Source organism: Microchirus variegatus, assembly GCF_963457635.1.
Source record: "Microchirus variegatus genome assembly, chromosome: 18".
Taxonomy (NCBI): domain Eukaryota; kingdom Metazoa; phylum Chordata; class Actinopteri; order Pleuronectiformes; family Soleidae; genus Microchirus; species Microchirus variegatus.
Genome location: NC_139819.1, coordinates 6,986,515 through 7,058,603, shown reverse-complemented (window position 1 = coordinate 7,058,603; position 72,089 = coordinate 6,986,515). Strand labels below are relative to the sequence as shown.

At 40.8% G+C, this 72,089-nt stretch overlaps 3 protein-coding genes across 3 annotated transcripts in view; 2 read left to right on the top strand and 1 right to left on the bottom strand.

Moving 5' to 3' along the window:
• The window catches only part of LOC310940207 (PDZ and LIM domain protein 5-like), a 49,874-nt gene extending 39,199 nt beyond the window's left edge, over positions 1 to 10,675 (bottom strand). Inside the window, exons 1-2 of the mRNA XM_083905138.1 lie at positions 10,526 to 10,675; positions 9,922 to 10,168 (exon numbers count right to left, since the gene is read on the bottom strand). Of these exons, the coding sequence (XP_083761264.1) occupies positions 9,922 to 10,020 (99 nt within the window). The 5' untranslated portion in view covers positions 10,021 to 10,168; positions 10,526 to 10,675. The remainder of the gene's footprint in view (positions 1 to 9,921; positions 10,169 to 10,525) is intronic.
• Positions 10,676 to 30,468: 19,793 nt separating this feature from the next.
• On the top strand, positions 30,469 to 36,615 carry LOC310939874 (eosinophil peroxidase-like; the record flags this gene model as incomplete). The annotated part of the gene is made up of 13 exons (XM_083904728.1): positions 30,469 to 30,535; positions 30,971 to 31,058; positions 31,470 to 31,648; positions 31,742 to 31,874; positions 32,501 to 32,630; positions 32,712 to 32,918; positions 33,306 to 33,654; positions 34,570 to 34,730; positions 34,836 to 35,094; positions 35,197 to 35,367; positions 35,472 to 35,709; positions 35,788 to 35,987; positions 36,206 to 36,615. 13 exons carry the CDS (start codon positions 30,469 to 30,471, stop codon positions 36,613 to 36,615), a joined length of 2,592 nt encoding a protein of 863 aa, XP_083760854.1.
• A 4,958-nt stretch (positions 36,616 to 41,573) lies between these two features.
• ebf2 (EBF transcription factor 2) lies at positions 41,574 to 71,360 on the top strand (the record flags this gene model as incomplete). The annotated part of the gene is made up of 15 exons (XM_083905043.1): positions 41,574 to 41,707; positions 43,184 to 43,340; positions 44,980 to 45,043; positions 46,446 to 46,501; positions 46,998 to 47,071; positions 48,419 to 48,487; positions 65,597 to 65,678; positions 67,449 to 67,590; positions 68,504 to 68,634; positions 68,872 to 68,998; positions 69,112 to 69,200; positions 69,293 to 69,358; positions 70,186 to 70,360; positions 70,458 to 70,640; positions 70,744 to 71,360. 15 exons carry the CDS (start codon positions 41,574 to 41,576, stop codon positions 70,968 to 70,970), a joined length of 1,776 nt encoding a protein of 591 aa, XP_083761169.1. The 3' UTR covers positions 70,971 to 71,360.
• Positions 71,361 to 72,089: the final 729 nt, after the last annotated feature.

Genomic DNA, 72,089 nt, shown 5'->3' with positions numbered 1-72,089 from the left:
CCTTCCCTCAAAGAATGAAAACACCTTACAGCTGTGGCTCTGACCATTCTTGGTCAATCCAAGTGTATCCAAAGGGGAGTGAGTTCATTTGTTTCTCTCGACAGCATAAAAAAGGACCACACAGACTTCATCACTTAACACTGAGACAGCGCTTTCGTGGTTGTCCTCACTACTTCCCCGACACCATATATCACTTCAAGTGCAGCGCGGTGCATTTGGGGGTTCGATAAGGAAATGTGTTTTTGCTAATTTTGTGGCCACAATAGTGAAGGAGCCTTTGCGGAAATAAGTCCTGGGTTGGAACAAGGGCCTTTCTGCATGGAGAATGCATGTTCTCTCCGGCATCCTCCCACAGTCCTATAACATGCAATATGGAATAGTAAATGGTCACTCCTGACTGTAGACGTGAAAGTAAGAGTGGATGGTTGTTTGTCTCTATATGTGGCCCTGCAATGGACTGGTGATCTGTCCATAGTGTACCTCCCCTGTTTCCCTGTGTCAGCTGAGATTGGCACAACACCCCTGCCCCGCAACCCTGCTGTGGAGGATAAAGCGGTAGAAAATGGATGGATGGAATACTGAAGCATAAGAAAGTGCGTCAAGACGTCAAGTCATAGTAGCATCACCTATAGGAAGCACAGAGGGCAGAAAGACACGAGTAAAGAGGGACTGACTTGACCTTGATGAAATATTGCGAGAATGTCTTTGATGTAAGAGAAATTAGGAGAGTAGGGGAAAATAAACTGGGTATACAGGTCACTGTAGACTCTTTATTCTATTCATTTTTGACTCATGTCCAGGGGTGTGTTCATGCTAACCACTCTGGCAGTGTTGTAGACCAACCTCTCGCCACAAAACGTTCAATTATATGTGTTCACATAATTAGCGCTGTACTCCTGCCCAACACAAATGCCATCTCTCTCTCTCCACATGCAGAGAAAAATCACAAAACACACACCAACTCCTCATAGTACCAAAATACATTGCCTTCATACAAGAGCTTTTATCTATGAACTTCAACAGGGGGCCATTCATCAAGCACAGAAGAAACACTTTCAACTATAATTTGTGTTGTAAATTGTAATTAATCTGCATTTAATAAATCTCAATTCCATATTTGTTTGTGCTGCAGGAGATCTGTTTCCAAAAGCAAACATTTGTTTTCAATCACTTTGATTAAAAAGATGTCAGGGCTCAGCGTACTTTCAGTTTTCGTATCAAAGGGAGAGCAGCAAGTCACACAGAAAATCAAAAACAGAAATCTCAATAAGCCGTCGAAGCTAAAGGCCAGGCATTTTTGTTTTCCAGAGTATTTGATTTATGACGTTGTTGCTTGGTCCCTGACAGAAAACAGCAACATTTTAAACATTAGATATACACACATCCACTGCAGACAGTGACACACAGATGACGCACACACACAGACACAGACACAGCGCATGTGTGCATGTTCAAATTGTTTTATCAAGCACAGATTCTGGCAGAACCAAGTACTGTTCCAAATGTACGGAGACATCTATTAACAGTCGACTACAAACTATATTAAAAATCCACAAGAGACACAAACTCCCTAGACTCGCCAATAGGACTGAAAAAATAAATAAATAATAATAATAAAAAGCTTGAAATTATTTAAAATGTCATATTATTCATCTGAATAAATCCAGACACCCCCATTACTTGAAGTTTTGTACATGTTTACTTCATTAACAATGCTGCTTGCATTAGAGTATTCATAACACACAGCACCACTGAAATCACTGACAACAGGAGAAAGCTCTGACAGCTCAGAACTAAAATAACATTTTATGAGCCAGTTGAGGGTACTTGGTGGTTCCTGTGCAGTAGGTTGCCATCTACAGAGAGAGAGGAGTCTCCCTTATGTAAGCTTGCATCTCCAAGGTGCTGTCGCTGCTGCTGCCTTTGCCAAAGGCACTCGGTTTGTACAGGTCCCCAAAAAGGAGCTCAATCGCACCCTGGGCAGCAACTGCCTATTCCTCCTCTTGTGCACAGTTGTCATATGATATGGTAAGGAACCTTACTTGTACAACTTGCTGGATTATAAGGGGGACTACTTCAAATGGTCTTAAGCAACTGTGGTCCTTGCAGCTTAAACGTGAACTTTACACCCCATGTTCAAAATATGATCAAATTTCAGATAAAAAGTGACAGCCCTACTGGCTATTTACATATGACAGCTGATATTTATTTCATATTACGCATTCTGCTTCAAGACTCGAGGTGAGGCTATATTTCAGTGTAATCCTACGTGTCAGGAAATGTTCCTGTGTTGCATGTTTGAATCCCAAGAACCCTTGCATTTCATTTGCTTATCACCAAACGTATTATTTATCGACCAGCTCAACGCTTACAACGAGCACGAGGATATTAAAATGAAGTGTGCGGGAAAACGTCATGACAGCTAGAGTGCTCCGATCGCTTAGCAACTCGGAAATCAACAAAACAACAATGCAAAGTCACACGAGGAGAAGCAGCGAGATTCAAGTGTGGTCACACTGGAATGGAAGAAGTGTTGAGGTGAGTGAGTGAGTGAAAGAGGTACAGAGCAACGGAAAAGGAGTTAGTATGAAGAATTTAAGAAAGTATCCTCAACCTAACTGTGTTTGGTAACATGTCATTAGCTATTTATGGTCCTGAATGAAGTAAATTGTGCTGTTTTGTCAGCTGCATCTTGGAAATGCATGAGACGGGATCTTGTGTTCACTTGGCTGAAGTTTTCAGACGGTTACAAAGAGTACATTTAACATCTGTCTTTTGGATATAGTAGTAGTCTGCTGCTGGCAAACTGCACGTTTGCAAAGCAATTGTATTATTAGATACATAGAATCGCACACTTAGCAGACTAAAAAACCTGACGTGAATGTATAGTATGTATAGAGTATAAGCCAAGTTTGACACAGCAATAGAAGGAGAGAAATTAAAAAAAAAATCTGCAGACAGTGCGGACAGTAAAGACAGAGATCCAACTGCCATTTGGAATCATGACAGTATTACACAACACGTCTTGTCAGTGTGTCTGTCAAAATGAATAGTTCTGTAATAATATACACCGATCAAGGCACAAGATGAATGTTTTACTGTTGTGGCTGATCAGTGAATGCATACAACGTCTTAGCGTATAAGAATGTAGTACAGTACAGTCGTATGCTGGCACACGAGCACACAATCTAACAAAAACATCAGAGGAAATCTCATTCTTTGCCTAAAGCTACATGTACATGTACACCGGTATCTAATAATCACCGCCCGCCTTGTAGCCAACATTAAAGACGCCGTATAAGAAAAGTTTACATCCCATACGCAGCTCAGTGAAGCCACAGCTGGGAAAACCCACAACAACACGCTGTACACATTAAACTGAGCTTTTCACACAAGAGTGAGAATCACATTCTTTTTTTTTTTTTTTTTTAAATAAACCATTTGCAGAGACGCTCTTTTAAACAATATATTGGCATTCTATTACAATATTGCATTTATTTGCACACCTGCAGATCTATAAAAACTCAATACATAAACATCAAATATATCCTATTTACTAGTATTGGAAGGTGGATTATTTCTTTAAATGGGCATTCACATGGAGTAGTGAGAGGTTTATAAAAGGTAACAGAGCTACATTTTGTTGGAGGGGGGAAAAAACAGGTCTGGTCTCAACAAATCCACATTATTTTGCGTTGTAAAAGCCAACTGCACCTAACTAAACTAAAAAGGGGAAACAAGTGGGCATTCACAACCAGACTCAATAATGTGATTGTCGTGGTGCTGCTGGGAAATGTTGCATTGGCAGGACTGGTGAACACCTAACCTTCACTTATAAACACCAAATTACTTTTGCGTCAAAGCTCCACAGTGTGTAACTTTTGTCACCCCCCTTCTTCCCCCCCAGAGCAAAATGACGCACATGTGGGTGACACTGCTGCAACACCCCCCCCCCCCCACCCCCACCCCTCTGCTACACAGTTGGAGGAAGCATGCATCACATTAAAGCTACAACAGAATCCACTATTGAAACTTTCTGTAGGGGCTTCTCATCCTTTTTGTTTTCCTAGTCAGGGTGTCTGCAAGTCAAATTTAAGACCATAATGAATACAATTTAAGACCCATTTCAAATCCGTACTGGCAAAAAAAGTACAAAAGACATGAAGGAAAACTGGAACCACAAATTGTTGAACTTGCAATTCGGCTTAGCTGTGGGCTTTCATTAAGTGTTCTCCTCTGAAGTTTATGAAATAAAACATTAGTAGATTTTAAAGACCTTTCAAAATTGTATTTAAGACCTTTTATGAGATTTTGGGAGAATTTAAGACATTTTAAGGCCTTAAATTCAAATTATTGGATTTAAGACTTTTTAAGACCCCACGGATACCCTGCTAGTGTTATGTTGCTGTTGTGCCTTCTCCTTGCATCGCCGCCGTTTATCAGTAATGAAAACGAATCACAGGTGATGCTAGATTCAGATTTGGTCCATAAAATCTAAAAACCTGGAAATGACGATGTTCTCGACTGTCTTGTTTTGTCCACAAACCAAAAGGATTCAGTTTGAATGATTTCTTTGTTATGTGGAGCAAAGAAAATATTCACATTTAAGAAGCTAAAACAATCAGAAATTCGAAAAATTCAATTAATTTAATAAGGAAAAAAGCTTAAAACAGATGAATCAATTATCACAATAGTTGACAATTAATTTAGTAATCGATTACTGGATTAATGGATTGTTTCAGCTCTCGGCTCGACTAAGAAAGTAAAACGCAATAGTCATTTCAGTTATTTTTCTCCAAGTTTTCGATTAGTGAAAAAACATCTAATCCATGAGCTGCAGCGTATACAGTATAACCCTGACAGGAAAGCAGAGGAGACGCTGCAGGATTAGCAGCTCCCGCGGAAAATGCATTATAGGTGCATTTAACAAAAAGGTTATTCATCCCCGTTCAATGTGAAGCGACCTGGCTCTGCTCGTCTTCCAAGCTAATAAAAAACCCCTTTTGGCCTCAAATCACTCTGTTCATTCCAGCTACATTACAATAGCAAAAACATGTGGTTTGATTAAGAGGACTAAGAGGATTTTGAAATCCTTTCAAAGAGTTTTTACGCTTTCTAATGTGACCATTGTAAGCTGCCGTTCATCTGCTTAAGAAGTTAATTATCACTCAACGCCGCTATTGACAAACTCTCCGAAAAACGTATTTAAGGTGTGATTTTCATTTCAGCACAGTTCCTGTATTGGCATGTGTGACTCTGATAGGGCTTTTACAGTGGATTAAGTCAGTCCATTACCGGTGAAGACAGACATGCCTGGGTGAGGTCACCGGTAGGACATGCAATTATAGAGGGATATCAGGATATTTCCATTAACTTATCACTTGTATGACACAGGTGCTAAGAAAAATAATACAGCAAAATAAGAGACCATCACACACACATATAATCATTTTGGAGAATTTTCAGGGAGTAAAAAAAAAAGATGGACTGTCAAACTGCTGTGAACTCAAGAAAAGGTCCGGGTCGACAACAATGTCCAAATATAACAAGCGCGCTCCAAACAGCAAACACACATGAGCACTCACTGACAGGTTGATTTATAGGAGAGGAAATGATAAGCTGAGGATTCTGGCTCCAGGAATGTTTCACTAAGATGGACAGATATTGGGCGTGAAGCAGGGGGGTTTGTTTGATTAAGACAGATTAAGGTATTAAAGTTATTACGACAAGTCAAGAGGAGGAGCTGTCAGCTGCCTCTGCCCCTCTGGTATGAAATTATAATTTTTGTTTTGAGGTCTGCTTGGTGATGTGATGTGATACTGTAAAGTAATGCAAAAGGAGGGGGGGTGGGGGCAAAGAAAGACACAGAGAGATGAGACTATGTATAGAAGTCAACGGTCTTTAAAAAATAGACAGACCACTGTGGTCAGTTGTTATCATCGGCTGCTGAAAAGCATCCCTGGGGAGGCAGACACCACTGCTGCTGCTGCTGCTATTTCAGGAACTGCATTCTTCCATGAAAGGGCTTTAATATAGATTAGCCGCCATTTCTTTTTACTGTAGTCACTGTACTCATTTTATTAAGAGTGATTACCAATTTTTCCAGAGATTTCCTTATGCAACTCCAGAGAAAGTCATATCTACATACACGTATTGACGCTAACAAGATCAATAGGTGTTAGAGTCTCATATTGTATATTTCTGCAGCAGAAACGTCCACATCCTCTCTGAAACTAATTATAAACTCATGCCCACCTCCAAAAAAGCCTGGTGTTCTCTGACTGGTGGTCAGCTGACCCTCAAATTGGAGCATGAAGCCCTAACTGCCAGACCACTGATACCCAGAGACTTCCTGTCCTGATTAGGTGCAAAAACTGCTTTTGCCATGTGTCGATTCTGCTGTATGAGGTGTGCTTGTCAAATGGGTACATTTGTGGGAAAATACCTCAAATTCATGTGCAAAATTAACTGAAACTCCATACAAAGCAAAATCTAGACACTTTAAATATTGTAACACTTCATGGGCATCGCTTTTTGTTTCTGTACAGCTGGTTAACAGGAAGGTACAGCAGCGTGGGCAAGTCTCAGCCCAATGCCAGCGCTTTTAAAACAGGGATTTTTTTTTGTGTGTCTCACAAGTGGGTGTGGTCACGAGAGCTGACCTGTGAAATTATGCAGCTATTCTTGGCGGCTTAATGGATCTACTCCCGAGGGCTGCCTTCCCTGAAATTATTTTAGCCATGGTTCCTATAAATGGGTTGCTTTCATAAAGGTTTAAATATTGATTCACTTTGTAGCCAAGAGTTTTCAGTCTGTGCACCGTTCTTGAGGGACCGTGTTCCTGAAGAACGTTTGATCGGTGAAAAAAGGGAATTTACAATAAATAGTTTAATTGGGGATTTTAAATGGGTAACTGGACAGACTCAGCGGGTTTTCTCTCAAATCATTCAACAGAATATCCATTAGAGTGTTGCTTTACTGAAATTATGTTATTTCAAGTGTGTACAAAGATTTCCATCTCAACTATTAACTATGAACCCATTCGCACCCAATGTCATAAGTAAAACCCAATCCTTAATTTTAACACTTGAGCCTATATGTAATGGAAGAGAGGTTCAAGGTACTTAAGTCCAACCATAAATACTTTCTCACATTTCCTGCCTTTCTTCTCTAAATGTCTCCTTTTATGGACTAAGTCAAACTGTGACGCTGTGGTTAAAAGCCTTATTTACATTTTGAGAAACACAGCCCTCTTAAAAACACTACACTTAAACGTGAGCGCAATTTGTGTTAACGGAGAGCTATGGTCACAACTACTAGACCGATGACGCAACGGCAGTACAATGTCATATTACAGTGGGGGCGTCGTATCGTCGTAAACAAAACACACACTATATTAACGTGCATGTGGGAGCTTAGCAACAGCAGCTGTTAGGGTAAGTAAGCGTGGTTTGGCAGTAACGCTGCAGTTTCTAATAACCTCTACTCTGTGGTCTCTTCTCAGAACCAACGCTGGGGTTAGCCTGGCTGAGAGCAGCGAGAGTGCGGCGGCTCGTTGCTCGATGTGCCAGCGGAGCGGCAGACAGTTTGACAAATCGCAGGTCCTTACTGGGAACATTAATGATGGCTTTGTTTAATTCAAGTGTCCCCAGTAAAACGTGGCAGCGTGACAAACGGACCAGACCACAGTTATTACCGAGAAAACTGAAGCAGCTGAATGGAATTCAGCCATTGTTCATTTCATTATTTACACCTGTGCTTTTCATACTGTATTATATCAACATTTCTGCCTTTATAGACAAACGAGTATGTGTCAATCAAGAGAGAGAGAGATCTGGATGGACCCATGTACATGTACATGTACAAGTTTCCCTTGAACATTTCCTGAACATAAATGCTAAGCCAGAAAATGTTACATTGTGGCCGAAACTCAAACTTCAATCTTCCATCACTGGCCGTAAGACACATTTATTCCCCTCTGAAGCCATTTTCACATGTGAACTCAAACCGGAGTTGCCCTTTAACACTTGCATCACACAATTGGATCATGTCCGCGTGAGACACATTCACACCAAGTGGAAATGTTCTGTTTGGTTTGGGCGCAGGCAGGGTGGTGCCTGAGTAAAGCGTGCCCACTCACGCACTGTAAATTATACGGACAATGACCTTATACTCGTCGCAATCGGACATTTAACAGACTTTGGCCCGATAGGAAGCTAAAAAAAAAAAAAAGTCTGCTTCGACTGATTTGAACCATTGTGTTCCCATAGTGATGCAGTGTGTCCAATAAAAACAACTCTGAGGACAGTTAAATAATTAACTCAGTGTAATTATTCCAAGACCAAAACGTTAGGGAGTCTCTGGACTGTTTTACCAAAATAAATAAATCCTGCGCTGAATTAAATCCAAACTGTGGATCCGTGGACATCACATTGGAAGAAAGATGAACATTTGATTTCTATTCTCTTTTTTATTATTATTATTTCACTATGCTGCACAGTGAATAGACTACTAAAGATGGAATGAAACAGAACATGACCCAACTCTAATTTTGGATATAAAGTATTCTATATTATATATAATTTTACACTTTTTGATCATAGATTGAATTTCTGTAACACTTTAGATAAGGGAACACATATTCACCATTAACTAGGTGCTTAATAACATGCATATAAGTAGCATACTAGTCCTTTATTAGAAATATTAAGCACATATGAACACCTTATGTAGGAAAAAAATCTTAAATCACGTCATAATGGATATAGAATAAGGTTTTGTAGACTAAGGTATTATATGTGCTTAATGATTACTAATAAAGGGCTAGTATGTTACTCATATGTTAGTAAGCACGCAGTTAATGGTGAATATGTGTTACCTAATCTAAAGCATCCGTCATTATTTTGTGTTCGTGCATGCACCGTCCCTACCAGACACAAACAAGCGCAACTGTTGTGAGAATTCACATGGTCTCAGTTAGTGGGAAATGTATCACATTCACCAGTAATAACACAAACATGGCAACCCCATGTGGCCCAGAAGGGGACTGGCACAGAACCCTTGCAAGCCATTCATCATCGGACTCACATTGCCAGTGTATGTGTGTGTGTGTGTGTGTGTGTGTCTGTTTGTGTGTGTGTGAGAACTTGACTGTATTTTTTTGTTCAACGCCAGTTAAGCTGCACTCACTCACTGTCCTGGCAGAACAGAGCAGACGCTTCACCATATTTAGAAAAGGTTATTATCATGTTTCAGGATCGCACTATAGTCCAAGTAATGAGGACAGGAGGGAATCAGGAAAGACCAGAGCAGAGAGGAAACGGTAAAGATAATATTAATAATAATCATATTTGGTTCAGATGCTGAAACGTGGAGAAAATCAAAGGATCAGGAACTTAGTTGTTGAAGAAGATTATGACAATTTTTCAATTATGACAATCTGCGGGCGTACGGTACAACTTAAGTAAACAATGTTAATGTCTCTGTGGTTTGGGTTCCCCGCTAACTTTAACCCAGACAGTGAGGAATCTATGCAGGCACTAAAACAAGAATGAAATCCATTACTTTATTTCTTTATGGTCCCCCTTTTAAAACCACTTTTGCTACTTAACAAAAACATCACTTACTACCAGATAAGATAAGTATATAAAAACCTGAAAGCAAGTTAAATTTAGGGGGTGAACAATATTTGAATATAAACAAATATCCACCTTTATGGTGAGTTCTTAAATGATTTTATTGCAGTTTTTGCTTAATGTACACGTCCTCTGCATAATGTATTACCAGTGAGGAGATAAAATATGGATGTATATGTGCTACAACTGCTTTGCAGAAAACATAAATATGGCATGTTGGTCAAAGTGCGTCCATGTGTATGTGTGTGTGTGTGTGTGTTCGTGTGTGTGTGTGTTTTAGTCTTACCCTGGAGATGCTGAGGGGCAAGTTGAAGTCCTTCCCTCCCTGCAGCCTGAAACCCCAGGGGGCGGGGCATAAGAGAGTGACACTGTAGTTGCTGCTCATGATGATGTTTCCTTGATAATGTCAAAAAAAACGCTCGGTGTCGATGTCACTGGCGATTGACGATGCCGACGTTGCAGATCAGATGGTAGCAGCGATGTAACGATGGGGGATGACTGCGTGTGTGTGTGTGTTGCTCTACCTCCGCGATCTGAAGACGGATATGAAAGAAAAACATACATTAAATGTTGTTAAATGCTGCAAAAATAAAATAAAGGTAATTTAAAAAGACAGATTTAAATGTATCAGGGCCAGCACAAACCATTTATAAATGGGTCATTTTGAAAAATAGTTACAACTTTCAGTAAACAAAAAAATAAAATAAAATAAAAAGATTATACAACTGCAAATGCAAAGCAGTGTCCTACAATAGGCTGCAGCTGTTCAGTAGCATGACAGACTAACAGCACCCTCAGGAAACCTTCCCCAGCACACAGCTTTCATTAACTTAATTGCAACACATTTCCTTTTATTAAGTGCTATTATGGTGTGAATGAAAAGGTCGTACCTTTTTAATGGAAATTCCAGGGAGGAAGATATTCCTTTTACGAGGCGGCAGACAATGTTATCCCTATAGTTTCCTCTGGACTCTTCCCTTCCCAACAAAAATACACTATGTGTGTATGTATGTGAGCGAGGTGGAGAGGCACACAATGCTCTTATATACCAGCTAATGACAAGAGGGGTGGGGAAAGGTGGAGGAGGGGGAGACGAGAAGAGGGAGGCGACAGAACGAACGCATAGGAGGTTGGGATGGGAGGAGAGAGAGGGAGGGGACAGAGGAGAGGGGACTGCTCGTGGGTGGGAGTGTGCGGGACACAGACGAGGAGGCGAAATGAAGGAGATGATACGCGGGATGAGATTAGAGGATGGGAGGAGACAAAAATGAGGTGGAGGTGGAGGGGAGGGGACGAAGGGGAGATTAGGGGGGGGGGGGGAGTGTGGGAGCACTTTGCACAGAGTAAATGACAGGAACGGCATGGGAGAGAGGGAGTGAGGGGGCAAAGGGAAGGAGAGGGGATGGTTTATCTTTCATCCAGATATTTTGGGAACATGGACTCAGTGCTTCATCTACAGTGGAGCCAGCCAGCCATAACCAGATCATGACCTGAACACACATACACATACACATCGTTGCAAAGGCTTGAATTAAAGGTCTCCCAAAGGTCCTGAAGGATGACGTTTGGTGTACACAATTTCACATCTTCTTAAATTATGGCAGTACTGTTGCCTAATCATAGGCTCACAGTGGGGGCACAGTGGGAATGAATGCAAGCTACATTTTTTAACATGTTAAAAATAATTTTTTCAGCAAATTAAATACATGAAGTAGCCACCAGGGGGCAACTCCATGGGTCAGTTTGAACGAAAGCCAGGTTTTGAACTATTCATCTTCATTGGATGACGAGAAGTTAAGAGAGCGACTCATCATTTTCTAAGAATGAATAAAACAGCTACGCTGCGCCCAAAAGTCTTTTCGATGAATGCAAGCAATCTAGTGCCTATAAAAGCAGCCGCGTCATCATTTCCACTTTCATTATTTATGTGCAGACAGCCCGCGGCCGCTCTTCTCATTCCGCAGTCCTGCACTGGCTTCCATCCACTCTCTCTTTTCCAGTCCAGACAGATCAATACCGACTTTGTATTAAGACTGATATAGTAGAAGCTCAGGTTAACACTCGTTTGTTTCCTGGCCCTGGACGGACCCCAACACAGAGGACTTAGCATCGTGCCAAGATACAGCTCTGAACTGTTGTTGTGTAATAGCTGGGCCACATCGTTTTTTCATCTGCGACATGAAACAATTCAAATGCCTTTAATAAGAGCATGATGGATATACAGTACAAGCATGTGAAACAAATTAATATGTAAACAGGATTAATGTTGTCATGAACGGTCCTGCAGCGTTTCTGACACAAACAGCGTGCAGTTATCCAGGCAGAGCGAGGTTTAGCAATATCAAAGCAAATCCTGGGAAGAATTGGAGACGGAAGAGTCATTAACCCCGTTTCCGCTGGTTGACTGATGGAGGGGAGGGAGGGGGGGTTAATGGGTTTGAGCTGCAATAAAATTTGCAGCAAATGTAATTACAAATGACACTGTGTTTATGAAAAGCTAAGGTGCAGATGGTTGCTTATATTTATTGCTGCAGAACTAACCACTACTTGGGATAGATCACCATCATCATCAAGTATAACGTAAACCTTTGTTTAGCCTATTTGATCCTAAAGCCAACACCATGCGACACATGCCATAAAGTAGAATGCAGCTGTAGTTCTTTTTGTGGCTCGGCCCGAGAACCAGAGGTTCCATAGTGCCAATGCCGGTGATGCAGACCTGCTCAGGCTTTTTACGATGAGCTTTGAAGGTTGAAATCTTTAATATTTAAGTAATTAACTGACAGCAGCTTTACTACCATAGTCAGGGAAAAATAAAGCGAGGTCAATGCAAAACCGCCTGTGGGTATTTTATATTCGACCAGATGACGATGATTGTTTGTTTGGGTTTAGGGAACTCAAGAAGGTTCAAGTCCAAACTCCATATCTTAACATTTCTGCCCAGTACTGAAATAAAATGTTTCCAGAAAGTGTATACGTCTTTTGTCCTTCAGATCAAGAGGTTCTCACATTATCATGTTAATATTTGACTGAGTGACCTCTTGGATAAAAGCTTCTTCTTCTTTTTCCACATTAAGCACAGATTTGCCCTCCTCTAAATTAAAAATCAAAAGAACAAACCACCACAAGATGAACGATGTTGCACTCAACGCACTGCTGATGTCTTTGCAATTGTTAGAGCTGTAAAAACAACAATTTGAATTAGTAGAAAAAAATTGTTGATTCAGTTTAAACTATAGAATAATAAATGGATAAATAAACTACAGTTATTAAGTTATAATTTCAAACAAAAAATGGGCCCGCCCGTCGACCAAAAGTCTACTTCATTGACAGCAGAGATTTGTCTGATTGCTTATATCATGAAAAACAGACAAAGACCAAAAACTTGAACAGCAAGAACAAAAGAGATTTGCTGGCCACACCGTACTAATATCAAACACTAACAATAGAGAGTGTGCTGTAGCACGAAACCTCAGACACCCTGCCAGTCCTTTGTTCTGTCAAATGGTCTATTCCAGTCCCCATATGTTCACCCCTTCGCATGCTTAATGATCACAGCTTAGCAGCCTGCAGCCAAGCACACACACACACACACACAAAACACACTCACCCGGAGTCAAGGTCCACCCATTAATGGTATGATAATCTGGTCCTCTGAATGACATTTAATGCATCCGCCATGTGAATAATGAAAAAAAAAAAGGGGGGGACACCCATCCCCTGATTCACCAGCTGGAGACAACATGTGTACAACATAATACAGCATTAGCCAAAATCACTTCAAAAATCAAATCGACAACAAGAACAATATACATTAGAGTGAAAAAAACAAATATGTTATATATATTTTGTTAAAAAGGAGGACTATTATAACGTGAAGGAAAGCGCACGCTGATGAAAACCATCTCCAAAGACCTTGGCGAAGGCGTTTTTTGTTTGCTGGAAAATAGACGAGTGGAAAGTGGAGATGTTTTTCAGATGTTTGTTTGTAAGACGTCGACGTCTCCTTCAGTTATACTGATGAGAGAAAGAGCAGCGCGTACTGTAAAACCTACAAAAATCTACTAACTAACTAAATACAGTGAGCTTTAAAAGTAACCCAAAACTCCACAATAATCACACAAATCAATCTGTAAACAAACACGACTTTACTCACAGGTGCATCATCCACCTCATGGAAGAGAGTGTTTATACTGGAGAGAGTATTTCTCTGCGAGCGACCTAATCGGTATAACCCCTCAAGACTGATATAAGCCGACCTAATCCCACAGCCCATCACTGTAAACACTCCACTGTTATGGTTTGCGTTTCCTCGTTGAGTGTAAATATATTTTAAAAAAAGCTTGGCAACGCAGATAAATTGAAATAATACGGAAAATGTATTGGTCAAATGTGTGCTAATGGGAAGCAGACAAAGACAGCCGACAGAAAAGTGATACTAACAATACACTGAGATACGGGCAAAGGTTCATTTCCCAGTACGTGCAAATGTGAGTTTTAGTCTTGATTAAGTGTATACAAGCTGCGATAGTGAGCTCATTATCAGAAGCAAGTATCTCCCGCCTGAGCTCAGCCAGTGTTTATAACTGCACAATTTCACAGTGGAAAATATTCCCCCAGCTTCACCAGCCAACCAGACAGAGACAGACAAACACGCCAAGGGATAGACAGCACAGCCAAAACGATTGTCCGTCCTAAGGAAGATAAACTCTGGAAAAAACCGGGCTTCACTCATACAGAGACATGTTCACACAGGTGCAAACACACACACAGACACACACAGGAACCGTACACACATTCACTTAATGCTTGGGTCAAGTCCGAGTCAATCAGGGAGCAGCATTTCAAGAGCCAAGTGTAATGTTTCCTCGAGGACATACTGAGCCCAAATGTCAGACAGACCATCCAACCCTTAAGACTTCGGGGATCAGCTGCTCCTCATCATTTCTTCCACCAACCATTTGTTAGTCGCTGACCCCCTCCTCTTTAGCCGCACCACCGCAGGGGATACATTTGCATTTTAATAAAATGAATTACGAGCATGGCTGTTATCCATCTATCGATCTATCTACATATTTAGTCCTTGTTGCATACTTCCATTTGACAATGTGTTCTTAAGTTATGGTGTGTTAATATTTAAAAAAAAAATGTATATACACATATACATTTTACAATAATGTAATGAAAATTAGAAATAGAGGGATGACTTGCAGCTGGAGAAATGTAAAACTTACTTTGGTAAGTAGAACAACTGCTCCACTCCAGGAACATCTCGGAAAAGGGAAAGTGAATTATTGAGCCTTTGAGGAAACAAAATAATATTTTTGTTTTTTAGGTTACAAGGCAGACATCGGCAGTGGCTATGTTGTGGTATGATCGGCATCCATTGGCAATGTCAGTTTATTGTCATTTCCTTGTCTTTTTTTAGATACTAGATACTGTTGTGAGCTGATTATGTCAAACACACACCGCACATACCTGTGCGTGACACTGTCATCTCAGACTGACCCTATACAGTACCCCATTCAAACAGCATCTGTTATATCAGCTTGCATGTCATGACACAGACTTTGGTGCATATTGAATTATGTGGGGATTGTGATCTTCCTACCCATTTTAGGGCAAAACACAGACAGATGGAGAGAGAGTGGGAGGTGCGATCTGTAGACTTTCATGCCCTCCAAATACTTTGCTTCCTTCCTCTGCAGATGACGGCAGCATCTGTTCTGTGCTGACTGTGGAGAAGTAAACACAAGGAGGTGAAGTGAGGTGAACAGGATTGTAGAAAGAAAGGAAGCGGTAACTTAAGATGGATGTAACAAAAAAAGACTGATGCAAATGAATGTCAGTGCTGTTACTGTTATTGTATTGTGCAGTCAAACTGTACCTGTACTGTCTCTGGTGTCATTGTTCTTCTCTCTTCCTCTCGTTCCCGTTCACTCCTCCGTCTTCCCTTCCCCGCTTGCCTGTCCAGTCCATCACACAGACCGAAAATAAATAAATAATAATCAAAACAATAATAATTACAGGCCGAGTATCACAGACTCTTCCTGTGTACAGCAAAATCTGCAAATCACACCTGATTCAAATAAATGGGTCTTTATCTGGCTTCTGAAGTTCTTGCTCATGAGCTGACCATTAGAATCAGGTGTGTTGGAGCAGGGAAACATTTAAAACGTGGAGGGCAGTGGGTCCCCAGGACAAGGATTGATAAACCCTGGCCAATAGGTACTGCACAGGACAAAAAAAAAGTGGAAGTCAAGCAAGTCATGATAGAACAGAACCTCTGATTATGCATGATAAAATGGTGTGTTTGTTTAAAGGCATATCTCATATATATAGAATTATATCAGTGACCAGCAGGGTCTCATGGGGAATTCAAATCATCTGCCCCAATCAAGGAAGACTAAAGAATGACCATACATCTATATGTTACCACCACACACACACTTTGCTTTCCCTGCCTGTGTGTATATATATATATATCCTATTTTGTGTACTATAAATAAACACAATCTTCAGGGACACAGACATGTTTTTCCCCCATGTAAGTAGAAAGCAACTAACTACACAGATGGGACTCAATTGGGTCTACAGCCCAGCAAAACATTAGGCTATTCATTTTAGAAAAGAAAAGAAAATTGACCACAACATATAGCTTGATTAATTAATTAAATAAATAAATATGGCTACCAATGTAAGCTAGGGCAGCAGAATGGGCATTTCCTCAACATGTTAAACAGGTGTATATAACTCACCATGTGCCTATTCCCTATCCATGGTTGTTGTTTTTATCCGAATCCTTTGGTGACTTTTTGGACGACATACTAAACTATGAATTTTTGGTGTGATATTGGACGACATGTGCCCCATTTTGGGAGGGACAACAGTGTGTTTTGGACAGTGTCCAATCAGCTCAAATGAAAGGCGTTTCTGGCGTCAAAGCAATCTACGACAAAGCATTGCGGAGATAAAAAACAAAGAATAAAGACAATAGAACTTGTTTCGCCGAACAACAACTATAAAATTAATCTTACCTTTTGATGTTTATCCGTAAAAAGTATTTTTTTTTTTTTTCAGTCTAAACAAACAGGAAGTCCGACAGCCAGGACTTCTTTACATCTGGATGCTTCTCATTGGCTAACACAGCTGTCAATCGAAATTTCGAAACGATAGCGTCCTCCTATTGGCTGCAAGGAAGCCACAGAGGTGTCAATCATTCATATAGACCCATCCCTCGCTGAGCTGCAGGCCAATCAAGAGATAGCTCAATTGAGCCATCTGGTGTTTGTTTTTGGAATGGAAAATACATAGAATTCTGCAGGAACTTTGGAACGAATGAGACTTTAGATTATGTCGATACTCACTACCTGAAATGGCTTTTTTTCCCAGGTGAGCCTGAATTATTTTCAATGTTGTGTGCCATCTTCATTTACTCTTCACACATGCACTAATATTTACACATCTTAGCAAATCTCACACGTGTTCCATTTACTATGACACCCATTATTCAAATATTACTATGGCTATTACTCATTTAATTATGAATGTACCATTTTTGAGCCGATACCTTCAAAATAGACTAGTATATGACATTTACTGTACTTAAATATCAAAACTTTTTTATTGAAAGATATATTTTTCAGGAAAGAAAAACTAGAATATCTGATTGGGAAAATCAATCTGCTATTGAATGACACACAGTTATCATTAGAGCATGCATTATTTCATGTGGCCACTTGATGGCGGCATTACCATCTTTCAGCCTGTTGTCCTGTCAGGCGCCCTCTGTTGGCGTCAACAGCAAACTGCAGGCTTATGGCTAGGGCGTGCCTTCGATAGCTCAGTTGGTAGAGCGGAGGACTGTAGTGAGTCTATGTTGAAATCCTTAGGTCGCTGGTTCGAATCCGGCTCGAAGGAAGTATTTTTTATTATTTTATACACACAAACTATCTCTCCTGTGTAGCTCCTCCTGAGATTTCTTCCATTTTTTTTCACCTGTAAAAGGTCATTTTTGTGTTGTTTTCTGTCAAACAGTAGAATTAAAAATCCCTTGCTTTAGCCCTTTTTAATAAAGACAATGTTTTATTTGTTGTTTCTGATCTCGCACACAGCACCCGAGTTTCCGCAAACAGCAGTTTCCTTATCTGTCCCAGGCTGACCCAGGTACATCTTTTACATCTTTTACATCCTTCAGTTTTGGTTCTGCCAGAGATTTCTTCCTTGATAAAAGGGTGTTTTTTGTTAGTTTTTTCACCACCACTGATGCATGGTGTTTTCACATCATTGTGTTTCCTTGTCTGTTTCTGCCTTGAGAACATTTTATTCATTTTATTAATGAGACTATTTGTACTGTATGTCCTCTCTGTGTATGAAACGTGATCTATCAATCAATCTATTAGAGACTGTGAAGTAAAATATCCCCAAGGGGACTACAAATAAACTAACTAACTAAGCCCTCCATAACGCGTTAAAGCTGCAAACATTCACTTGTCTGCGATGTAGTCACGTCACTATCTGTCTGTGAATCACTCACAAGTAAAAACAGTGTCCTGAGAATGTCTGATAAGTCAGCACTTACAGTTATCTCCTAAGATGTGTGTCACGGTATATTTAGGGCAGTGGGTGATTTAACTTTTACCAGTATGGATACCTTTAACACATTTACCTCACACATGCAAGCACACAGGCCACACGGTGGATGTAGTGGTTTGCACTCTTGCCTTTGCAGCACCGGGTCAGAACAAGGGCTTTTCTGCATGGAGTTTGCATGTTCTCCCCGTGTGTGTGTGTGCGTGCATGGGTTTTCTCCAGGTTCCCACAGTCTAAAGACATGCAGATTTGGGGATTAGGTAAATTGGACACTCTAAAACAGGGGTGTCAAACTATTTTTTTTACTTAAGGGGGCGGACAAAAGTAAAATAAATAGCATTTCCAATTGTTGAAATGAGACTCTGGGGAAGGTCAAGAGGCTAACGCACGTGTGCTAACAGAGTTAGCTGAGGCTCTGGTTAGCATGTAGCTCAGAGAGATTAAGCATCGACACTTTGCAGTCCTACGTTCTTTAATAATACATGAATTAGTAAAGTGCACAATTCAACCAGCCAACAACTCGTTACTGTGAGATATTTGGGTAAGTTCGTGGAACCGAAAACCTGGTGAACTCTAACAGGGTTAGCCGAGGCTCCAGTTAGCATGTAGCACAGAGAGTCAACAGACAGAGGAGTGTTTTTTTCTACATAGCAGATTTATTGCACAATATTAAACATCGACTTGACGACTCTACGTTCTTTAATAATACATGAATTAGTAAAGTAGACATTTCAACCAGCCAACAACTCGTTACTGTGAGATATTTGGGGAAGGTCATGGAACAGGAAGCCTGGTTAACTCTAACAGGGTTAGCCGAGGCTCCGGTTAGCATGTAGCCCAGAGAGTCAACAGACAGAGGAGTGGGGTTTTTCTACACAGCAGATTTATTACACAATATTAAACAAAGACTCTTTGCGACTCTACGTTCTCTAAATCATACATGAAGTAGTAAAGTATACGATTCAACCAGCCACCAACTTGTTAATGCGACATCTTTGGGTAAGTTCATGGACCCGGAAGCCTGGTGAACTCTAACAGGGTAAGCCGAGGCTCCAGTTAGCATGTAGCACAGAGAGTCAACAGACAGAGGAATGGGGGTTTTCTACACAGCAGTTTATTCCAAATTATTAAACATCGACTCTTGATGACTCTACGTTCTCTAAATAATACATGAATTTGTAAAGTAGATAATTCAACCAGCCACCAATTCGTTAATGTGACATCTTTGGGTAGGTTCATGGAACTGGAAGCCCGGTGAACTCTGGGGTTAGCCGAGGCTCCGGTTAGCATGTAGCTCGGAGAGTCAACAGGCAGAGGGGTGGGCGTTTTCTACACAGCAGATTTATTCCACAAAATGAAAAAAGTGTTCATACAATGCCAGGGCTCTACGTTCTCTAAATCATACATGAAGTAGTAAAGTAGACGATTCAACCAGCCACTCGTTACTGCGAGATCTTTGGGGAAGTTTATGGAACCAGAAGCCAGGTAAACTCTCAGGCATCTCTGGGTAACGTATAACCAAACAAAAAGGGAGGCGCCACCACCTTGTGGCGCTACGCAGTACTGCAGCAACAGTCACATCCAGACTGTTAAAGTGCTAGTGTGAGATGGTTGTGTGTCTCTATGTTGTGTGTCTCTATGGTGGACTGGCGACCTGTCCAGGGTGTGCACCGCCTGACCAAATACAGAAATAGATCTATTTTACAGATTAGAAAAAAAAAAGAAAAAAAATCATGTCTTCTTGGTGTTCTGCAGAGAGAGACAGACAAACAAACAAGTCAAACAAGTCATCATCCTCATGTAATGTCAACAACGCCTTTGCCAGACAAAACATGATGCCTGGCTGGCATCTTTTAATAACCATAGATTTTCGGTAATTTGAAAAATGCTTCCTGACATTCGGACTCTATGTTCGGAAGCTCACGTGGTAATTAAGAGATTGGAAACACGCAATGTTCTTTTGGCAGCAAAACCATAAACATAACAACACCAAAGAATTACAATCAGGCTCTGGTCTATCAGCACCTGGATTAGTTCTTAGGGAATTTAAAGATGAAAAAGTTTTGTGCGAGGGAATAGTTTGATGTGGCACTGTGAAATCAAAGAGCTGCAGCATGAGGATGTGCTGATAAAGGATTAAATGTGGAGGTGTTTGTCTTAAAACGTTACACTTCCATTAATCCGACTGTAAGACACAGAGGCTTGTGTGTTCAGTGTGTTCAGAAGCTTGTGTGTTCAGTGGGTGGAGTATTTTTGGATGTATGCTTGTTTGTTTTTCAGAATTATTATACTTTATTAATCCTTGGGGAGAAATTGGATGTAAAATAACACTCTATATATATAGAATAGAAGGAATATGTTTAATATTATCAAAACACCAGCAAAAGGTTTTTTTTTTAAAAGAAGAGAATTTAACATGAAATATAAACATGACAAAAAAAGAACAATAAATGGATTCTTGTGTGAATGGACTGAAACAAACAAACAATGAGACAATAATCATTCCCAGGAGGAGCAGCAGAGAAATGATGCATGTGATAAATTGCAAATAGATTATTTTACCGCGTCTTTTTATCGTTGCACAAATACTGGCTAGTGTTTGACTCTCTGAGTCACCGAGTTACACCGAACTGTTTGACGGCACTGGCAGGAAACCTGGTGGCATGAATTATCAATAGATTGTTGGGTTTTGTCATATTAAATAAATCCCTGTGAGTGTTTTTGATTGTATTGTGACGGTGGCTAAATCACGTCACTTTACAGTATTATATTAACTGCTCTATCCACGTATTTCTTCTATATTTCTCTATTCTATTCTAATAGTCTCTATTTCACTATACAAGACCAATTTTCTAAAGAGATATCTAGTTGATATATATATGTACAGTATGTATAAAAGGGATATTGTTGTTATATTCATGTTCTATCAGGTCGTATATAGCAATAAACCGCAATGTTGTATGGAGTGCCGAATTAATTAATTAATTAATTAATTAATTAATTAATTAATTAATTGATTAATTAAATAAATACTACATAATAAATCAAAATATTAAATGTTACACCTAAATTGTGAATGTTGAGTCTAATTATTAACTCACTTTTCAAAACAATGTTTGAAGCTAAATAAATGAAGTTTAAATCTAAATCTCAATGTTAAAGGTGAATTACGTAATACATTTTGGCCACATTCATACATATGGCACCTTTAAATATGAATATAATTGGTAAATTTAGTTTAATTTATTATTTAATTTTTAATTTGTAATTTTAAATTTAATTTAAATCTAAATGCTACATCTAAATGTTTTTCCTAAACATTATTTGAAGCTAAATGTTGCAAGATGTTATTTTCATCTCGAGCCACTTTACAAACAGCACCTCATAATAATGCTCATTTTAATCATACCTTTCCCTTTGTCCTTATTTATTTTTACATAAAGAGTGAATTAATTCATTCTTTCCCTCTATTTACTAGAGTGTTACATTTGCTGTAAAACATTGCCTGCATGTATTAAACAACACCATTCTCAACTGTATTTTCTAATAAGATTGAATGCCACTGAAGAGGATTAATGAGCACTTAGTCACCATCAGCTAGTCGTGCGGTTGGCCAACCCTGAATGTAAGTGCTATGATAACAACGTTCTTTTGTGCTGATGAGAGCGAGATGAGCTTTATTTTGTCTTTTTAAACAGAGTTTGCTTCATGTCGGAGTTTCTCTTTGTCGTCGGTCTGCATTCTTTCACCTACACAACTTTACACCAGGCGGAGTAACTTCATTGACCCTGCCTGGAGGGTGAAAACATTTGCTGTCGTAGGTTGTTGGGGAAACTCCCAACGCTTCCATTACAACACTATCAGATCTTAGTTTTTTGCATATTCTGTAAAATAAAAAAAAAGTGTCCAGTACTGATTCAACAACTTCAGTGAACGGCGTTTGACGAGAAGCGTTGGCGACAGTCAAGGGATGAAAATTTCCACCGCCTTGCCTCGCCTCACCTCACGGTTAAGTTGCGTTTCTCTAACATGGTAAACCAAGCGAGCTGAGGTGATACTGTGAAATGAAAATATTTTCTGTGAAGTATTCAGTACAATGGAAATACTTCACCCTTGCACTAAGGTAAACAGACCTTTTCTTTACTCTCCTCTGCTGCTGAAATAACAAGCAAAGTGTCTGTAAAAAATATTTCCTGTCTCTTAAGTAAAAACAAGGTGGAGTCTTTGGGTGAAATTAGCGTGTTTAAATTTTACTCAGAGTAAAAGTTACTTTGTTACTTTTTTTAAACAAGGTTGGGGTTCTAAAGTACATTTAATTAAAGGCAAACTTTGACAAATTAATTGGCGAGGTGAGGTGAGGTGAGTGGAAAAGAGCAATTAGTGACAAACAAGCATCCACCCACACCTATCATTTAGAGTGTTCAGATAAACATGTTTTTAGGTCATGGGAGTTTATATTGTAACCTAACTCCAACTCTCACCTTAGTTAAACGATCACTGAATTTAAATAATTAACCGCAACCGAACAGAATCATACCTCTGATAATGAATGAACATGTGATCAGAAATTCAGTGTTTGTTTAGATTATACATGTTTGTGTGTGTATATACTCTATCTTTGCCACCAGGGAATGTCATTATGTCATTACAGATACATAAATGTACTTATATTCTTTTCATTGTTTGTCATTCAAAGGCCTTTCTAGACCAGTGTTTCCCAACCCTGGTCCTCAGGGAATACTGCCCTGCCATGTTTTAGATGTTGCCCTGCTCCAAAAACACCTGATTTGGATGAAACATTACTTTAAAAAAAATAAAATAAATAATAATAATAATTAACAAAAGTTGAAACATAAAATTTTGCATTGTTTTTTTTTTGACAAAAGTTGAAACATTAAATTAAAAAAAAGAAAATTGACAAAAGTTGAAAAAAACATTTTTTGAAACATTAAATTAAAAAAAATTGACAAAAGTTGAAATATAAAAAATATTTTTATATTTTACAAAAGTTGAAACATTAAATAAAAAAAAGACAAAAGTTAAAATAATTTTTTTTTTTTTTTACAAAAGTTGAAATATAAACATTAGAAAAAAGATTGTCAAAAGTTGAAACAACATTTTTTGAAAAATAATTGACAAAAGTTAAAACATTAAAACAATTAATATTGACAAAAGTTTGTTATCAGGCTTCTGTAGAGCTTGATGATGAGCTGACCATTTATTCAAATCCGGTGTTTTTAGAGCAGGGCAACATCTAAAACATGGCAGTAATCCCTGAGGATTGGGGTTGGGAGCCACTGTTCTAGACTACAAATCAGCAGCTGTGATGCATTATTGGATTGCTTTATACTTCTGTGCCTATAAAGGTTAGTAGCTCAATAAAAACTAATGAAATGAAAATATACTCTGTGTCAAGCCCAAATCTAAATAAAAGGTACATGCTTTCCTTTGAAGTATTCAGTACAATGGAAATACTTCACCCTTGCACTAAGGTAAACAGACCTTTTCTTTACTCTCCTCTGCTGCTGAAATAACAAGCAAAGTGTCTGTAAAAAATATTTCCTGTCTCTTAAGTAAAAACAAGGTGGAGTCTTTGGGTGAAATTAGCTTGTTTAAATTTTACTCAGAGTAAAAGTTACTTCGTTACTTTTTTTAAACAAGGTTGGGGTTCTAAAGTACATTTAATTAAAGGCAAACTTTGACAAATTAATTGGCGAGGTGAGGTGAGGTGAGTGGAAAAGAGCAATTAGTGACAAACAAGCATCCACCCACACCTATCATTTAGAGTGTTCAGATAAACATGTTTTTAGGTCATGGGAGTTTATATTGTAACCTAACTCCAACTCTCACCTTAGTTAAACGATCACTGAATTTAAATAATTAACCGCAACCGAACAGAATCATACCTCTGATAATGAATGTGATCAGAAATTCAGTGTTTGTTTAGATTATACATGTTTGTGTGTGTATATACTCTATCTTTGCCACCAGAGAATGTCATTATGTCATTACAGATACATAAATGTACTTATATTCTTTTCATTGTTTGTCATTCAAAGGCCTTTCTAGACCAGTGTTTCCCAACCCTGGTCCTCAGGGAATACTGCCCTGCCATGTTTTAGATGTTGCCCTGCTCCAAAAACACCTGATTTGGATGAAACATTACTTTAAAAAAAATAAATAATAATAATAGTAATAATTAACAAAAGTTGAAACATAAAATTTTGCATTGTTTTTTTTTTGACAAAAGTTGAAACATTAAATTAAAAAAAAGAAAATTGACAAAAGTTGAAAAAGAATTTTTTTGAAACATTAAATTAAAAAAAATCGACAAAAGTTGAAATATAAAAAATATTTTTATATTTTACAAAAGTTGAAACATTAAATAAAAAAAAGACAAAAGTTAAAATAATTTTTTTTTTTTTTACAAAAGTTGAAATATAAACATTAGAAAAAAGATTGTCAAAAGTTGAAACATTACATTTTTTGAAAAATAATTGACAAAAGTTAAAACATTAAAACAATTAATATTGACAAAAGTTTGTTATCAGGCTTCTGTAGAGCTTGATGATGAGCTGACCATTTATTAAAATCCGGTGTTTTTAGAGCAGGGCAACATCTAAAACATGGCAGTATTCCCTGAGGATTGGGGTTGGGAGCCACTGTTCTAGACTACAAATCAGCAGCTGTGATGCATTATTGGATTGCTTTATACTTCTGTGCCTATAAAGGTTAGTAGCTCAATAAAAACTAATGAAATGAAAATATACTCTGTGTCAAGCCCAAATGTAAATAAAAGGTACATGCTTTCCTTTGAAGTATTCAGTACAATGGAAATACTTCACCCTTGCACTAAGGTATACAGACCTTTTCTTTACTCTGCTGCTGAAATAACAAAGTGTGTGTAAAAATATGTCCTGTCTCTTAAGTATAAACAAGGTGGAGTCTTTGGATGAAATTACATTTCACAGGAATTACATGGACTTGGACCAATACCACAGAATTGTTGCAAGCTAATCATTGGGCAAATCATTCAGGATGTAATTGGTGTGCTTTTATTGAGCCAGTTCACTAATGACACTGATGAATGTTAAAGAAAGCGATTAAGCTGTAAACATTTGAAGTCAACAAAGGTGGAAAGAGGACTGATTCTGTAAATGGTACTTAAGTTAAAGTTTTAAAAAAGTAGCTTGTTTAAAATGTACTCAGTAAGAGTAAAAGATACTTCTTTTTTTTTAACAAGGTTGGGGTTCTAAATGACATTTAATTAAAGGCAAACTTTAACAAATTAACAAAATTTGACCCATGTTGGTGCTTTAACCTTCTTACTCACGCAGGGACCTTAAAGGTGCCATATGTAAGAATGTGGCCCAAAAACGGTTACTACATAAAATAAATAAATAAATTCAAAATACAGAGGTTTAATTTTTTGACGTAACTGGCAACCCGTGGTTGCTCGGCAGCGGAGACTCTACTGACTGCAATGATTGGTAGACGGCGGTAGGTGGCGCCACATGCCAAAACATGATTTCAAAACATAAACATAATTTGCAGTCTGCAAAATAATTACTTTAATGCAAATATTTTGTCTGTACTGTTGTTGATGATGAATTCAGTTCGTTATATGAACATTATTCCTGAGTCTCTGTGACATATTAGGAGGATTTTATGGCCAGTTGCTTTAGATTTATTACATAATGCACCTTTAATTACGCCAAATTCACCTGTCCACATATATACCTAACCGTAGTATAGTACTTCCAAAAAAAAAAACATTGCTGAAGTAAAAGTAAACTTACAAATTTTAAAAATTACTTTTAAACAAGTACATAAAAGCATGCATTTCTGTCACCCCAAAATATTAGTCACACACTGTGCGATCTCTCAAGAAACAAGTTGAATATTTTCTCCTGAACTACTCTTGGGTATGGTATAAAAAGAAATATAAAATATTCAGGCAAAGTTCAGAGCCGGCTTAGCTGCTCGTCACTGCTGTTTCAGGGACAAATGAAATGACCTTTACGCTCGATCCTTCACAGAACTGTAAATGAAGCGAACGCACGCATTAGTGTTCATCACTCAGCAGCACAGGGAGGAGCTTCAAGATGAAGGAGCGTCACACATGTTTCCCAGCAGTAACAATTAAGTTGCATCTGTTTTCAAAAGGTAAACACACCCTAAGTGTCTTAATCGTACAGCCATAGCTCATAGAGTCAAAAGACTTGATTTTTATATTAGAAATACTTCATTTGTTTCATCAGTGGCTTGTGTTTAACACATTAAATATAAGCAAATGTCAACGATAACGCCATTTAATTCAATTTGAAAGGCCTTTTTTTTTTTTTTTGGGTGTTACCAATGGTGTTATCCTTATCTGTATACAGTAAGTACCCATGCTTGTTCACTCGCATTAGATTTTATCACCACCTTAGAACCAGAGACACCACATGCCTCGGTAAACAATGCAAGTAATCTCCTCATTGTGTGTGGGGAAAAAAGGCCATTTTTTATAGCTATTATCGGCCTTAAGGAAACCAGTAACGCAAGATCATAGTCAGTGAGTGACCGGAGAGAGCAAGGAAGGAGGGTAAAATGCGATTAAAAAACTATTATGCTACTTATGAAGTTTATGACCTTATCCAAAGGAACTTTCTCTATATAGTATGTTTATTTTTCATTCTTAAAAAGTGTTGCATGAACACTCTGCTACACAAATACACCCAAAAAAAGCAGGATTGCAGCTCAAAGTGCTTCACAATAAGTACAACAATAAAACCCAACAGGGTGGAATCAAAAAGGAAAAGACTGGAGTCAAGATGTTAAAAAAAAACCTGTTTTAACTAAAAAAATACAAATGAAACACAACACAGGACGGAAAAGTCGAAAGAAAAACTGTTTTAACTTTGAAGTACACGACAAAAGATGAAAAAATAAAGCGGTAAACTAAAACACAGGGTGGAATAAAATGGGAAGAGGTTTAAAGCCCTGATTTAACTCTAAAATAAACTAAAAATGCAAATAAAACATACTCCATTTACATAAAAAGCCTTAACGATATTAAACATTTGTTGATTTCCTGAAGCTTGTGCAAAAGGTCACGAGTGTTCAAAGGTTCAAACAGCAGGGGACGATTATAACGATGAAGTCACGGATCGCTGACAGGCATTTTATCTGTGCATGTCGTCACACCAGGAAGTGATTTTCATTTCGATGACATAACTTTACATTAGTCACGATTGTTTGTGGATGATGTAAAAAAAAATTCATACAGTATAGCGCATGAATAAAATCTATTGGGAGCATCAAACATCATCCAGATTGATAGGTTTCTCTTTTTTTATATATATATATATAATATGTGCATAAAACAGGATTGTTTGGTCTATAGCCTCATTTATACGACATATCCGTCCGTCCCAAACCTTATCTCCCTCGCTACCCTCACACGCCTCTGTGCGTCTTTTGCGTTGTACGGACATTAACACGACGCTTCCTCTAGAGGGGAGTGCTGAGTGCCAAGGTTGCGTCCATCAACATCGCGACGATTAGCCATTTTACGATTTATAGAGGTTATTTTTTTTTCATTGTGCTTGATCCAGAACCGCACTATATACGTCGTCTCCAGGGAGGGGGGACTTTGGTGCATGCGCCGAATGCCAAATCCAGAGTAATCGGACTATGAATCGCATTATCCAGATACGTTAGTCCGACTAAAGGCCTGTGCACGTACTCTGCGAGAACAGAGAATTGTGTCTCTCTCAGGGATGGGAGAAAATGATGACATCAATTATTCCCTCGCAGTTTTTATTTGGGTGTTTTTGGCACGTCATTAGAGCCGAACCTTTTTTTCTTTTGAAGTGTGTGACAACTATTGTGTGATATGATTGCCCATAAATGCTGTTGTAATTGGGCATGCGATTAATGTGGGAACATTGTCGTTATGTCATTATATGAGGACTTCTCAGGAGTTTTATACTTAAGTTTCTCTCAATCGGACTTACGTGACCCGAATTATTGTCTTAGTCTGACTAAAATCAGACTTTTTGTTTTTCTTTTTGTTTTTTTAGGAGTTATGTTAATTATGGCTCTGTTGCGTCATTGAGCCACGGCTCAAAAATCCTGAACACATTTTTTCTGTAATTCTTTACTTCAATGACACCATCAGAACTGAACTGTTGACACAAGGTAGTATTAATCCATGCGTTCATGTTTCAAGTATGACTAATTATGACTCAGAATAACACAACAGAAACAACCATGTGTGTAAATTACTGTAATTTGCTCCTGACTGCAGGAAGAAGCTAGTTTTTGTCAATGTGTTTTATTCTTACCATGTTCATATTTTGGAAACCATTAGAGTTGTTATTTTTTTTTATAGAAAAGTTGAAATGTTATATTTTTTAAGTCTATTGTGCATGAAATGTAGTTGTTTTTTTTCATTAGAATGCTGCAAATATTCAATTTTAGTGTTAAATTAACCTATATTAGTGAATGTATTTATTCTATACATGGTAAAGAGGCTTAACTGTTAAAATCATATATATAAAAGAAAAATTATATGAAAAATGAGACAGAATGACACTTTAACAGTGATATAAATGTATATTGATTCTACAACAATAACAATAACACTTTGAGGTAATTAGCTAATTTGACATTATTATATAGATAATTAGGTACTAATAAGACGTTTGAGGATAAAGTATTGTCAGACAGTATTGTATCATAGTTTTATAGTAAAATACTGGCTCGTGCCATGGGAAACCCAAGACTTTTGGCACAGACTTTGAACATTTTGCTGGAAGGAAAGACAATGTTGATCAGTGGAACAGGGGAAATTCTCACGGAAAGTTGTCACGGAAATTTATGTCTGGGATTTTGGGTAGAGTTTGTATGTGAGTTCTCATTCGATTTCTCAGAAAGGAAAAATGTGTTCCATCACTTCTTTCTTTGTTGAATGTGCACCGATGAATGAATCTGAATTGTGTAAACATTTTATGTCATTTTACACTTCGTTATATAACATTATACAACAATGTCAATGATGAAGGAAGTGTTTTTTTTGTTACCTTATCGCTCGTCAAGGTTCTTTTTTTTTTGCGGGTAAAATTGTATGAAAGCTGCACGGCGACGAGTGACATGCGTGACATGCTTTTGTTTGTTTTCAGTTCAACAACCAAGCATTCTTCTTTGAAATATGATATCATCATGAAAATAATAATGCAAAAAAAGTACAACGCAGTATCATTGCAGCACATTTTTAAAAAAAAAACAAAAAAAAACCATGTAGAATAGATTAAAAATGTATTACTTCGTTTTGTTGTTTTTAAAAAAAATGTAAAATATTTTTTATTTATCCAGGAGAGTTAATTGAGAACCGATTCTCTTTTGCAATGAGTCAACATACAAAAAAAGTAAAGAAATAAATAAAAGAAAAACAATTTGAGAACACAATCACACCAGAAAATAATAAAATATTATATATAACAATAAATACAGAGGCATATTTTGAAGATGATTATTAATAATATCACATTATTGAGTTCAGTCAGTTCACAATAATAAAAAAATATATATTTAAAAAAAAAAAATATTTGATTGACATACCGTCTCGAAGAACGAAATGTACAAGGTGTTTAATATTTGTTTTATCGCTCTCTCTTGGCAAACGAGGAACAAGGAAGAAGACTAAATGAATTCCATTGTGGGTGGAAAATTCCTGACGCGTCTCAAAACAAAAGCAGAGAGCGAGTATAAAAGTGAGCGAGTGCGAGATGAGATAAATCCACTGCTGCTGCTGCTGCATGAGACACTAAATAAACCAGAGGACAAGCGAGGGACACCTTCTGCACAGGTTAATACAATTATTATTTGTAGCTTATCCTATTTATTTTTAGTTAAAAAATAAAAAAATAAGTACCATTTTAAATCATTGATTCGATTGGATTTGGATTTTTCACATTAGATTTTTGGTCATAAATTCTAAATAGATGTAGTTTAATGATCCCAGACTGGGAAATTTATATTGAATTTGTGCAATAATGATTTTATGTTTTATTTCTACCGTATTCATTTATAGTCTATTTATAGTCTTTTATATTTAACAATATATTTTATTTAGGATATATAAATGTACTATATATACATATTTTACTACCTGCATTAATTAGGAATGGACAATAAATATATTTTATTAAATTAAATTAAATTCTATTTGATGTTTATGTTGCTTCCTCCTCAGATGAATCGTCTCCTGTGTTTGCTGGCTGCAGGTCTTTACCTGTGCATGCAAGGTCACGTGAATGTTGGTAAGTGTGTTACCTGTTCATAAGAAAAATTAAAACATACAAAAAAAAAATAGTTACATGTAAAATGATCGTGTTGTTGTTACATAACCTCAGAATTATCACGGATTTGACTGGAAGCCAAGTGTTGACTGGAAGCGAAGTGGCGTCATGAATGAATGAATGAATGAATGAATTAACGAATGAACATTCGTAAGCACTGAAACATTTGTAAAATGCAGACTCTTTTTTTTGGTTGTTTTTGTTTGAGCCAACAATCCCTTGTAAACCAATGAATTACTGCTTCTTGCTTCTTCTTCCTCCTCTTCTTATTTGTAGTACTTTATGCAGCAGATAAAATATCCGGTTTTTTCTGAGTTGAAAATAGAACATTTATGAATGTAAATTATAACGTAATGTTTTGGTTTTTTTCGTTTTCGTTTGTGTCTATATTTCCAGAGGGCCGCTTGAGCCTCAGCGTCATTGAGGAAGCTGTGAGGACAGCGAGGGCCACCGTGGACGAGGCCTATGAATACTCCAGAAAAGAGTGGGTATACTCCGAACACGTCGGTTATTGGCTTATTTTATTCATTTAAAATGTTTCTTTATTTAGGTTAAGGTACGTTTAGTTATAAGATAACTGTAGTTGTTTGTCTTCGTTTATATTTTAGCTAGTTATATATGTTGCTATATTATATCTAGCTAGCTATGTTGCTATATTATATCTAGTTAGCTATGTTGCTATATTAAATCTAGCTAGCTATGTTGCTATATTATATCTAGCTAGTTATGTTGCTATATTATATCTAGCTAGTTATGTTGCTATATCTATCTATCTATCTATCTATCTATCTATCTATCTATCTATCTATCTATCTATCTATCTATCTATCTATCTATCTATCTATCTATCTATCTATCTATCTATCATTACTTATATTTTTATTACTATTTCCAGGAGCGTTGACCGTGTGAGGAGGAACGCAGCCAAACCCTCGGACGTGCTGCGGTTGTTGAAGCAGCCCGTGGGTCTGACCCGCAGTGCCGTCCGTGCCGCGGACTACATGGACGTCGCCCTGTCACTTCTCCACGGATCTTTATTGCCACGGCGGTCAAAACGCTCCATTAACGCCACAGGTGCGTGTGTGTGCGTGTGTGTGTGTTCAACATCCTGTGAGTTTAATGAGAGATGAGAGTGTGTTTTTCACCGTGTCTTTCGCTCCTGCACAGATCTGGTCTCAGAAGATGACCTGGGCGTCGTCGCTGATCTGAGCGGCTGCTCCCCGCGACACCGTGTCCCTTCCTGCTCGACGACTCCCGATTTAGACAAGTATCGCACAGCCAGCAGCGTCTGTAACAACAGGTATATCAACTACGACATACGATTAATTGCATGCAGGAAGAAAGTCTCTGACTTGGCTGCAGCTAATTCATTTTTCAGCCAAGGGGAAAATTCCAAACTTCCGTGCCAAACAGTTTTTTTTCTTCCAATTTTGATGTGTGCAACTTTACATACATGTGTTGTAATAAGGGTGTTTAAGACCAACTTTACAACGTCACATTATTCCGATCAAACTGCCTATGATCACAGAATTTGACATAAAGACTTTAAAAGGTGAGACTTTTGCACTGCACTTTATATGCAGAGGCAGCAAACGCACAAACTTCATTGCAAAGTATCTTCTCTAAAAAAACAAAAAAGAGTATATTTAAATATAACCAAGACCAGATATAAAACAGCATAAAACACTGCACAAACCAGTAACCACACTGCAGTGGTGTTCTCTATAATATAACAGACTACAATCGGTTCCAATGTATACAGTCTTTATAAAGGGAGTGGATAACAGGATTATCAAGTTTCTGATAATCAAATCAAGATTTTGAAGAACGTTCCTCCTTTTATAAATTATGCCCGTGGCAATACACAGTATATACATATATATATGCAGTATATAAATGTATTAATGTGTTTATTTATCTTTTTAGAAAAGACACTCGGAGCGGAGCTGCCAACACACCGTTCACCCGCTGGCTCCCTGCTGAGTACCAAGATAAAATCACTCTGCCCAAAGGTTGGAGCTCTAACCGTAAAGTCAACAGGAATAGACTTCCATTGGTAATATGTAATGCTGTATTGTAAGTGCTTTCCTCAGGAGGTTTAAAGACAACATCGCTCACATCTGCATCAAATCCATAGGTGAGGGAAGTGTCCAACCAGATCCTGCGCTCGGCAAACGCAGACGTGGACAGCGATCCGCTCTACACTCACATGGTGACCATCTTCGGCCAGTGGACTGACCACGACTTGACCTTCACTCCTCACTCTCCCGTCATCCGCTCATTCAGCAACGGGATTGACTGTGAGAAGACGTGTGAACGCTCGGAGCCCTGTTTCCCCATCACGGTCAGTGAGAAGACACACAGAGGACATTGACTTAGATTCATTTCCTGGAGTCTTATACCATCCTAATCCTAACCCTGACTAGGGTTGTATACTAGTCTTGTATAAAGTACCTAAAATATATACTTGAGTATATTAGTATAATCTTACCAGAAAAAGTTATTAAAAAAAGTATTAGTAGTCTCACTACTCAAGTATTACATTTTCTGATATAAAGCTCAGTGGTTGCAGTGTTTGAATGACAAAACTGTAGTATAAAGCAGTTCATCAAGATTTGAAAAGCTCTACATACAGTAAATACAGATCATTACCAACTCTTCTTCTGCTGATTTTATTTGGTAGTAACGATACACAAACACTAATGATTAACTGCTTCTTGTCCTCAAACAGATTCCCAAGTCAGACACCAAGTCAGAAAAATGCATGCCCTTCTTCCGCTCAGCAGCAGCTTGTGGTTCTGGCGAAACAGGACACCTCTTTGGTGGCAGGACTGTCCGCCAGCAGATGAACTCTCTCACGACTTTCATCGACGTGGGCCAAGTGTACGGGTCGGACGAGACCAAAGCTCGCCTCCTCCGGAACCTCACCTCGAACAAAGGTCTCTTAAAGGTCAACGAGCAGCACAGTGACAACGGCCGCGAGCTCCTGCCCTACGCCACTATGAGCGCCAACATGTGTGCCACACGAGCACACATTACTGGTAACAGCAGCGTCAAGGAGGTGCCTTGCTTTCTGGCTGGTGAGTAGAAGCAGCAGTCAGATTACGCAGAAAGAGTTGAAACATTGATCGAAACTTCGAAAATCATGCTTGCTGCCGATTTGGGTGGAATCAACCTTTAAAACAAGCCCCTCCCCCTTCCAAACACCTGTTTCTAACCGATGAAAAACAGAAAAGGCAATGTGTTTTAAAGTTGCCATATTTCATAACGGTTGATGATACAGATTACATTTTTGGTTTGTGAGCGCCAGAATCACCCTCAACCCTAGTTTTAACATGGGAGTCAATGGGAGGTTTGACCAGAACTCTCTGTGCTTTTAGGTGATTTTAACAAAAAGCACAAGTCATATGAAAATGAAAACAACACACAGTATTAGACAACAACCATAGCAACGTTTTTATGTAAAAATTGTCTGTGTAGGTTGGAAATTGTGGTCAGGAGAAGAGTTTGTTTTGAGATTATTTCCATGGACCTCAGCTCAGTGTACCACTCTAGCAGTGCAATACACACTCATTATAAAATCTGAAAATGTCCCAAAAAGAATGCGATTGTTTAAAAACCGTAATATGTATCGAAACTTTGATTTAGGTGAAACAAGTCCCAAGTCTTGTGACCCGTTTAACGTTTCAACCACGTCTCTACGTTAAACTATGACGACTCTGTGAGGCTCCAAATTGGGCTGGCTTCTGATAACTTTTTGAACTTTTCCCATTCATGTGTATGTGGAAATTCTTTGCAGTTTTCTGCCATTTTTGTCGCCACGGTTACTTGAAACGCTAAGAAAAGTCATAGCACACCATTCCCCATCAAATTGCACGTTTTTATATAGGATGTGTGGGGTTTTTTCTCAAAACTGCAGGTTGTATTGCAAAGCAGGCACTCTAATGACCTTCAACTGAGATGATTAAAAACCTTCCTCCTGCCTTGTCTCCCAGGTGATGAGCGCTCCAACGAAAACATTGCTCTGACCTCTCTACACACACTGTTGCTGCGTGAACACAACCGTCTGGCACGCGCCCTGTCCGTTCTCAACCCTATCTGGAGTGGAGAGACACTCTACCAGGAGGCCCGAAAGATCATGGGTGGATACTTCCAGGTAAGAGATGAAGCTTTTGCTGTGTGATGTTCATGAATCCAACTGCAGTGATTGAGGGAGTAGTTGTTCCTGTTCCACTAAATCAACACCTTCTCTGTTCATCAGGTTATTACCTTCAGAGACTACCTGTCCCACATTGTTGGTCCAGACTTCATTTCAAAGCAGCTGTCCACCTATCCTGGTTATGATGAGAATGTGGACCCCAGCATCGCCAACGTGTTTGCCACCGCTGCATACCGCTTTGCTCACCTGATGATTCAACCTTTCATGTCCCGTCTTGATGAGAATTACGAGGAGCACCGGGATTACCCCAGTCCGCTGCTGCACAGAGCCTTTTTTACACCATGGAGGGTCGTCTTTGAAGGTTTGTGCCCTGATCCAAACCTCCTCAGTCTTTACCTTTACCTGCAGAGAGAATAAAGAAAAACTAAGTGGTGTAAACTAAATTCTCTGTTGTGCTCTTTAGGTGGTTTGGATCCAATCATTAGGGGCCTGGTGGGTCGCAGGGCCAAACTGAACACACAGGAGCACATGATGCCTGATGAGCTGCGGGAAAGACTCTTTAAATTCACCTCTGAGTTGGCTTTGGATTTGGGGGCTCTCAACATGCAGAGAGGCAGAGACCATGGACTCCCTGGTATTTACTGACTTTCTATATCTTACTCTATAGCTTAAGTTCATGTTGAGGCATAATTGGAAGTAAATATGACGGATGTTCTTTCTCTGTGTGACTCTTTGTAGGCTACAACAAGTGGCGCAAGTTCTGTGGACTCTCGCAGCCAAAGAATCGTGCTGAGCTGGCAGAGGTTATGAACAACACTGTTCTGGCCAATAAACTTATGGATCTCTATGGCACGGCTAAAAACATCGATGTGTGGCTGGGAGGAGTGGCAGAGCCGTTTGTCAACGGAGGACGAGTGGGACCCCTGTTTGCCTGCCTGATTTCTACTCAGTTCCAGAGGATTCGTCAGGGAGACCGGTATGTACATTTACCGTCAATTTAAGAATGACTTCTTCTTCAGCTGCATCTTTATGTTTGTTTTATGTTAAATTTCAGAATGTGGTGGGAGAACAAGGGTGTATTCACTGAGGCTCAGAGGAGATCCCTGAGGGTAACGTCCTTTGCCCGTATCATCTGCGACAACACTGGCATCGCTGATGTTCCTCTGAGTCCCTTCCAGTACCGGCCTCGTGGGACTGGCTACAACCAGTGCAAGGACATACCTGCCTTTGACCTCAGTCCATGGATGGACAACGGTGAGTTAATGTTCTGATATCCTTTCTGTCACATTCAACTGTTTTTGAAAAATTACTAAATGTTCCTCTTTCATTTTCTGTTGACCATAAAGCACCCATACCAGGACCAGGTAAATCTGAACTGAAAATAATACAAGTATTACATTAAAACAGGCAGGTTCCTTAAGTATAGTTGTTCTCATAACTTTTTTTTGCTTTTCCCCCCACTGGAACACCAGCAGTCACTTTAGGATATCCAATGCACCATGAGAAAAAAGTTGCTTTCTCCGTACGACTCGGCAACAACTTCCCTGAAGCCGGCAAACCCATCGCGTTCAGGGAGGAGATCTACAATGGACAGAAGAGCTACGACCTAGAAACTGGCATGTTCACCTGCACGGAACCAGGTGTTTATGAGTTTCAGTTCCACTGCGTGATCTACCAGAACGCTGGCAACGTGGACCTCATGCACAACGGCAAGCTGGTTCTGCACTCGTTCACCACGCGGCAATCTGGCTACATCACAGCCAGCGGCAATGTCTACATTAAGCTAAAGAAGGGAGACACGGTCTATCTGTTCGCCAACTATGGCGGCAACGGTCTGACCAGCGACAGCGCCTTCTCAGGACATCTGCTGTTCACTGAGTAAGAGGCCACTGAGACCTAGTCGACCTTCAATCCATTTGGTGAATTTATGTGTGCTAATGGGAACTGCAATGACTGAAGCTGTTTATGACCTTTATAAGTAGACATACTTTGCATTGAACCTTGCTGAAAGAAAACTATGGAAGAGCATTAGGGCCACATTTATTGAGGAATTTTGAATGAAAGAGAGAAAAAAGTCCCTCTGACTGAATTCTAACTTAAATCTCGAATTTATGCTGTTTTTTTGTTTTTATTTTTTTTATTTACATGTGGCCCTAATGCTCTTCCGTAGAAAAGAAATGGCTTACCGCTTGACTGGAAAATGAATGTATCGGGTTAAATAAGCTAAACTTACAAACGTTGGGATTTTTTTTTTTTTCAATTAAATAATTTGGAGAACATTTGTTTGTTTCTCCGAATGAAAGTGTACAACTTTAAGTCACTTTTGTCGATTTTTACATCAATAAATGCTTAGAAATTACCTCTGCGTTGGTGTGAATTTCTTGATAATACAGGCTAATATAATCTGGAAACTGTATAATGTACATTCTATTTTTTTTCTCTTTTTTTTTTAATAGTCATATTGTTAATATATTTCTATAATATACTGTTAATTTCCCCACTGCAGGACTAATAAAGGAATATCTACAGTATATCCAGCTGATGGTGTTCCTCAGTAGACCAGCAGATGGCACTAACATACCATTTAAGCGAGGCAGTAAAAGTGAAAAGCACCACATGTTATGAATTGGTATTTATTTCAGATATTGCACTGTACACTAGAAAAAAAAGAAGAATAAAATATGTTCCCTCAAATCACCAGAAAATCAAACATGTTACATTTTATAAAAAATGTAACAGTATTATTCAAATATAAATAAATAAATAATATAAATATTAAAGTTTGTTTTCTTTAAATGTATTTAACTTCACGTCAGAAAGTTAAGTTGGTTAATTTAAGATAATGTTAAGCAGACATAAATCTTCTAGATTACTTTAATTCACAAGTTAAGTTTTATTTTAAGTCAATGTTTTACTGGCACGTTTGCCAGTTCCCCTAAATGCGCAATGTGTATTTTCTGCCACTAGGGGTCTCTCGATCAAAACAATACCAAAAGAGCTAGTTTGGTGACGTTGTAAAAGCAGTGTGGGATCACGGGAATTGTTGTCTTGTTCTCTCACAAACTATTTGAGGCGAGGGTTTATGAGACAGAAAACACTGTGAACATCCATGAATATAACCATAGCCATAAAACAGTAGTTCTGAATGAATATACCCTTCCCCACTCTGACGATGTTTCGCAGGACCTTTGACCTGGAAGTGAAAGCAGAGACAGGTGAGGTTGATGACGTCATCAAAAGGCGCTAGAAAATGAAGCCGTGCATTAGCTTGAAAGTAGAAATACGAATTAACCATGGATTTAAAGAGTGGTGGAAACACTTTTGGCTCACGTAAGTAGACTGCTCAATAAAATACACAACATTACCGCAACTGCTTTGAAGAAACGTACATTTTTATATTTAAAAACTCCCTCGAAACCACAAATTTAGTCGTAGTTGTTAGTGAATCACAACACGTCAGGCCTGCATCCATACCGTTTTATAGTTAGAGTTCTGGCTTCCATGTTGTTTTAAATTAAGACTTTTTATCACTTGGACACACTTTTTTATTAGTTAGCTAGTGGACAACTGCACATTTAAAGTTTATAACTCGTGTTTAATGACGTCACAAGGAGTCCTGTTGACGACAAGTAATTTTTCGGATATTAGGGGGAATCAAAACCCACAGTGAATCCGCATGTTTGCCCTAAACAAGTGAAAAAAAAAGAGAGAAATTTATGACCGATAAGGATTGGAAAAGTGGCGTTTCACATCAGCTCTGATGCTTCCTGCATCCAGAGAAGAGGAGGAGGGAACCAGCTGCTGCTCCTCCACCAGCACCCCCTTATACACACACACACACACACACATACACCCGCCACGCCCCTTTTGACCTCCGTGGACACAGTGCCATCCACAGAGAGTGGCCTCGGTGTCCCAGGGGAGCAGGGGAATGCAGAGGAGGACGAGCGGCACACGATACCCCATTGTTTGGTTAAGCAGTCACTGATTCCCCCACACCTCCTCCTTCACCTCCTCCTCCTCCTCCTAAAACACACGAGCTGCTGCTGACCGTCTCAACGGGTTAAATTGATTAAAAAGACGTTTGTGGTTTGACTAATTCCACCATTTTCGCCCCGGTGAGTCTCGCCTCCACCAAATGAGACAAAACCACACACACACACACACACGCGCTTTTATTTATAGACGTCCTGCAGGTTGTGATGTTCACGGTCCATCCTCGTCCTCTGCGCACCTGTGGAGACGCACGAGAGAAGGATTGTCCTTTTCTATTATTATTATTTCATGCCATAAATTATGGATTTGATTATTATTATTATTATTTTTACAAAATAAGCTGAAATAAATAAAAATGCATCAACTTATTGACTTGACAAATATAAAACGTCTATTCAGCAGTGGCGTGCACAGACACTTTATGGGTGCTGGGGCTCAAGGGGACCCCTCTCAGAAATATTTATTTTGAAAATATAATAACGTTACATGTTTATTTTCCTGTAAAAAGCCTACACTCGTATACATCTGACAGGTCTTTCTTAATAAGTTAATACATTAAATGTGTACAATTTGAGGCCATTGTTACACAATTTTGAATGAGAAATAAAACATGAAGCTACATACAATATAAAATTAGTGAAATAAATTCATCAAAATGGGCGTCTATGTTGTACAAATGACCATCATTTTTCAATAAAGAAGTCTGACCAATCCTCTACTAAATGTAATGACATTGTTCTGCACCCTGGTCAGTTAATGAAAGAATAATAATAATAAAACCCTCATAGAGTGAAGCTGCTCACTTTTCCACCTTTCATCCTAATCCTAATCCTTTACTTTTTGACTTGTGCTGCTCTCAGACAAACACACAAACCTCCTCACTAGAGATACTGAGTCCATTCACGACTGGAGGAATTTTTTTTTTGTTTTTATTAAAGTGTGTCATCATCATAGTTTGATTTCTCATGGTTAAATGGAGCTGTCAATCATGTCGGTGGAAGTGTGTGCGGGACGGCGACAGGGCGGAGTCTGGGCAGCATGGATTCCCCGAGACTGCTCTCATAATTGGGGGAACATCTGACTTTGTCCCGCGCTGGCAGATGGTGGGTTGGGGCGGGATCCAAAGGGGGAGATTTACATTCATTGTCCAGGCGCACAAACTCCACACAGAGACAATAGTCTCGGTGAGGGGCGAGGAACCAGGGCTGGAGGAAAAAAAAAAAACTTTCCTTTTCACAACCAAACGAACGGAAATTAATTTTGGTTCAGCAAAACATAGAAGACCTGTTCTTCAGAAACACGTTCAGTTTGAGGGTTGTTGTTGCTGAAACAAAGACTAAGGACTCGAAATGTATAAATAACTGATAATAAGAGATGTATATGTTCATATTATTGAGGAAAAGGGTTTTTAAGGATGTTTCTCCAAAATCAGAGACTTTGTCAAGTGTTACTTTTACGCGCAGTCAATCACAAACCAAACCAAAGATCACATCCATGAAGACGCATCTTTCTTCTTCTTTAACTGTTGTTAAATTAAAGAGCGTTATTTATAGGCCTTAACTTTATTCCAAGACCAGTGTGGATGTGTTGCATTGATTAAGAACTCATTTGGGCCACGCAGCTCCAAACGCCAATCAGAGCGCAGCGCCGTCCGCTGCAGGCGGAGATTGATGGCGCAACCAGACGGCCATTGTTGCCTGTGACACTGATGCGATGCCTCCTGAGTGGAATCACTGCGTTCAAAGGAGCAGACGGTGAAGCCGCTGAATGTGCGCCATGTCCATGCACAGCGCACTCCTGTGTTTCATTCACGACTCGTATGAAGCGAATCAAACAGGATTTGCCGTTGAGACCGCACCTCAGAGCAGATGATTACAGAACAATTATACAAATAAAAATGCCCAGAACGTCCAGATTGGATGCGTTTATTTTCTAATAAATATAGTAAATCAATGTAAGCATTCAATATTAGGAATAACATTTCATCCAAAATGTTCCAAATGATCCAAAATGTTCCCCCCCCCTACTCACAAAGATGAACTTTATAATTTTACATCACAATAATGGCAATAATATTGATCATGCTTATTTCATTTCCTGTATTAAAATGTTTTTTTCTGTACATTATTTCCTGCCTCTGTTCAAAGTTAATATGTGAAAAGTTTCCTCTACAGTCACTGGTTGGATGCTGATTCTGGCACAAGTCCAAACAACGGATGCACTTTACACCAATGAGAGCATCCATTTCAACAATCGGTTCCCCATATGGCACAAAGGCCCCTCCTCCAAGCTCCATCCCGGCAGAGGGTCTCATTCATGCTTCAGGACAGCGGTTCACTGCAAGCCTCATCCTGGCCCTCGGATCAACTCTTCTGATCCGGTCTGGTCGGCTGTCAAAGGGAGACTTTTCTTTTTCCTCCACACGCAGACATTTAAAGAATATCGCGAGTCGGACTCGCTGCGGACTGTCTGAGGAGTTCAGTGCAGTGAGCAGGTGATCATTTTGCGCTCGAGCTGACGCTGGAGATTTGCGCTTGGACAATGCTTGCAATCAGTGGGGGAGTGTATTTATTATCGTTGTTCGAGCCTTAAAAGAAACTCTGTGTGGATTTCTTTTTTTTTTTTTAACTGAGACGCCCTTTGAAACATCACACAGCACCGGTCATTTATTCAGTAAAGCTGCGCGCATTTTGGTTTCCCTGTGGCGCTTTGGAGGAGCGCAGAGCCTTGGTGTGTGGACCTTCTGTTGTTTGCCAAAGTGCTTAAGCTCTCCAACTCCGTTGTGTTTTTTTATCCTCACTAAGTTCCAAAAAAAAGTGCATCTCACCACCGGACAGGGCTTAAATGTTCGGGATCCAGGAGCATCTGATTCGAGAAGTGAGCGGATTAAAAGAGAGAAGTCTTGGAGAGGAGATGGATCCAGTCCGGTCGTGGGTGCGTAACGTCGGCGTTGTGGACGCGAACGTCGCGGCGCAAAGGTACAGTAGTGCTCTTGTCAGGTATTTAAATCAGAATTGTCAGCGACGCAAACGAATGACAGCATATACGCTAACATCAGTATAATAATGTTTGCATTATATGAATATTTGACAATTTAAGAAGTTGACTACTTGTTGCAAAAAGACACGGCTCCCGTTTCCAAGTCAGTTCCCCCAAAACTTCTTCAAATTAAATTTAAAAATCTTATTACTAATAATATTGTTGTTATTTTATATTGTTAAGAATAAAGGTTTGTTCTCCTCATGTGGACAAAAACACACATACAGGCATGTGTTTCCAAGCGTAAAATTAATTCGTAATTAATAGTCAGAACTGGTTAACTTTGACATAAAAATCAACATCTCAAATCAACGACATCAGCCGTGGATTTCCTGACGTGCAAAACGTCAACTTACATTTTTATATTGCACATTTAAATATGAGATCAATTCTCAATAATGAGAATAAAAACTATTTGTGAAAACCTCAAAATATATTTGACTTTTAGTTGAAGTTCAGGTGAACTTTCATTTATTTTTTATTTTATTTTCCCTTTTTCATCAACAGCTTAAAAAAAAAATGACACTGATATTAAATCATACTTTACACATTTGTAATTTCCACATCACACACACACACTTTAATGTAAACAGTATATTAATGACTGTGTTTGAAGTCACAGTACAAACACTCATTATCACTCTGTACAGCAGGCAACAAGTTAAATACATATTTAAATACAGAGATTCATTCTGTATTTGCATTATTTAAACTCTTCCATTGAAAGGCAAACCAAAAAAGCTATTTATTGTTTTTCTTTAGGCTTTCATGGATGTCACAACAACTGCTGCTAAAATGTTAAAATGTCCAATTTCAGTAATATTAAAGGAAAAAAACCCACTCACATAAATATACCTAAATATTTAAATGTACACTGTATTAAAATTCATCAGTCTATTGTGTTTTTTTTTCACCCAAGGCTCCAGATTCAAATGAGCTGATTCAACCATCTCCTACTTGGATAAACCATTTATTTGCACTAGTTTTTGTATAATTTGTGTATAAATTGTAAGAAAAACAATAATAATAAATAAATATCACTTATATTGATTTTATATTTCTTGTTATCTATAGTATGGATTAACTGAAGCCTTTAGCGATTTTTTTTTCATTTATATAAACATTTTTAATATTTTAACAACTGCCTTTTAAGAGCCAGTCAAACAAACATATTTGACATGCAAATTCATTTCATACAAAAGATTTATTCTGGCAGAGTAAATTGTCTGATATTTAAATATTTGTTTTCCTTGTTTGGTTTACTTGGAGAAGATGGCAGCTCCGTTTAAATTCAGCTCTATGCTAAGCACCGTAAATCAGATCATTAACACAACACAAATGTGTTTTAATCTCCCACCAGGAGTGCGAGTGTGTGTGTGTTTGTAATGAGTGTCTCTGTTGTTTTGTGTCCACAGTGGAGTCGCTCTGTCGAGAGCTCATTTCGAGAAGCAGCCTCCCTCTAATCTCCGCAAGTCCAACTTCTTCCACTTTGTGCTGGCCCTCTACGACCGACACGGTCAACCTGTGGAGGTGGAGAGGACTGCGTTTGTGGACTTTGTCGAGCACGACAAGGTGTGTGACATTTTATTCGCAATATTTTTCACTAAAGCGATAGATTCTTTCTATTAAAAAAAAAAAAGAAGGTGAATAATTAAAGGCACATATTAGTAACAGACTCCACGTCTCAGCTGCACCAAGGTGCCCAACTTGTTCTCCCCAGTAAAGGCTGAGCATCAAACAGCTGACGGCTACATGTTTACACAAGCTTTACCCTCAATGAGCTGATGATGTGAGATTGAAAAAGAATATCTAATGACTAATTAGCAGCTTGCCTCATTAGGAGGACATCACTCCTTTTTAAAAAAAAAAATGCAAATGATGCTTGCTTCTGTTAAGTTATACAGTGAACTAATCATCAAAGTCTCTTTTCCTTCATGCCCCCTCCTGCACTCTAAACACTGCTGTTGAAGGGGGGTGGTTTAGATTCCTCAGGTCGGACAAGACTAAAATAAGGAAGGGTGAAGTGTGGAGACAGAGTTAGATAGAGAGTGCAGAGCGGGGACCGCCCGGAGTCTGGAGCCTTATGCCCAGTGTTGATAGATGTTTTTGCCTTGTGCTGAGGGAAGAAAGACCCTCCTAAAGTGGCCACGTCTCCTCCCCGCAGTGAGAAAGACAGGAGCCGCGGCACCCTGTCAGCAGGAGTTCAAATATAGTTGCACTATGAATTTCCTGGGATGTTTAGGGAGGCGAGGGCGAGTGCCAGCAACAGCGCTGAATGCCGGGGCCCCTGAAAGCTGTCAGTGAGCTCTACTTTGTGCCACACAGACCAGTGCGGGGTAATATGACGGCGGTGGAGAGGTTCATTTTCTGCATGGTTACCCTGGCATCTGTTTTTGCTCCGTAATTATCGAGAAGGTAGAGTGATGGTGTAGCAAAAATGAATGTTCCTCTGTGTGTATTTACAAAACTTATGAAGCCAGGCATCCATTTATCTCCAAGTTTTGAGCTCTGTTGCTTCCCAGCGTATCTTCATGCATCTTAATTTCCCCTTCCCTGCAACTGTCTCTTCTCCCGTGCTTTCTCCAACTCCACCAACACTCTCCTCCTCGCCGCTGCTGCTCTCTCGCTCCCATTTCTGTGATGCCAGCCTCCTGGGTTATTGGACCAGAGAGCATTCCTTTGAGACCACTTAGAAAGACCAGCAGAGGTAGAAGAGTAGAAGGAAAGAGGGGGAACAGGAGACAGAATGGGGGAGAGAAGAAGGAACGGAGTGGAGACCCTATAGGGGAGGCAGGGATTGCAGAGAGGAAGTTTTTCTGTCAAGCTCGATTGCTGCCCAGTCGCACATACACCACTTTTCCACCCACTGGAACACACTTTGCACAACACACATAACCTCGCCTCTACTACCGAGGAGGACCAATGAGTTTGAGCTCATGGTTTGTTTTAGGAGTTTGTATCAGACATGATAGTTCAACCTCTACAAAGAATAACCGACTCAAGGTTAAGCACGCGGCTTATGAGCACAACGCAGGGTCCCACATGGACTTTGAGCCTTCCCATCCTCTGATCTCGACGCTACTCCCAGGGAAGAGAATGAGCTGCAGGATTAGGAGGCACTCAATGTGCTTAAAAACTGTGCACGAGGACGCCCAGTTGTACTTAACTGCATGGCCTGTGTTTGTCTCTTGTCTTTCCGGTATTTTCCAAGGAGCAGACCGGAGAAAAGACTAACAACGGTACTCACTACAAGCTGCAGCTGCTCTACAGCAACGGTGAGTGGAGCCTCTTCTTCGGTCGATTGTGTAGATAAAGGACGCTACAACAGGAGTTGAAAAAGTTTGGTGTGCCAACACGACACACTCACACCTTTCCACACAAGTAATCTTCCATCACATCCACCCCGTCTCTCTCCTCCAAGCTCATAAATTACCCCCCCCCCCCCACCCTCACCGGCCTAATAACTAGGTTTGTTTATTTCAATATCTCAACCTCTTCTGGGCTCATGTACGAGGGAAATGAGGTACACGTTGCCGTCCCACACCACTCAACTTGTCGGCAGCACAACTCGTCCAACCCCCCATGGTGCTTCGACATCAGATAGGGGGGATACGCGTAGAAATTTGGTTCCCATGAGCCACTTCTTCCCCCTGCTCTGCCATCGCAGTGGCACCCATGGGACGGAAGATAAAAGACACGTTGCAGAGCATCCCCCTCATACACCCTGCATACATACGCATGCATGCACGTACACTTTCTCTACATCCCCTCCTCTCGTCCCCTTCCCCCCCCCAAGCAATATCAAAGACCTCTCAATCGAGACTTTGATGCGGGGAAAAACGCATTTTAAACGCAATCCTCTGTTGGAAATTCCTCGGTTAATGTGCTCCTCTCTGAGGAAGCAATTCACTACATGTCGTTTTGCGGCTACGGCATGATTTACCGAGGAAGTTTCAAAGCATCCGGAAGGTTCAGGTGCTTCTAGAAACCTCCCAACTCATCATCACACAGGAGTGTGGAACTGAAACAAATCCCATAACAAAAGTGGTAAACGTGCGGTTTTACCTGTTGGTGTTTATCTACTATCAGCGAAAAAATAAACTTGGGGAAATAAATCAAACATTGACAGAGGAAATAACCACAGAAATATACGGCCAGACCAATCGTGGGAATCTGGTTGTAAATTCTGGCCTCGGAAGCAAAACATCAGTAATAATCATCAGCATCAAATAACTCTCAATCCCCTCAGAAACCATCAGAGAGTAAATATGAAGCCCATGCCAATCCTTATTCCTCAATGTTTGCTGGAAACTGTTCAATGTTTTTTGTGTGTTTTCCCTAGAGCTTGTGCAGAATTTAAGAACAAAATAATATAAATCTTTCAATTTTAATTTGAAAATCATCGTAGTGTGCAATGAATTGTTTTTTTTATCAAATGAGAGGACTGGGATGACGTTTCTTCGTGTTTACACCCGACTATGAATAAAGTGACTCGGTATTATGAAGTAATATGAATCTTTTCTCAACAATAAAATGTATAGTTAATGCAGTGAGGGCAAGGGATCATACATTAAGTCTCTCTGGAATATTTATTCATCGTAAAAAAAAAACCTTTCTCATGCCTAAAATAATCATTTGTGCTGTCAGTGACTGATATCTGTGTTTTCTTTACGTCAGGGGTTCGCACGGAGCAAGATCTTTACGCTCGACTCATCGACTCTGTCACTAAACAGGTAAGTTCAACGTTTTACCTCAAGTCGATTCCACTTCCACCTTTTATACATTCACTACCGTTCAAAAGTTTGGGGTCACCTATAGAATTTTTGTTGTGTTTTCCATTAAAAGTGACACTTTTATTCATCAAGAGTTGCAAAATAAATAGAAAATATAGTCAATATAATATTGTTGTACCTTTTCTGTTTTCAGTTGCTAACATCATTGCACAAGGGTTTTTAAGGGTTTTCTAATCATCCAATAGCCTTCTAACGTGATTAGCAAACACAATGTATATTAGAAATGGGCCTCTATACACCTATGAACATATTCCATTAAAAACCAGACGTTTGCAGCTAGAATAGTCGTTTATCACAATAACAATGTATAGAGTGTATTTCTGATACATTTAATGTTATATTCATTGAAAAAAAAAAAAAAAGTTTTTTCAAAACTTCAACTTCAAAAATATGCTGCAAACACACAAGTAACTTTCTCCTTTGCTTCTCCTCGCAGCCCATAGCGTACGAGGGACAGAACAAGAATCCAGAAATGTGCAGAGTCCTGCTCACACACGAGGTTATGTGCAGGTGAGTGTCACACGTTCAGGAGGAAACTTTAACCCGCGGTGATGAAATCCAAACATCCATTAGTCTCCTGCTTTACACTCTGCTTTATCTCAGAAATCTCTGAAATTTGTTTTTTTGGGGATGAGATGACGCTTTTGGGGGTTCTATATGATTCTGAAAACTGACTGTGGCTGAACTGTAAGTTCAAGGCAGTCAGTCATCTTTGTTGTTACAGTGGTCGCCCCCCCCCCCACCCCCCTGCCACTTTTCTGCTGTAACGCAGCATGTTCCCGGTTTGGCTCCTGTTTCTGCCCTGCAGCTCTGTTTCTCTTTGGCCTGGAGCTTTTCAGACCCGGCCTCAGCTGACACTTCAGTGGGGAATAATCCGCCGCTACCCTCGTACTAAACTGCGGCCCTTCTGTTTAATTGAGGCAGCATTTTTGAACTGTGACAACAAGTGTGTTAGCTGCACGCCGTGTCAGGAAGTTCCTTTTAATAGCAGAGCATTTTTAAGGACTGTAATCAAGGCTTCGGGAGCCACATGGTTTCTGTTAGTGATTGGAAAAGAAAACAGGTGAATGCGGGGTTACGGATAGAGAGGGGAGAGCGGTGTGGAAGTGGAGCAGTGACCCAGGGATTGGAGGGCAGCAGGGGGAAGACAGGGGGCTGGGACAAGGCGAAATGGGCTTAGGACGGAGTGGGCTTTGCCATTGTGTAGCCAGCAGATGCCCGAATGTGACTCACAGCTGGCTAATAACAGAGCTGAGGAGGCAGAGGGCAAGCGTCACAGCTGGGGAGTGAGGCCGTCTGACAGGGGGGCGGAGGGGGGCAGTGCAGGGCCAAGCTGGGACACGAGAGGGGTGAGGCGAGGTGTAGGGGTGGCAGATGGTTAGGGGTGGGGGCACTTTTGTTATGCAGTGAAGGGGACTTTGTGAGGGGGGGGGGGGGTGGCCAGCAGGCTTCACGGACAGGACTGCTGACGAATGGTAGGATGTGGGACGGTGTATGTGTGCGTGTGTGTGTGTGTGCGCACTCGCTTGCTATGAGGCTGCGTGGGGGTTGAGTTTGATTTTGAAATCAATGTGACAGATTGCCTGGCTGGCTTTTCACTTTTGAATGGTCTCTCACTGTTTGTAGGGTGTGTTGTTGTACCTTTTCTTCCTCTTTTATTCCTTTGTCTAACCTTCCCCTCCCCTCTCATGCCTCCTTTGTGTGGGGCCTGGATCTTGGCCGACTGCGAGGCACAGTAGTCTGGGCCCGAGGATGTGGACGGGCCCAGACAAATGATGGCTCCTCTTGTTTGATTTGTTTGTTACTGACTTCTTTTTTTTTGTGTCTTTTCTGTCTCTTTTTTTTCTGCCCACTCAGCCGCTGTTGCGAGAAAAAGAGCTGTGGCAACCGAAATGAGACGCCCTCTGATCCAGTCATCATTGACAGGTAAAGAAATCAAAGCATGAGCCTCACAATGTCCACCACCTGAAACACCATGTCCATACTAAGTGTCCTTTCTTTGCTTCTCTGTACCAGAAACAAATGTAGTCTTCTTTGAAAGCCTATTGGATGATACCAGCTGTCAATCACAGTGGTGTCCACTCACATGTGCAACACCTTCCTCTAAATGGGAAGACAATTTACATAATTGACATCATCTGACCAGAAACCAGGAAAAGGGTTTTACTGATGTTATAAATTTCACTTTCCCATAGACTTTGATTCAAATTGATTTGCCACCTCGGCGGCTAACGTCCTACTTCCTGTACTTTTCAATCAACAATGTTAATACACAGCCTATAATATGCACCAATACGATCACACATGCCAATGCGGACGTTCCTGTGTTGAAATCCTACCTCATATCAGCTGCTGCTTTTACGGCCAATAAGAACAACATCGGTGAGGGAAAGGCCGTAAAATACACCGCGGATTATCTGTGTCCGTGTCTGTCTCCCATATGTTTGTCTCGCTTCAGTTTTATGTTTATCTGTTGATCTATTTCATCCTTCTGGGATCTGTCTCAGTTTGGCCTCTCATTCCCGTTTAACTGCCCACGACATTGCACCTGCAAACCACCCCCCCCCCTCCCCCCGACAAAAACATATATTTTCTTTTATCAGAAGCATGTGTCTGATCAGACAGGGCTCACACATGTGTGGTGAATGTTCGCCCCGCTAATGCGGCTAAAAGGCGGGATGACCGCCGCCGTAATCGGCGTGTGTGAGGGCCTTCACGTCCGAGGGATTTCGGAGGTCTCGCTCCGTCTACCTGGCATTAACCATGTGTGATGAATGCTCATACTTTGGCTGTGATGTCACAGACGTAACCTTCATCGCCTCCTCCTTCCTTCTCTCCTTCGTCTGTCTAGCAAACGTTCGCTTCATATACGTCAAGGACCCTTTTCTCCCCCCCCCCCTCCTCAGTTCAAGTTGGCTGGCTGTTGACAGTGTGTCTCAAAGGATCTCAGCTGAAGATAGTTTTTATATCATGGAAAAATCGGGGCTGTTGTCTTTTGATTTTGATTTTTTTCCCAGAATACCTTGGAGCAGCTGCTTTTCTCATTTACTGTCGTGCATTTCTCTCCGAACAAACCCCCTGCCGCACCCGTTTTCTCTACTTCCTCCTACAGTAACACGGCCGAAACCGCCGTGAAGCACGTTTGGGAGTGCGGTAGCTTGGCAGGGAAAGAGAGATGTATGTTGTTGTGACTCCTCGTGTGTGTGAGTGTGTGAGGATTGATTTAAGTGGAATCATTGACCTACTGTACTCTCTAATCACACGAGGTGTTTCCTGTTCCTGATAAGAGTGTCTGTCCTGATGGCAGCTTCTCCCTCTCGCTCTCTCTTGACTGGACTGCGAAATCCTCTCCTCTGGGATCAGACTATTAGCAGCCAGTTAATTTCTGATAAGCCGGTGGAATTCTGCTTGGCCTTGTGCCCTTTTATCCTCTCCCTATGTGCAATTTCTCACTTGACTATATAGCAAAAAAAAAAAAAAAAAGCGAGAGGAGGAGGAGGAGTGTTTAGATTGACAGCACAGGACGTATGTTCTGAGCATGTTTACAGACGCATGTATATTTTTATTTATGTATGTATATGGATGTATGTGCATGTCTGTGTGCCTGCGTGACCCCCCAATCTGACCTTTTTCCCTAGTCACTGTTTGAGTCTTAAATTATTCATGTGTGTGGCCGTGCATGTGTGTGTGTGTTTCCTATATGTCCAATTTTGTGTGTGTGTGTGTGTTTGTGGAGACAGGCTGTTTCTGCGGCTCCAATAATCAGCCTCCTGCTCCCAGCCCCAACACCTGTTCTCCAATTAACATGCAGCGTGCTGGGGCCCACTCGCTCCAGTCGCCCAGCTTCTGCTTTCTACCCTTTTTCCACCTCCTTTACGCTTTTTTTCTCCCTCCTTCTCTCTCCTCACACTTTCAGCTCTCTCGCTCCATGCCTCAACTTGCGTCTGGACTTCTGCACACGCACACCCCCCCCACCTCCCCTCACACTTTTCATTTGCTTCCACATGCTGTGCACTTCTTCACTCCCTATATCTTAATTCCCTTGCTCCACTTCTTTTTCCTGCACATTACCATCTTCTCCACCACCCCCCACCTTCCCTTTAGCCTGTCTAATTTTGCCATAATTAGGCAGTGTCATTAGGACACCTACCCAAGCACAAGGGAGTTTGCAATTCCCCAAACGGCCCAAAACCCCCTCTTTTCTAATCTCCTTTCCATATTGTTTCAGTTTTCTCTCCCCCCCTCTTTCCTGCTGCTGCTGCTGCACCCCTCCCTCTGTCTACCCTTCTCTCTAATCCTGATTTGAGTGAAAGGAGAGAGAGGAGATCACAGCTGATCCACAGGGAGGGGTGAAAGAATACAGAGTGGAGGGACAGAGGGATGAAGAGGGCAAGGGCATTCGTTGACAAAGATATCTAAAGTTGGTCTCTCTGTGTGTGCGCTCCGCTGCCTGCTGTCTAATAGTTTTAAGGTGGTCTAATCTCAACACCGGTGAACCGTTTAATTCGCCGGGCCCGATGTGACTCCTGTTGTTTGGAGAACGTCGTTTATCTCTTGACTGATGGACTGGCTTGTTCACTGATTGGTTAGATGATTGATCATCAGACAGATAGGTGGATTGATTCCTGTGGACTCGCCACGATAAATCTTCACTAAATCTTCAAACTCACTCAGTGAGGTTTTTCTTTTTTTTTTTTTTTTTGTCATTTTCTTTAGTTCATTTTCTATTCCCTCCTAACCTTTTCTAGAGGCTTTATTAGCTTTTGTACAGCCCATACTTTAAGGATTCAAGGATTGAAGATTTATTTTTATTTGTCTTGTGTACAGAGATATTAAATGAGGACGCCTTGTCTCGTTAGTGTGCAAACACGATAGAGTCTAGTTTATAGTTAAACTTCTTATATTAAATTATAATTAATGACATTTTTGCTCCAAAGCTGTTGAAAAATAGTTAGAATTTGCAAAGTGACAACCAGATAAACAGATAAAATGACAATTTGACAACTTTCAAAAACAAGATCCACATGTTGTACACAATTTTTGTTCATCACTTTCTTGTAAAATCTCCTCAAAACTATGAAATCTTTGGGTTTCAACCTTCCCCAAAAACCAACAGATCAATCAAATGAGAAATATTTCAGGCCCATGTACACTACTGATATTTTAGTGTTACTTTTACAGTACCGTCCTTGTTGTTGAACCCGAGCCGATCTTTTAATGGCGGTATTATTGTCACGCTGACCTTTGACCGTGGAGGAACTATATTGGTTCTGGACCAAATCTGGCCTCTTTATTTATGAGCGAACCATGGCTTTACAATGGAGACAAGCAGATGTCAGTATTAGTATTAGACTATGTGGTTTGGATGTGAGGGATCAACCCCCCAGTGTGTGTGTGTGTGTGTGTGTGCGCTTTTATATTTGGTTGAGAAGCTGAGATCAATAGATGGTCATAAGGCAAGCGTGGAGGTGGTGGTGGTGGTGGTGGGGGGATTGGTGGCAAGGCTGGAGCCTTATGAGGTGGAGGGGGCCAGGGGTGATCAATGGCAAGCACTATCTTGCTAATTGATTGTGTTTCCAAGAGGGGTCTTTTTTAACAAGCCAGCACTCGGAGAAAAGAGGAATAATCAATAGTTATTTTCCAATGTTGTCAATATGGCTCTTCCCTCCCCCAGACTCAAAAGAGAAAAAAAAACTCACAAATATGCTTGTGTACGAATAATCTGTGTGTGTTTGTGTGCGTGTGCGGGGGGTGTTTTTGTCTTTTAAACAGTTAATTTCACTTATTTAAGTTCATTGCTTCACTATCTAAACAATGATTATTTGTCCAGGACAATGGCTTGACTTCACATGCTCCGAGAGGAATCCATTACTCTTAATCTTAGGTTGTGGGTCGTATTGATCTGTTTGTGGTCTTGGTTCTAGTTATGTGCATGTATCACAGGTTTGCTCTCAACTAGTGAGCGCAGTTGTTTATTTTATTCTCTTCTGTAGTAGACTTTTCAGTTTCTCCTCCACAGCGAAGCAGATGAACGCTTGTTATCGCTGTCATTAGTTGTTAATTCCTTGTGCGTCTATCAATTCGGAGTCACACACACAGTCTCGGTTCTTTTACGATCTATTTTTAAGAATTAAACCACTCCAACCACTTACAACACTTTCAAATATGTTCTTTCTGAATGGCTGTGTACCTGTTCTCATGGCCGGTCAGAACCTTTTTTTTGTTTTTTTCCTTCTGATTCTGATTTTTGCAGAATGAGTCATTCTTCAGCTCTGCTCCCCGCCCTAAAAATATATAAAAAAAGAAAGAACGAAGCTGCAAGTCTTTGGGAAAAGAACATTAAACTATCAGCCAAATAATAAATGCAGCAACATTTTTTTTTGTGTTGTGTCAAGGGTCGAATTCCTCCCCTCTCCCTGATGCATACTCAGGCCCTGTCGCTGACTTGTTGTTAGGCCATCGTCTATTCGCTTGAGAGTTTTATGTGTGAGACAATATTGTCATTTTAGGAGACTGTTGCTCATATTTTAAAAGTCTTCCGACGCTGTGTAGCTCTGTCTTTTGACACTAACCTGCAGTTATATTTCCCATCACATTATTTTAAGATGGAATTAGTCAACAATAAGAACCCTATATGTGACAGAAAACTAATTTCTGTCATTATTCATTAGATCCCTTGCAAAGAAGTACTTAAAAAGATCTCAGGAGGTCACACATTCCCCTTTTTCGAACATTTAATCCTGAAACAAATCCCCAGAAATGATTTGAAGCAACCTGAAGCTGATGTGAATCATCAGGCAGCTGTGAGAACTTACATTTCTTCTCCCTCAACTCAGGAATCTGCAGATGGTTTTTGGCAAAGTTGAGGCAAACTGACTCAGATGCTTAGCTTGTTAGATTCATGGGTTGGTGTTTTTTTTTGTGTGATGGGAAGAGTTGGACAGTTCAGTCGGAGAGAAACGTCAAACTCGAATGAAAATTCTTCAGAATGGGATATTTGTAGGTTTTTAGAGGTTTTTAAGTATTTGTTTATGGTTTGAATCCTGCTGTGTTTAAAGCATTTAACGTTTTTCATATACTATGGTGTGAAGATTAAAAAAATGATCTAACTTGAAGAGAGAGGAAAAAGGAAAGACAGACTGGTAGAAAGAGAACGGTGACTTCATATGATGGATGGATGGATGAGCAGCACATTTTCCAGACGTTAAAACACCATGGAATTGGACAAAATGTGTTCCCACATCATCACGTTTCCATGATTTAATTTCTGAAATATCGTTTTCATGTATTTTTTAATGCTGTAATATCATAAAAACACATTCAACTGTAAAAAAAAAAAAAGCAACACTCAAAGTACTCAAATACTTCAAATTGGGTTCAAAAGCCTTTATTTTAATTCCATGAACAAACATTTCAAAGAAGCTCTTATTCAATATGGAGGGTTTTATATTGATAAAGACTTTGATTATCATCAATGTAAAATATTACAGAGAGAAACCATTTGGATTCAAACTGCATGCTATAATTTATTATGTTTTAAATGAGGAGCTTATACAGTACAATATAAATAGTTATTTTCCAATACTAGGAGGCTAATTTTTAACTCTCAAGTTTGTTATTTTTCCTGGTTTAATATGTTTTCACCCTCTGGGTCATGTCACCTCCCACATGACTGATATCATTGGGTGACGCCACTTTTCCCAAAGTAACACAAAAGCGTCTTGTTTGGTCTCGGACCTACACACCCGATTGCTGTTTTATTGTCTTATAAGTTGCCATGTTTGAATAAAGACTTTTAAAGTAAAATTTTCCCTATTTTAGTTCCCGCTCTGTGCAAGAACGCACGGCGTTTGGTGCTTTTCCTCACGCGTTGACCCCGTTCTTCAAAGGCACCTGCGTACAAACTGGAACGCGAATGAATAAAGACTCTCGTTGAGCACACCGACCGCTTCACATACTCCACTTTCTAACTCTATGTTGGTTAACCTCATGTTGTATTAGGGGAAACGCATTAACCTTTTAGGTATATTATTTCACTCTGCTCTTAAAAAGTTGTCATTCCATTTCTTTTTTCCCCCTCCTCTAATGTGCGGGCTGTCAGTTTACTTCATGCTTTATAACTTTCCCCAGGTGTAGTTACGTATTGCTGACCTGAAATCTAATATACGCGGCGCACTTTGTTTCCGAAACATCATAAATCTACCGTGTAGTGTTTATGTTTTGTGTACAACGTGTGCAATTGCTCATGTTCCAAACCAATTCACAGTAGATACAGATCAGGCCGCAGTAAAGCTGCTGGTTTGCACTCACACAATCATCCACAGATATAATAATTACTGTATGTTATGCATAAATTACCTGTCAAACATACATGCAACAAACTTGGAGACACTGGTCCCCCCCCCCCCTCACTCTGCTGTCATAGATGTCTCCCTGGTGGACTGGTACCGTCCAGTCCCTCCAGACACCTTGTCAGTGAGCCCCTCAGGCAGGGGGGCCAGGCAGCGTGGCGGTATGGCCCTGAGGCTCCGGTGCACACCACCTCACACAGGCTGGACCACTGAGCAGCTGGCACCGGACTGTAGGGATGGCTCCTCCCTTGGGGCAAAGCAACAGGGAATATGACACATAAGACAGACAGGGAGAAACGATGAAATGTCTAAAATATCAAATTCCCTGACAGGTACGGTTTCAGAGTTAGACTGGTGAAAATTAGTTCATGGGACCTTTTGGCTCTGGCTGGAGCTTTCACTCATGCGGTCTCATGTGGGAACTTGGAAGATCCTGGACTCCGGGGTTTGCACAGGAAGTGTATAATGAGTGCTAGGTTATGAGGCGAGTTTGTGTTTGGTCACCTTTGCTCCGCTTGGGTCAGTGTTGGCCATTGTGGCTCGAACCCCGACACAGGGAGTAGGCTCGGTTTGTTTTCACTGAGCGCCTACAGAGGGGGCAGTCGGAAACGGGAGAGCAGCGCAGAAATGTTTTGACAGGAAATGGGATCGGACTACCAATGGGCTAATGTGGAGGAACAGCGGGGGGACTTGTGTGCGAGTGGGTGGGTGGGATGCAGAGGGGATGAGGAGGAGGAGGAGGAGGGGGGTTAGAAGTTTTGAGTTGCAGCTCAATGGCGCTCTGAAAGGCCCCCACACTCCCAGAGAAGCTGGGGCAAACCCTCTCATTTGTCTGGCCACTAATAGGGTTCACCTTTTGGTTGAGCGGTGTAGAGATTAAGTAGGGCCACTCAGAAGATCAGGAGGGGGCAGATTAAAGTGATTTAGAGGCACTTCAGATCGCGAGCAAGTGAGCGATGTGTGGTTTTTGTGTGTGTGTGACTTCAGATTTGGAGGTTTATTTTTCATTGATATTTTGAAAGCATCGGTGTAATCAGTACCTCGTGCGTGTGTGTGGGTCGGTGTAGAGTCGGAGGCCAGTTAGCAGCGGTATTTAGGAATCAGGTCTGTTTACTTTGGCTGGGTGCTGCTGCTGCGGAGCTGTGTGTGTGTGTGTGTTGGTCATCCACCTCTGTTAAGGTCTTAAATTTCACTAATGACTTAACAATGCCCCCTGGTGCCGAGCCCCCAACCCCTCAAGCCACGTTGTTTGTTTGTTTGTCTGTTAATGTGGAATCTGGACAGACAGTTTAGATTACTCTAAAACCTCCCCTTTGCTGAAAGTATCTCCTAATACATTATTTGGTTCAATAAAATGTGAAGTATTAGAGCGTAAATGCTTTCTCTTGAGAGTGTATAGTGTATGCTTGTGTCCACTTTTTCACAACCCACTACAAAATAAAAACAATATTCCAGGGACCCTCTCTTATAGTTCCCCCTTGGATTCAAATGACATGATTACAAAGTACAAAGTAAAGAACTATTTCAGTTTACAAAGTGAAAATTAATTCTCTTTTTTTGTTCTTGGAGCTTCTTTTTTTTTTGTAAACAACCCCTGCAGTGAGTGTGCCGTGGAAATCCCAGGGTTCCTCGGAGGCAAAAAAGGACAAAATGTTTCTCATCATAGAGGCGGAAATGCAAGTTAGAGAGAAAAAAAAACAGAATCAGCAATAACAATTACATTCCCACTGGTAAAAGAGGGAAAAAAAATCTATTTAACTCCATGTTTAAATGGGTTTTTGACCAGTGCGTTTAATCGGCACTCACACACACAATTGCACAATTGAAGAAGTAGTAGTAGTTTTGATTTTTGTGTGCGTTCATCTTCCAGCTGTTTGTAGTGAACCTTACTTTTACAGCGTGGGACAGACAGTGGAGCAGTGGTAGCTTTGTTGAAGTGTCCCTGAGCAAGACACCAGGTTTACTAATCCTGTGTATAATCTTTTTGGATTTGTGCATGGGATTGTGTGTCACTATGTGTTTATTTTGTGTGTGTGTGTGTGTGTTGTGGTCTTGATGACTCTGTCAGAGCTGAGGGCAGGGGGTGATGTGACTGCTGACAGCCTCTCAGCAGGCCTGCTGAGAGCCCCAACAGTTTTTTTGCGTGCCCTCCCTCCGGCTCACATCCCCCCCCCCCATCAGCCCCGGCACCCCGTCTCCTCTCCACTCCCCAGTCTTCAGCTCCCACACATTTGCTGTGTATTAGCCATGGATAGTAAATTACAGCACCCTGGACCTCTGAGCAATTCCATTCTCATCCCTTCACACGTTCTTCGCTCCTCCACCCCCCCCCCCTCCATCTTTCCCTCCTCCTGCACCATTATCCATCTCACCTTCTCCGCGTCTGTCTATCTCCCCTCCTTTTCCCTCATTTTGATCCGGTTTTCCTCCCTCTGTCTGTCATATCCGTCCTGGCTTTTCGACTCCCTCAACCCTGTCAGATTTCTCTCTCCCTGTCTGTCTTTCTCTCACTTCTGTTATACTTTTCATCCTCCACTCTTCTATTGTGTCACGCTACACAGCGTTCCCTCCCTTATACATCCCCTTCACTCCCTCTTTTACTTTCTTACAAGCAGGTCCCTGTAGTCTAGGCTTCACAGGTTTCTCAGCGGCTTCTCTCTCTCTCTCATTCTCTTCTCCTCGCCCTCTTCTCTCTCCCTTCTTGCTCCCCCCCTCCCTCTTCTCCCCCTTTCTGGAAACAGATGTTGTTTGTCAGATCTTATCATTACTGGCTAATTAAGAAGATATCTCTTCTCCTTCTGTTCTTGCTTCTCTTTCCACTCCTAGTCATCTCGGTGGCATGCGTCTCGGAGTTATTGTTTCGACACAGAGAAAAGGTTTGCGTCCAGCCTTGATGTGCACAAGTTATCGGTGAAGCTTGGATTAGTATAGCGGATTGATTGAAAGGGATATTGGAAAGGCACGATCGCCGCCGGGTGTGTGTATTGCCGACGACCTTCTGGTTTGTTTGAAACGTATTCAGCTGTAAAGAGTGCGCTTCGTGCTTCACGTCTCCATTTTGACAGTTATGAGGGTGTATTTTGAATCTTTGTCCCTCAGGACAAACCAGGCATGCTGGGAGAGGTCAGGCCACTGATGGGACTTCTATTCCCTGTCCTGGTTGTGAATTCATGCTCTCCAGACTCTGAATATCTGTCCATATCCATCTTATTTGGCAGGCTGATCTCTGTCCCATGTGGCCGAGCTTTGTATGCAATCTCTGGCCAGAGCTAAGCTTGGGAGAGTGCGACATTCGTTTTAAATAGTTGAAATTCACATTTACTAGCCAGCGAGAGGTTATTCAGTAAAACACTTTTTAACACCCAGGAGAAACCTCGTTGAAACACTCAAGTGCCTCTTGTGTACCCTTCCCATCATTCCACTTTCCTCCCTCCGTTTCCCTCTCAGCTCTGCCGCGGCTCAGTCACTTTTTTGCGGTGGCAAGCCGGAGGGTTTTACTGCACTTCCAAGCTCTATAAATCAGCACCGGTGGTTTAAATGTTTGGTTTTGTCACAGTTCTCAAGTTTAGTGGCGGAGTGGGCTGGGGCTGAGGTTGCAGGGGTGAAACCAGCCTGGGAGGCAATGAAGGAAGAGGCCATGAGGGGGCACAGCCAATTCACTGGGCAAATTTATATAAAGAGCTGCGTTCTCACATGTGCTCGCTCTCTGCCGGAATTTACCTGGAGATGATTCATTCACCGACACCGCTCACCTTTAATCCACAGGGCATTTGAATGTGTTTATACGGTGTGGTTATTCTTTTTACATTCAGAAAAACATCACATGGTAGCTTTACTTGAATATAATGCAGTTTAAAATAAGCTACAAGTCTAAATGTGGCTTGGTATTGGTACAAAAAAATACTTTTTTAAACCCAAAATACACAACCGACAAGATAAAATGCTCAACAGTATGTGGACTAAGCCAACATTTGGATGTAGATGTTGTTTAGCCACCAGGGGGCGACTCCATGTGAAGGAAAATCTATGAGAAAATAGGCCGACACCTCGCTTGATTTATATCGTCAGTAAACATTTTCCTGGAGGAGTTAAATGGTCTCAATCACTAGTAAGAGGTCTTCTTCGATAGAATTTGATGTCCACTTTGTAAATTACGCTCCCATTTAGAGGAGAAGAGATGCTAAATCACGACGCATACGGCTGGACACCAGTGTGACTGACAGCCGGTGTCTTCTGTGCCTGGTTGCAGAAACCGTCGCTGGTCAAAATGTGAATCTCGAGGCTTCATTTTGCACAAAGTCTGTGGTTTATACTGTCCCAGCTGTTAAAGGACTTGTCATCACGTCTCTGCGAGACTAGCAGACATCACGTTAATGTGGAAATTTAGTTGATGACATGGATTAATATGTTTGACTCTGTGGTGTTTGCTAGTGAAAGGTATGAGAAGCTGGTGCCAGAGATTTGTCTGTATTTTTGGACGGAGGGGGTCGTAGTGGGGAAGACTGGTGTGAAAGGTCCTGTGGTGGTATGTGACAAAGGGGGTATCAGTTCGTGGAGGGTTTTCTGTGCCCCATTAGCAGTGTCAAAGGTCATGTGCCCCGGGTGTTAACCCTGGTGACCAGTCTAGCTTCCAGTCTGCCAGGAGACCTGCAGGTCTTGGGGTATTTATTACCGCACCCCCTCACCTCCCTGCTCCATCCCCCAAACATAGCATTCCCTATGGAGGAAAACAAAACACCTCCATCCCTCCCTGCCCCAGCCGGTACATGTACTAATTGGATGCATATCCATACATTGATGCATGACGACCCATCTGTGGATATCTGTCTTGGCGTGAAACGTTCTTAGGTCAACAATGGCTTATGAAATCGCCATTGGCTAAGACTAATTTTTGGCCAATTACCTTCATGTTTTTATCAAGAATCCGCTTGCACTTACACTACCGTTCAAAGGTTTAGGGTCACCTATACAGTTTTTGTTGTGTTTTCCATTAAATGTCACTTCAGATGGTTGCTGGAAATGAGCCTCTATACACCTATGTACATATTCCATTAAAAAACAGACGTTTGCAGCTAGAATAGTCGTTTACCACATTAACAATGTACAGGGTGTATTTCTGATTCATGTAATGTTATATTCATTGAAAAAAAAGTGATTTTCCTTAAAAAATTAGGACATTTCTAAGTGACCCCAAAACTTTGAACGATAGTGTACATGCATGTGACTTTCATACATTTGTCTGTTTGAGGCATTCAACTTTTTTATCATTGAATATGCGGTTGCTCGCCGTTCTTTGTGTACTTTTCTGTAAACTCGTGTGTGTGTGTGGCCTGTGTGTGTGTGTGTGACATGTACATGCATATGTGCATGTACGTTGGCCTGCTGTATGAGTTAGTGTTCTCAGTGTGTGAGTGTGGCAGAGGAAGGCCCTCAGCATGTCAGTATGTTTTAATGCTTCACATCTGGTTTCCTAATTTCACCCCCCACCCTCCCGCCTCCACTCCCTGCCTGATGTCAGGACACTGTTTTGTTTTTTCAGGGTGATGGTGGTGGACGGGGTGGGAGGGGGTTGGACAAGGGGTGGGAGTGATGGAGGGGATGTCTGATGAGTGATGGCCCTGAATACAGGACATCAACATTCTTCCTATCGTTGTCGCTCAGTATATCCTACACTGTCTATTCAGCAGTACAGTGGATCAGGGGTTACATGTATCAAGAGGATGAAGCGCTTGTTTTTTATGTCTCCACCTCTTTGTCTTCACTCCTCCTCACTCTGAGCAGCAGGGCACCCATGTCCTGTGAAAAATGATGACAATCTCCTCCTCCTCTTCATTTTTTTTCCCTCCATATTTTCATATTTTATAACAAACTAAGTTCCAAAAAGGCAGCGTGGTCAAAGTTGACACGAACTCTGCTTTTTTGCCTCACGCGCTCACACGCTGCTGCTACCAGTAAACCTTCGTTTACAATAAGCACAGGGGGGGGATGTGTTTTATGTCTATGTGAAAATGCAGTTTATGTCAACAGTGATTAGTGCTGATGAATGCCTATGAACATTTTTTAGAGGACCTGTGCTGCTTAGGTGCTCGCCGCATGATTAAACCCATGTGTAAAAGTTAGCGAGCAACACTTATGCGGAACAGATGTCGCGCGGACTGAGAAACGTGAATCGGCGCATCCTCTGGTGCGAGGACTCAACGTTTAGCAGGAAAAGCAACATTTTGATCATTGGTTTGCGGAGTCACGACTTACCGGTTGGGTACTGAGGTTTAGTGATAGTTGAGCCGAGTTGTCACCACTGGTATGACTGGTCTCATGTTGCGAGGCCTGTGTTTAGTCTTGGGAACTGAAGCAGATGCAGACAAAGGGGATCGGAGGCCTTAACAGAGACACAGAAGTGAGGACAGAAAGGGGAAAAAAAGAGACTCCCTGTGGTGCCATGGTGGAAAATGATCCTCAAGGTTTAAGACTCGGGGTCTATGTTTTGTTTGTGTTTCCTGTTTTAAGTGTGGCGGCGAAGACTGCGCTGTCGCAGAGGATAAAACGGGCTTTGTGTCACTGACCAGAGCAGATCTTTACAATTATCCAATCCAATCCAACTTTATTTATAAAGCACTTTAAGAACAACAGCTGAAAACAAAGCGCTTTAATTATCAGAGATAATTAAAGTATAAACACATAAGACCTAATAGACCTTAGAACAAACAATAAAACATATAATAGAACAATAAAAATACCGTAGACGGTATAAAAACCAACACAAATAAACAAGTCCTACAATAAAAAGATAAAACCAACGTCTCATACTGGGTCAAAAGCCAAGAGTAAAAGCAACAGAAGTCACAAATAATGTATTCGTATTAAGTCTTAGTGACCAATATTATCTTCGCAAAATTACCGGCAATTACAGAACAAAAAGGGTTAAAAGGTTTCCAAAACACTTTAGATTAGGGAACACATATTCACCATTAACTAGGTGCTTACTATCATATATAAGTAGCATACTAGCCCTTTATTAGTAACTATTAAGCACGTATTAACACCTTAAAAAAATCCTAATTCATCAATGACATGAATTAGGATTTTTCAAATATTTGCTTAATATTTACTAATAAAGGGCTAGTATGCAACTTATATGCATGTTACCTAGTTAATGGTGAATATGTGCTAAAGTGTTACCAAAGTTTCTTCTTATAATATATATAGACAAAATCACCACTTTACACCTGCATTATGGACTAGAATATTGGCTAAATGCACAGTAACACACTAAAGCCTGTTTCCCCATGACATAATGATCACCTCCAATTCTTTGCATGTTCTCCTCTCTTCCCTGTGGAAGGGGAGGTGTGTGTGTGTGTGGGGGTGTGTGGGTGTGTGGCTGTATTACATTACCAAAACAAAAACAAACAACAGCAATATTAAACTTTTGCTACCACAATAGAGGAGGGGATAAAAAGAGAGAGAGAGGGCCCTCGACTTCTTATTAATTATGCAAGATTAGTCTAATTATAATTCAGCAAATGAATGTGTGGCAGAAGGTGCGAGGCGACGGGGCTGGGAGATTTGCATGTTAAGTGGGCAGGGGGAAGCGGCTAATGCATGCTAATATATGCGTCAATGTCTCGCTTTAATTTCAGCATTTGCAGCTGTGTGCGTCCGAACTGAGGGGGTGAAAAGTTGACTCAATGGGTTTTTGGGAGGGGGGCAAAGGTGGGGGGGGGGGTAGTCGGTGTATTAGTGTGTGCATGCATGCATGTGAATGTGTGTCCCCCCCCCCCCTCCTTGTGTGTGCGTGTGTGAGGCATCTGGTGTCATACAAACAGGGAATGATGAGAAGAAGTCAACAAACAAGGTCAAGAACCCTCGAAAAAAAAAAAGTGAGGCGGATGCAGTCAGTCTCTCAATTAGGGTTGAGATTTCCCTATCTGAGGCATCGCCGCCACTATTATGTATCATGTCAGTCATTCAAATGAGTGAATGAAAGCGGCTTGAAGAGGCCAAAATATTAGAGCTGCAACTAACTATCACACTGGGTTACAAAAAAAAAGTAAGTTGTCTATGTCTTTTCAACTGAATTAGGACCATTTTGCACCACTGAATCCAAAAATGACATCCATTTTTCTCAATCAGGTCAGGTTTTTGTCCGATAATCCGATCTTCTGACTAAATTGTTTACATTTAGGCCAAGCTTTATCCTGGTCACCAAGTTTAATACCAAAACAAGCATGGTAAGCACGCTGTATGAAACTTGTGACTAGATTCCTGTTAGGAACGATGGTGTATTCACCGCAGATGTAGCAGAATACGTCAGGCTTATTTTTTGCAAGATCTTCTCGTCGAAGCCATTTCATTCACTTGTAATATAAAAAAAACAATTAGTCATAAGTTGGCACATGCAAAATCTTCAGAATGTGTTTATTGAAAAGAAATGAGATGTGAAAATAAACAAAACAAAACATTAAAAATGTGCTTTGTTCAGAAAGTTGACCCGATTGAGCAAAACCAATGTGATTTTTGGATTCAGTACATCAAAATGATCCTAACTCAGCTAAAAATGACAGAAAATGTCAAAAAACGTTGATCGGTGTGTCAAACCTGGAAATGACGATGTTCTCCAATGTCTTCTTTTGACCACAAACCAAAATGATTCAGTTTTAATGATTTCTTTGTTACGTGGAGCAAAGAAACGCAGAAAAGATTCACATTTACGAAGCTAAAACAATCAGAAATCTTGTTTTAATCATGAAAAAAGCTTCAAACCGATAATCGATTATCAAAATATTTGACGATTTATTGTTTCAGCTCTACAAAATATACAAAAGGCGAGGAAACTGGTGTTACCAAACCACAGCCATGTGAATTGCCCACTTATGCTTGACTGATTTAAGCCTTTAAAATCAACCATAACATAAAAATCATCACCCAGGCTATCATTTACATATACTATGACCCTCAACGGATGCAGTAAAATATTTATAACTACATAACTTCTCTTGTGCCGTACCAAATATAACACATACAGGGGTTTTAAAATGATGTCTTCATGTCCAGCAGGCAAATTGACAAAGTATGAGAGAGAAAAATCACCAGGAGAAAGTGGGAGCAGCACAGATGTGCTTCTTCTAACATGTTTCCACTTCACACTCGAGGTCCAGTGCAGCGTTACACTCCCAGGGCCAAGCCCTCGCTGATGAATTATCATCACTCACTGCCAACAAAAATATTGATTGTCCTCTGACGAAAGAGCTCCGATCGAGAAATGTTGGGACACGCTGCTGGAACCGAGAGCTACTTACAAGCCAGGTTCTGTTCACCAGGGAGGAAGCCGGAGTTGAGTGATGGGAGAATGGCGAGTGAGAGCTGACAGAATTAGGGAGAGGTTAGTATTCAGGCGGTATTTAAGGGGATTTGGTGTGCTGTGGGGGCCAATATGAAGTTCCTCTCCAAACAATTTCCCCATTAGGATGACTTATATTTGTCGAGAGGGAGCGCAGTGTGGGTGGGACTGGATCCACCAGTTTGTAGTCCATGTAAGCGCCTACAGCGCTGTTGTTGTTTTGTCCTAATCTGAATATTAATGGCTGTTTTTCATAGGTGAGACAGAATTGTGTTTCCGCTGTGATGTGAACATCTGCTTTGAGGGGCTACAGTTGCCATAATCACATCACACAAACCCTGCCTTATTTTTCCCAGCTCATTTTTCTTCTTCTTGCTCTTCTTTAACGCACGTCTTCTGTGTAAATTCCGTGAGATTTGTGTGTGGACCCCTCTCACTCTCACGCTGCACACCTGCACTCTTGATATACTTTCCTGCCTCTCACCTCCGCCAAGTCGCTCTCCTCCCTCCTCGCTGTATATCAGTGATGGAATGTTCTTGTTGTTGCCTTCTCCTCCTTTCCCATCGCTGTCTTTTGCTTCTCAGCATGGGGACTTTGGGATTGCGGCAGAGCTTTGTTGCCATGGCAGCGGGCTGTGTTGCCGAACCGAGTACACCTGGGATTTGGAGTCTCTCTCTCTCCACAGTCTCCCTCAGTCCTATTTATTCCACCTTTTTCTCTCAGTTTTTCTTTGGTGTGGCAGGGGGCTATCAGCATCTCTCCCTCCCTCCCCTTTATCTCGTTCGCTCTGTCTCCACCGTCTATCACATTCAAAAGAGAGCTCACATATGTAATGAGACACATACACTTGAAAACAAAATTCATGTCCATGCCAATGCCTGGTGCCTCTGTCACTACCTTCCTCTTTCCACCACCTCATTTCACTTTCTCTGTAGTTGTCGCTACTTCGTTTCCCATGTGGGGGTTCAGATACAGCATTGTGGGATAGCGCGGTCCCTCGAGTCCTCTGGCATACATCACTGTCTCCGCTTCACTTTGAAACACAGAAAGCGCTTTTCACCGGACTGCGCTTCGAAATCTCATCGCTTGATTTAAAGTGTAATAACATTGACTTTAATATAAGCTAAACAGCGGGGATTGATGTCGGCGCTGTAATCATATAGATGTGTGTATACACACGCACACGCACATACATGTACAGTCACCATCCATAAGACAAATAATTAATGTCCCCAACTGCTATAGTGTGTTGCAGGGTGCGCATATAATCATATATGTGTTTCTTTCATGTCCTTTTGTAGCGGTAATTGTACAAACATGTGTCCTCCTATTTACCTTTGCAGGTTTTTCTTGAAGTTCTTCCTGAAATGCAACCAGAATTGTCTGAAGACGGCTGGAAACCCAAGGGACATGAGGAGATTTCAGGTAAGAATAATGAAACGAGTGGGGAAAAAAAAAAAAAAAAAGGACAGAAGCTGCATTGCAAATCCCATCTTAATGCCCCTGCTCTCTCACAACAGAATGGTTTCATAATTAGCATCTATAGTCCACACTGTTGTATGAGTTTATGTGGTGCATTCTCATAATGTGAAGTTCTGGGGCGAAAAAAGTTTTCTTTTTAGCAGTGGAGAGAGTTGCAAGTGAAAGTTTTAAAATAAAAATAAAAATCCATAGGAAGTCGGAGAAATGAAAGGAGCGAGATATGTGGGAGACTCTGTTGTTGGGGTGCAGGAAATAGGCTGAGGTGTTTCAGGAAGTTGTCAAGAATTGACTGATTGGCTCCAGATGGAGGAGGTCACGGTCCGTGACCCAGGAAGTGGTCACAGGGGACGCTCCCGCCTCACTTCCTCCGCCGTCTTTCAGCACCAGCGGCCCCTGTCTGGCATTCTCTTTCCCCCCCAGCAAAAAAAAAAGAAAAAAGCGTCTGTCCTTTCCCCTCTTCTCCGTGCTTCCCTGCTCGTCAACCGTGTTTGCTTTAACTCCTGCGACGTGACACATGCTGAGAAGTTATGAGCGCTGTGGACGCTCGGCTCTGGGTTAAAAGGCGATCAGGGCTGTGCTGCTTTATCGATAATTTACAGTTTCTTTCCACCACCTACACGACCGTTCATAAGTGTGTGGTCGCCTACACAATTCTTTTGGTGGTTTCCATTAAAAGTCACACTTTTATTCATCAAAAGAGTTGCAAAATGAAATGTCAAGACATTGACAAGATTAGAAATAATTATTTTTTTCAAGGGTTTTCAATGGTTTTCTAATCATCCAATAGCCTTCTTATGCGATAAGCAAACACAATGTACCATTAGAACACTGGGCCTCTATACACTTATGTACATACGTTTGCAGCTAGAATAGTCGTTTACCACATTAACAATGTATAGAGTGATTCATTTAATGTTATATTCATTGAAAAAAAAAAGTGATTTTCCTTCAAAAATAAGGACATTCCTTGGTGACCCCAAACTTTTGAACGGTAGTGTATATCATATGGTTTTTTTTCCCCTCCTATTTCCTTCACCTTCAAAATTATTGCCAGGTGTTGCCTGATTTTATTTTTATACACTATAAAATTTGACTACCTTTTCCACTCATTGTCCCTTTACCAACTCAAATTCATTATCACTTTGCAGTAGTCGTATCACTTCAACACTCGTAAATTTCCACAACAGGGGAGGAAAAACCTACACGAATCCTCTCATTAATTACACGTTTGTCATCCAGTGCGAGTGCAGATGTGGGAAGGGACACACACATGCTGCGGCCAGAAAATCAAATTAGGTCCACTATATATCATCCGCTACTTTAACGGGCGGCCAAAATGGAAGATTCGGACCACATGTCTGGTGTCACTGAGGGATCACGAGGAGACAACAGTGAGCCAACCGCATGCTGCATGAATCAAAAAGAAAAGTGAAGCAAGAGGTGGCCATATGGAGAAGTGATGGAGGAGTGAGGTGGGGGGGGGTCTGTATGAGCTGTGTCATCACCACAATGCAGATGTATCGTGGAGATCCCAGAGACGTCACATTACGCACTGATAAAATATGACTATCACCTGCACGATGAAACAAATTGTTGCTCTGGGACTTTGCCGTTGTAACCAGATACTGTGACACCACAGCGTGCTGTCTCGCTCGAGCATGCACACACACTCATGTATCTTTCCCCTCTGTCCTCCTCTCTGTCTCTATCAAGGTGGTCCTGTCCAGCACGGTGAGCGTGGACGGCCACGTCCTGGCGGTGTCCGACAACATGTTCGTCCACAACAACTCCAAACACGGCCGGAGAGCTCGCAGACTGGAGCCGGGGGAGTCTGTGGAGAATTCTATGGAGTATGGTAAGAAAAGTGATGCCACGTCACCTTATCACACCCTATTTATTGTTAAATCACACCTAATATTCAACTATAATCACTGTGATCTACAGTATGTAATATACAAATATTATCTAAACTAAATCTAAATTATTAAATTCTCACATCTGAGTTAAAAAAAGTTACTAAAAAGTTAAATTCAGAGATACTTTTACTTTACTTAAGTATTTACTGTACATGCTATGGTGGTTTTTAATAACTGCTGTCCATTATATATCTGAAGGAACTATTGTATATATGACATATGATGGACTGCTATTAACCACAGTATATAAACTATTCCAAAAATAACACTATGGTCATTTACAACATTAATATATAACATACTAATGATCCATAATACCCAAAACTGTATGCAAAACTGTCATATTTACTTTTTTAAGTAATGGGACAATGCATACTGATAAACATTAAAATGTAAATATGCCAGGTTTTAGCTTGAGGCTAATTTCCGCTTTTTGTCCCTTTGAACATGATGTTACAATGGAGAAAAATTAAAATACAGCCAGGGAAACAAACACATAGGGATGAGAGCTCACAAAATGTACTTGTTAGAGGCCTACTTCTAATTCTTTACTTGCTAGTTTAGTCATTTTACCACCATGCCTGACCACGTTTTGACCAAAACTATAAAAGAAATATCATATACTCTATATAACAATACCTTGTTGTTGTCCATGAATAATAGGCTCCTTATGAATGGAGGATAATGTAGTCATTAAAAAGAAGAATCCTTTGAATAATTTGCGCATGGCTTTGAAAACGTGTCCTCCTGAGACACACGGAGAGTCTCTTCATCTTTTCCTTTCTTCACTTGTTGTCATTCCTATATTTAAAACCCCTGTGCGAGTAAATCTTGCTTTGCTCCGCTGTTTAGCGACGCCGTGCATCAAAGCCATCAGTCCCAGTGAGGGCTGGACCACCGGCGGGGCCATGGTCATCGTCATCGGGGAGAACTTCTTTGACGGGCTGCAGGTGGTGTTTGGCAGCATGCTGGTGTGGAGTGAGGTGGGAATTGTCTTCAAATCTTCATATCTCAGTATAAAACCGTACACTGACTGAACACATGTTGTGAAATATAGCATATATACGTACTTGTTTCTTTATTTAGATGATGTACGAGTCGTCCGTATGAATTCATCTTTCCACAGTATCATGTTAGCCCAGATATTTACACGGCATGTGGAGGAATAATCATTTTTTTTCTTCTTTTTTTTTATTTTCCCCCCTGTTCTGTATCCTCAGTTGATCACACCGCACGCCATCCGTGTCCAAACACCTCCTCGACACATCCCCGGAGTGGTGGAGGTCACACTTTCGTACAAATCCAAACAGTTCTGCAAAGGAGCTCCCGGACGCTTCATCTACACAGGTATTACAGCGCTTCTTTGTGCCTGTTTTATTGTCAGGATGAGGAACTGTAAATATGAGGCTCTGATGATGAACTGTGACTGAGTTTTAACACACTGTACTTTACGTTTTTAGCCCTTAATGAGCCAACTATAGACTACGGCTTCCAGCGTCTTCAGAAGGTCATTCCTCGACATCCTGGTGACCCAGAAAAACTAGCCAAGGTGAGGAGACTTGTACACACGTTTACACTAGAACTTTGCCCGCTACTGTTTTATTGAGATGACAATGCAATCATTTGTTGTTGTTTTTTCAGGAGATCCTGTTAAAAAGAGCTGCAGATCTTGTGGAAGCGCTGTACGGAAACCCACACAGTAATCAGGTAAATAAAAACAAACATTTACAGATTCAATTTCAATTCAATTTGTTTCCATGCACAGGTACGGTAAATAAGTTTATACTATGCCAGTATACGAGCACCACAATATGCTACTTTCAGCTTGTTAGTATTACTGTAGGTGTTTTTTATTTGACATCACAAACCAAAATAATGTTTTCTACACTCTTTTAACTTCAAATATCCACTTTTTTCGAGCTAGTAGGGCATAAACGCTGTCTCCTTGTCTGGATTATGTAGTTATTTGTATCAATGTAGTCCTCTTCTGTGCACTTCTTTTATTTCTGGGTCAAAGCAAGTGTGGAACATGCGGTCCATGAGTCTGCCTCAACATTAATCCAGTATTGCATGTAGTATTTAAACTCCCAGTTGTATTATCAGTGTGTCTTAGTCCGAGTAGGGATGGATTTGAAAAAAAGCGTCACAGTTTCAATATCTGAGGTTTTTCCTCAGCTGCCAAGCTTTGGCACTCTACAGTCCTGTTGGATAAACATTATGCAAACATAGTAAGCAAACACTGTAATGTGCCGCTCGTCTGTGGCAGCCAAATGATTTTTGGCAGCAGACTCTCACATCATCGCTCAGATGTTTGGATTTAATGACAAGCACCAGCATGACTTGAAAGCCTGTCATTGGTGTCATAGTTAATGGGCTAATTGGGTATAGTGTGATTTACACATGCACTTGTTTTACTGGCAGGCCACAGATACAAGCACGCGTGTTTGTAACCGATGTCCTCCAGCAGCCAAACCAAAACCGTGTTTGTGATTCCATTGAACCCGTGTTGACTCTAGCGTTTGATTCCCCTGTAGGACATGCTGCTGAAGCGTGCGGCCGACATCGCCGAGGCGCTCTACAGTGTTCCCCGTCCTCACAGTCAACTGCAGGCGCTGCCAAGTTCACCAGCCCACGGCAGTGTCATGGGCCTGGGCTCCTACCCGTCTCAGTTAGGCGTGAGCATCGGGGACCCAGGACAGAGCAGCCAAGGTGAGCGGGAAGAGCCAAAAAAAAGCTAATTGCTGTCTCTGTTGTTGCCACCAATGAATCTCATGTCTAATTTAAAACATTTTCATCGCCACAACAGGTTATATTCGCAACTCCAGCAGTTTGTCTCCAAGGGGTTACCCATCAGCCTCCACTCCCCAGCAGACAGGTTATGGGGGCAGTGGCGGGATGACCGGAGGCTACGGGACAGTTCCCATGACCAGCTTAGGAGTTCCTGGTTCTCCTGGTTTCAGCAGTGCTTCACCCACAGGCTCTCCATACAGTAAGATCTCATGTTTTCTTTGATTTCTGTCCTGTTACCGCAGATTCTGTTGAGATGTTCAGATCTGACACTGTCTCTCTCTCTCTCTGTCTGTGTTCCACAGTCATGCCCTCCAGCCCTACTATACCAGGAAGCTCCAGCTCCTCGTCTTCTCTCTTGCCTTTCTCCTCCTTCCCGTCTGCTGCTAAACAGAAGAGTGCTTTTGCTCCCGTCCTCAGGCCCCAGGGCTCCCCCTCCCCTGCCTGTCCTGCCTCAGGGGGGAACAGCTTCAGAGGTAGCCACCCAACTCACTATCTGACCCCGCTGTCTGAACTCACCAATGCAGTCTAACTCTCCTTCGTACTAACTCCTCCGCCGAAAAAAGCTTTGACTGAACAAGACGAGAGAACACCTGCTGGATGTACATTAATGCAAGACCTGGTTGATTAGAGTCATAGATTTTGTATATTTTTTTCTCTCCAGCGATGATGGGCCTGGTTGTTCCCATGATGTAGCAAAGAACCCGCCCCAATCTACCCCAGACCACTGCTTCACTTAGCCCCTTCCTTTTGGCACTGAGTGGACAGGGAGAAATTGATCCCTTGAACCCTCCCTGAGTTCCCTATCCCCAAAACAGCCATTTCTTAGTCCCCCTTTTCATTCGCGTGGATGAACGGAACGGGGTCAACTGAAAATGTCCAAAGACCAGCCATCTCCTCCACAGCCAGAGGAGATTACTCCTTTAGCGATACTGCCTCCAAGACTGGGACGTGCACTGCGGAAAAGAGTGCGGAAAGGACGGGCAGAACAGGTCCTACTTTCACCTCGAGCTTCTAAAGCATCTGTGTAAACCTCTGGCCCTGGCGATCACGCGCAGTTATTTGATTCTCCCAGCACCTGAGACGCCGTGTGTCACGAGAGACGCGCTGGTTGGATGACGGACGGAAAGCGCTCTGATGTAACGTTGCATCTCTGCCGCGTTCGATGGCATGTGTGTATGTGTGTGTATGCACTGTGTCCGTGAAGTTAGCGAGAGGCTTTTTTTCTAGTAGACTTTTCGAAGACGATTTACATTCCAGAGAAATAGAACCCTTTATTTTTTGTTCTGATCTTTACAAGGGAGAACTCTTTGTCCTAAGGGGTTATTACTAAAGGAATTCATATATTGATTTATTTAAGAACAAGCAATTTAACTTATTATAGTTAGTTTAGGGTATAATATAAATGTGTTTTTTATAAAGTGGTCCTTCTGCCAGCTGTCACTGAAATAAGGTTGTCGAAGCAATTGCTAGTAACTTTGCTAAATGATCAGAGGGAAGTGATTTTTTACATCTTTCATCACAAAATCCTGATTTAAAGTAAGGTTATTGACCTCGTGTAAAGGTGAAATTGTTAGTTAGCCTTATCCTTTTTTTTACTTTCACTTATGACGCATGCTTTGTCACACCGATACCCTGATATGATTTCACT